The following is a 71,513-nucleotide window of genomic DNA, read 5'->3' on the forward strand; positions in this document are numbered from 1 at the left end:
GATGTGTGCATAAGTGGAAGAGGTAGGGAAATACATTTAAATATAATAGGCTATAAATAACAGGTTGTGTGTGACTATGTGGGAGCTGTCTGGGGAGTCTAGCATAGGTTCATCCCAGTCTGTGTGCTGTCAGTTTGGTTTATTCCTGTGTATTGGTCCCATGGTAGTTTTTAAAGTTCACATATTGGTACATGTCACTACTATGTCACTATCAGTCTCCCTTCTGGAATGAGCCATCTTATCTGCAATGAGCCAAGATCCCAAGAGAAGATCTGAGCCCAGCTAACAGGGTAGCCTACTTTACGCAGACAATATGGGAGCTGACTGTGCCAAGTTCGGCTACCTTTGAAGTCTGGCTATTGGAGAACTCCAGGAACAATCAGGAACCTCAGGAAGGCTTCAGGCTGCAGCAGGCTGCAGGCTTCCATTCAGAATGCCCCTGCTATTTGGGGCATTGTGAATGGAAGAGGAAGACAGAAAATAAGAAGTATGTCTTGGACAACATATAGAGCCCAGAAGAGATCTTGGCCAAATGCTTTTCCATATGGACTTGACCAATCTACATCAGGGGGTTCTAGTCCTGAAGAGTGCTGATGCAAGTCTAGGGGCCCAGGTCTCTCCCTAGTGTGGTTCACAAATACAGTACAGCTGTAGAAAACCACCTGACTTCCTGCATCTAGGATAGCAGGAGTGGGTTTTGCTGATGAAATTCCTTGCTTAATTATCCAACGAGGGAATACGAGGGGAGATGGAATAGCCCAAACTTCTCAGGGTACTGAGGCGGTCCCCAGTGAGTCATGGCCTTATGGTTGTAGCGTGGTGCTTTAGGGGTATGTAAGGAAGAGCTGTGCTCAGAAGGAATAAAGGAGCAGATAGGCTATTCTAGGGACTGATTTCCCATCCTGAAACAAAGGCGCAATTAATAATAGGTGACATTTAACAGAATCCAAGTGTCACTGCAGATTCATACAGAGTCGGTGGGGAAGAGAACGATGATGCAAAGGAGAGAAAGTAATACTGAGGGGAATTAGTCTATTACAAAAGATGTCCTTCACTGTTCAGTGCTGAACTCCTCCTCCTACATATTCATTTCTTTAACACAGTTACTGGAGCGATGGAAGAAATCTGGGTATCACTGGAAAAGGATGCCATGAGTTATATGACTGAACCAGTTTGCAAAAGATGATTCTGATACAGTTTATTCTGGGTACATGAAACAAAATACTAAGATGGCTTAGAGCTTTCATTTTCTGAGGTCTAAAAGAATCTTCTCTTGCTATCCACCAGAGTTTCAAGCACCTACCTGTGCAATCGTTACATTTACGGCCACCATACAAGCTCTGCAAATACTACTGGGCTTACAGGAAGCTACCTGGGTCAGATGCATTCTGCTTGACGAGAATTCTGACTAGTGTTAATATTTCTCATTAATTCAACCCTCATTCTCAACCTTCGCCCATAATCTTTAATCCAAAGCTCCGGTGTGTATCATTCATCTGTTTTACAAACAAAGCACATGAGAGGCCTGCAAGGCAACTTAGCCAGAGGTGGGAATAAATACCAGAAGCTGATGCAACAGATGCAACTTGTTCTCCTTGCCATACCATCTTCCAGAATAAATGGACTGTATCTGTTTTTTGGAACGTGCTGTTTATAACTATACTATCATAGCATCAAATACCAAAAACAATTATGCCATTGACCTATAGGACAATGATATCCAGGACACTGTTGCTGTCACACAAAAAAAGGTGAAACACGTGACCAAATAAGCATTGGCAGCTATATGGTGAATAATCACTGACTTTTTTTTTTTCTTTCAACAGTAACTAATCTTGCTATCAAAGAGAAATGGTTTGCTATGTTTCCAAGGATAGGCTGAAATCTTAAAGCAAATTTATTCTGAAAATTGTTAGTGTGACATTTAAGAGAATTTAAAATATGGGTAAGATAGTGTAGCTTAACACCTGAAACCTGTAAAGTTTGGATTTAACATTTTAAAATCAAATTATAAGAAATTTTAAATTTAAGAATTAAAGTCCTATAATTTTAAAATCACAATTGGGCTTTGCATGTGATACAACTAAGATTAGAGTTTTATCTAAGATTAAATATTATTAATCTCTTAAGATTAAATATTATTACTGAACAGAGATTCAGAGCAGCAGTCTGAATTATACCCAGTTAAAAACTGTTTCTTCTAATAACACCTTTTTATAGGAAATATGAATAAAATATGTCTGTACATGAAATGGGTTGAGCAAGTTCCAATTCTAGAATTTCCAAACATGATCCAAACCTGAAAATAGAACACTTTGGGCTGCTGAATACTAAGCCCATTCAATTAAAACTCTGTATTTGGGAAGGCGTTCAGCTGTGACCAGTCCAGCATAATGGGTATCACTCAGAGGCGTCCTTAAGACTATGCATTGAGTACATCAAATTTTACAGGTCGTTTCATAAAAGTATCAGAATTAGTCTCTCTCTCTCTTAACAGAAAGTGGAGCCACCTGCAAAGCATAAGCAAAAATCACTCTCCTTGAAATTAAGCAAAAGATATTTGTGCACAAATTGGCATTGCCAGTTTCATGATCAGAGATACTCTATAAAAAAAAAGTAGTGTACCAGCTGAAAACCATGATAGCTATTTTATCACAAGTCACAAATGTGCTTACCTATCATCTCTGTAGTGTGTCATGCAAATATGACATGGAGTGCTTGTCTACTTAATGTTGTTAAACAGTAATTATGTGATAAATGAAAAATTGGTTCTTTAAATTTGGCCTGATTAAACTTGGGGCAGAGGCAATAGCTTGCTCATTGTTTTGCAATTACTACCATGCAGCGGAAAAAAAAAAAGTAGCTCCAGGAAAACAATGGATTCAGTGAATTAATTTAAAGAAAAAATCACCACAAATATTGCTTATGAAGTATTCCAAATTAAAAACAATGTGGTGCAAGAAAGAGTTACGCTATTCCTGTAAATTTTATCATTATAACAGAAAGAAAAGCAACTAAATGCTGAAATTCTTATAAATGTAAATACATTAAGAAACTCTTGACAAGTTGCCACACTGTTAGGGATAAGTATTGTCCAAGCTTCAGATGTTAAGTTGCAAGGAAATGAGATGATGTGGGGACTGAGAGAGCGAAAAATGAATGAAAAATGAATCCTCAAGCCCCCTTGGTCAGATAAAGGCTGGGGAGTAAAGGCAGCTATTCAAGCTCCACCCCCACAGGAAATATTGCAAACAGGCAACTTTACACCTAGACTTTTAAAGAAGTGAAAGGCACCAGCCATTCCTTGAGTCAACAGAAGTAGAGGAGGCCATTCAGAGGAAAGCTCCAGAAGCTGCTTATACAGGACGTATTGATCAGATATGGGCCAAGGTGAGCAAGGGGGAAGCCCCTTCTGTGGTGCTCTGTTTGTATTTTCTTACATCCATACCTCATATTCAGTTCTGTAATGGACACTGAAAGATCACTACTTCTCTAAGGAGTTTTGATCCAAGAAAAAAAAAGAGAAAATTCTTCCATCAAGAGTTAGGAGAAGGATTTTCACAGGAATTGCATTTTTTCACTTACTGTGCGCATGGGAAAAGCAAGCTTATCAGAATGAGATTTGGGAGAACATGTATATTATCTGATGTAAAAATGTTGTGTTTTGCAAATAGGAAGGAAGTGAAAGTCTGCCGCTATTTGAAGTTGTCAGACGAGTGCAAATGAGAAACTGACAAATCTGACATGAAGCAAAGCAGAACTTGCAGAAGGTATCATTGCAAAGGCTGAGGGAGGCTACAATGAGCAAAGAAGGTTCAAACCTGAAGTTAAGGCAGAGAGGATACAAAAAATTTAGGGGATTTTTTCTTGGTGGTTTGTTTGTGTGTTTTTTTTGCTTACATGCTAATATTTATACATATGCAAATTGACCAGTTTAATAATTATTATAGATGGTCCCATGTTGCTTTTCCAACCTTGCCAGATAACTCCTGCCTTTCTAAAGACAAATCTCCCCTACCCCTCAGCTTGTTCTACAATAGATGTGCTTCATTGCTAAGTTTCTGAAGATGGTTTTTTTTTAAAGCAGGTACATTCCTGAAAAATCAAAGTACACGCTGCTTGCCTCGATACTGTAAAAAAAGGTGTCATCCCCATTTGAACTGTGACTACATTGTTAAGACTACTAATGTAGTTATTTCAAGGCTTGCCTAAACTTGATAAACTTAATATCATGCTGTAAAAAAATCTTTACACTAATAAATCTGGTTGAACATGGGATAATGATTTTTTTACTCAATAATTGCACAGGGTAGCTGTGTTCCACTACTAAGGACCACACTCTTACTCTTTCCTATTCTCCCTCTTTGAGGGGGAGGGGGGATAGAGAGTAATAAAAATATTTTTAAAAAGCACACAGTGCCCTTAGGGAAAAAAAAACAAACCTCTTTTTCTTCTGTACTTCTGCACTTCATTTAAACCATCAAGCTATCTTCTACTGGAGAACCCTCCATAGGCTCTGATGATGTCAAAGCCAAACCAATCTCAGATGCTTATTCTTTGGCCTCTGATCAAAGCCATAATTCACATGCAAGAGCTTTCTGCAACATATTATTTCACATACGTTATTTTAGTAGTGTTCTCTCTCCAATTCTGCTCTCTCTCCCACTGCCAAATGACAGCCGAGTGTCCATCAACATATTCTTGTTAGGTGCTTCCAACAGATAGCAGCTGTCAGTTATATCAGAGGTACGTGACACGTAAATGGGGCTAGAGATCACATGTCATGGTTTAAAATGCAGAAGTTTTTCTCAGCTCAATCAGGTTTCTTTATTTCTTATTCAGAGGCAGCAAGGCTGTGCCTCTGTTAGTGTAACACCATGTCTTGGAATGGATGACACCTTGAAAGAATTAGCTGAGTTCAGCCAGATTCTTTATCCAAGTAACTCACAAGTATTCAATTCTTTCAGGGTTCTCTCCTTTTAGATGCCTTTCTGATTTTTCTTTAGTACCGGATATACTACTCCTTCTATATTTAATTATGCACATAAACTATAACAGTCTATGCAAGGTAGAGTCTCTCTCTCTCTCTCAAAAAAGAAGAAAATGCTCCAAATAAATTATTTCTATTTTTGGTGGAAACCTCACATGGGTACTAGTTACCTGTAGAAAGTAACACACAATTCTTGAGAGTGTGTCTGTGCTCCTTCCTCCTTGGATGTATCCTCAAGTTTTCTTGCTCTTCTCGCTTTTTCATAGCTGCAATGCAGCCAAGTACCAACTGGCACCTGAAAGAAAATGCAAGAGATCACCACACAAGTAAATTTTCTAGCAGAGAGTTGATTGTGAGGAGAGGACAGGCCTTCATCGTCACCTTCAATGGAACAGAACAGCCTGAGCAAAACTTAACATTCATTGCAGAAACAGGTATGGCTCTCAACTTCTTTCACAGAAGGAGTGATGCTGCCTCATGACATTCTTTTGGCCTGATACGCACTGTAGGGCAGCAAGATAATACCTCGGAGCCAACATGCTGGTTCACATAGCATGGAGGTATTTGTTGTATCACTCCCATCTCAGCTAGCAGTGACAGCTTCCTTCAATTTCCAATATATGGCACAAACTCATCTGAGGGGAGGGTTACATCCCTGCTGAGTTTATTGACAACTAAATCTCTACTTCAGCAAGCTGGGGAAAAAAAATGATGTTTATTTTCCTTGAAAGGTCCAAAACCCTCAAAGCTGGCTAAGACCCAGGCCACATTTGGTATCTCCAGCACAGTGAGCAAGGAGAGCTGGAGCGCAGTTCTACAGTCTACCAGTTCCAACTCCGTGAGCATCTCCATTTCGAGCCCACCTAATGCTGTCATTGGACGTTACAAGCTGAGTGTTCAAAGTACTTCAAGTGGCAGCTCCTCTCCAGCAAGCCTTGGCACTTTTGTTTTGCTGTTTAACCCTTGGTCTTCAGGTATGAACATGTTGAATTTCCCATGAAAGAATTAAGTTGCTTGTAGCTTCATTAATATTTGCAGCTTCTCCATTTGATCTATACTTCTTTAATATGGGGGCTGAACATTCACCACATAATGTATCAGTGAGAAAAGAAAAGCGTTTAACAGTTTCTTAGGACCTTCTGGTACATAAAATCAGCTCTGTATCATGTACTTACTGGAGAGCTCCTTGCCTTGAAAGATTAAGTTCTGCTTAAGCAGATTAAGTTCTGCTTTTGCCAGAGCTTCCCTACTTCTGCACAAGTTTAGGAAAGTGTGTCTGGTCTCTGTAGAACCAAGAAAAGCGTCATATCTACCAGCTGCCATCTTTTCCCAGATTTAACAGTGTCATACCTCTCTCTTCACTCAGACATCCCCCACCCCTTTCTCTAATTATAGGAAATCCTGAGTTTCACGATCTGTTTATAACAGCAAGAACAGCAAAGCGTGGATATCTGCGAGCATTCTTATTGATGGAGACCAAGGCTCCTGAGGTTTTGTTTTATTTTGCCTGCTGTGGTTGTACATACCTGTTTTGGTTTTTCAGGTGATGATGTGTTCATGCCTAACAAGGCTGAGTGTGAGGAATATGTGCTAGAAGAGTTTGGCATCATTTTTGCGGGCAATAAAAATCATATCAACAGCTTTGGATGGAACTTTGGCCAGGTAAATGCAGCACTGAAACACCAGACGGTGTTTCGTGCTCTGGTTTTCACATGAACTGGGTAACCAGGGCTTGTTTGCTTTTTCCAGTTCACCGCAGTCATACACCTCTGAAGAGCAGGAGTCTGGTATCGAAATCAGAATTCGTGCCAAGCCCTGTTATGCTGATTAATATGAGGATTTGTAATTGACTCATCAGTGATGTGACCTAGGACTCGGAGGTGCAGCCAGCAGAAACCTTAGTGTCTGCTGGGTAGTAAAGTACTGTAGCAATACTGAAAGGCAAAGTCCTGGCCTTAAGACCACAGATTCCAAGTTTCAAAAAGCTCTTTGAGTTCTAATCTTCAGAGTTTGTTGAGGCTGCATTTTTATATGCTAATTCCTGGCTGAGCTGCAGCACTTCATTCGGTGATTAAAAAAACCATTAAACATTTATATAGCTCTACTTATCCTGATTTTTAGTAATCTGTGTTTCCAAAACACTAACTTATTTCTGTAACATAGTTTCAAGAAGATATTCTCAGTATTTGCCTTTCCATGCTGGATCGAAGCTTAAACTATCGTCAGGATCCTGCCACAGATGTATCTCACCGAAATGACCCTAAATATGTGGGCCGCGTTCTCAGTGCAATGGTAAGCAACATGTTCAAAGAGTCCAAACTACTATCTGTTCTTAAGTATGAAGACACTTCTCAGAAAATTTTAGGCCACTGTTTGTATGCACCAGAAACGCGGACCAGAGAAACACTTAGGTGGTCATCTGATCTGAGCCTGCTAGATTTATCTCATCTGTGGTATTTCTGATACTTACCACTTTGATATCCAGTAGTCAAACTGAAAGTATAACACACAGGGTGCTATGCTGAGGGATTAGTCCCTTGGAGGTCTTTAGTCCAACCTCCCATTTGAAGTGGAACTACAGTGGTACTAGATCAGCTCAACCATAGATTTGTCAGGCTGCCTTGAAAATCTCCAAGGATGGCAGTTTCGTGGCCTCTCTGGGTGACCGGTCCAGAGCTGCACTACCCTCTTAGTGAGGAATTTTCCTCTTATGTCAAATATGATTTTCCCAAGCTACAACTTTCTGCTGTTGCTCTTGTTATATAACCCGCCAGAACAGAGAAACGTTGGACTCTTGACAACTTAGTGTGTTCCATTCAAGTAGTTGTAGGCTGCTATTACATTCCCCTTATCCCCTTCTTAACCAGATCGAACTAGCCCAGTGCTATCAACTTCTTGTAGATTGTGTGCTCCAGGGCCCCTGACCATCTTCGTAGCCCTCCCTCCTGGGCCCTCTTCCGTGTCTCAAAATCCCCTTGAACTGAGGGACCCGAAACTGGAGACAGGATTCCCGGCACAGCCTTGTTAGGGATAATTAAAGGGGGTTAACAGCTTCCCTCAGCCTCCGGGTCACACTTTTCCCAATGTAGCCTAGCGTGGGCTTTCCCTTTATGATGAGAGAGCACTGTTGGCTCAAATTCAGTCTGGCATTTGCTGTAACTCCCAGGCCCCTTTCAGACAGGCTGCCACTCAGCCAGCTGCTTCCCAGCCTGTACCAATGCACGGCATTATTCTACCCCAAGTTCTGAAATCTACACCTTTTCTTCCTGAACTTCATGAGGTTTCTATTGACACAGTACCCAAGATTTTCAAGGTGACTGTGCCCCATTTGTTGTGTCAGCCACTTCCCCTAATTTAATGTAAATTTGCTGAGGGCTCACTACATCATGATCCAGGCACATTCTGAAAGCTTAGCTGCATGATATGCTTTGATGATGCCATTCAATCATACAGTGGTAAAGTTGCCACCTCATGTGAGGAAGGTTCACTGAAAACTGGTGTTTGCCTTCTTGCCTGGTGCTATTGTGCTTGGGTGAGAGAAAAAGTGATTAAATGCTCTCCATTTCTTGAGAGGACACATATTTCATTTCCCTGAAAAGATAAGGCTTCTTCCTGAAAGCCAGCTGCATGAAGCAGTGACTTTTGTCCACTAAAATGTCATTCGAGGCTTTTCTCCTGCCCGCTCCCCTATCGCTACTGTATCTGTTGTAAACTCTTAATTTATCTCATCATAAATTTATCTCATCATAAATTATTTTTACAGGTCAATGCCAATGATGACCGAGGGGTGCTGCTAGGAAACTGGAGTGGAAATTATGAGGGTGGGAAAAGTCCAAGCAGCTGGACTGGAAGTGGTGAAATCCTGCAAAACTGGAAGAAATCAGGATTCAAACCTGTCAGATATGGACAATGTTGGGTTTTTGCAGCGGTGTTGACTACAGGTATGTTTTATGTCATGCACATAACTGGCACTGCACAGATTCTGTTAAAAGAAGCACTAATAATACTTCCTACATGAAAGTCTTTCAAGACATTACTATGTTACTTGAAACTTTATGTTCCAGAAATTATGCTTTCTGACTATGGTTTTCTATTTGCTCTTTAGTACTTAGATGTCTGGGGATTCCCACTCGTACAATTACAAACTTTAGCTCTGCCCACGATGCAGATGGAAATCTGCGTGTGGATGAGTTTTACGATGCTTCTGGAAATCATTTGGACAGGGCAGCTGACAGCATATGGTAAGGCTCTACAATATTTAGTAGTAGGACCTATCAATGCCTATAGAGTCTACAGGTGCAGAGTATAGATTCTAATGACAAATGATTTGCTACCTTAAAAACAGCTACACACATACATAAGATCAATTAAAAAATACTACAAAATACTACTACAAAACTTGGTGTTTTCACTTTTTCTCAGTTAAACAGAGAACTGTGACATGAGTTACAACAGCTAATTGAAGCCAGGGCAGGCAAAGTTACAGTTATGATGCCACAGATGACTGAAAATTTGTGATATTACACTGGAAATATCAAACAGTGGGACTTGACTTAGTTTGGAACTATTCTTCAAAACCAGTTCACATTAAACTGTAAAAGTTCAACGGAACCAGCTTCCCTGCCTTTTTTTTTTTGCAGTGACATCTTTTGCAGTGAAAATAATTTAATTATTGCCACTATTAAGCATCAAATGCAACTCAAACAAGCTTGCATTCAGCAAAGAACAGGTGCAGTCCCTCACTTTTTGCCTTATTTACTCCCCTGCTTGTTCTGGACCCATTCTAAATATAACTGTAGCATTGTGCTATAAGGAAAACAGCTAAAACTAAGGAAGTGCACATGCTCAGAACTTTTGGAGGAAAACAGGCTCAAGACTTTTTGTATAATCTTACAAATTCGCTTTCTGCCCTTGAACATTTTTGTCTGTTCCACAATGCAATTTTCAGCTCCTATCTAGTTAATATAGTCAGGATCAGAGTGGAAGTAGTCAGTCTCAGATAAGAACCTAGGCAAATTAAGGCATTTAATACATTTAACTAAGATGGCTGATTAACGGATGCGAACAGGAATTTAGAAACACGTACTAGTAGCTTACTTTGTTCATTCTTGCACGTAGGAATTTCCATGTCTGGAATGAAAGCTGGTTTTCCCGCAGTGACTTGGGCCCCTCATACAGTGGATGGCAAGTTCTGGATGCAACTCCCCAAGAAGAAAGTGGAGGTACACAGATTTTATTTCAGAAATAATGCTGAAAAATTATAAAGTCAGTCACTTTCAGAGAGAGGAAAAAAAAATGTAAAACCATTGTAAAAGTAATTTCTCATCCGGCTCAGAAATAGAGTGGCAGAAGAGAATACTTTATCGCATTAGAAAAGCCTCACATCATCTGAGGATGCCAAAAAACAAACTAGACTTCTAGGAACAGTCTTTTGCAGCAATTCCTGTATTTCCAATGTAGGTGTCCAGAGCTATTGAAAATCAAGAGATAATATAAAATAAATCAAGTGTACCTTCAAAATAAACACAAGATACCTTGATGATTGGCCTGCTAAGAGGGTCTATGTGGATGAAAGGGCTAGAATGGGACAACAGCACTGGGCAATTCAGGAGTAATTGATAAATATCTGTCTAGTAATCTGCTTACTGTCAAAGAGTTGATTAGGTCTAAATTATTTTTTCTTGATGCCGTAGGAATTTATCAGTGTGGTCCTGCCTCACGCAACGCCATCAAAGAAGGAGATGTGGATCTAGACTACGACTGCCCATTTGTATTTGCAGAAGTGAATGCAGACTGTATGTACTGGAATTATGACCCCGCAACTGGAAAGAAAACATTAATATTCTCTAAGTCTACCGTAATTGGCCAATTCATCAGCACAAAGGCAGTTGGTAGAGATGATCGTGTAGATGTGACCAATGATTATAAATATGAAGAAGGTAAATAAAAACACTGGTGCTTCTGGTTACCTAGCTGTTTCATTCCCAAACATATATAAACTTGAGGCTAGGAGTCTCTTAGTGGGCAATTTTTGGCATCTATAAGGTAGGAGCAAATTTATACTCAGTTTATTCAGTTCTAACAGAAAAGGGAAGAGAAGGTAAAGAGTAAAAAAATACTGCCTTGCCCTTTCTGATGTGGAGCTGCTTTGTGGGACCTAAATAAGGCAAGTCCAAATACCTCTGAGTAAAGCATTCACTGTTCCACCTGCCTATTGCTAGTGTGTACCGACTGCCTCTGCTTTGTGAGAATTAGTCTACGGCCCAATAATATGACAGTAGGTTGAAAGGCCTATTACAGAAACCTAAGCTAAATCAGCACTTAGGCCCAGGAAAAGCAACTCTTTCAAAGGGTCAAACAGCATGTAAACTTGTCAGACCTCGGGGTTTGATAGTGCAGAAAAAAAAAATTACAATCATGAACTGAATTTGCAAGAGCAAAGAATGAACACTGTTATTGGAAAAGTATGTCAGAAGGCTGAAAAGCATGATAAAGCAGAGCCCAGATAACTAGCTTCCATTGTGTACTGGCTCTGGCTGGGACGGAGTTAACTTTCTTCATAGCTGCCCCGCTAAAAGCGTTGATAACACACCAATGTTTTAGCTATTGCTGAATAGTACTTGCAGAGTGTCAAGGCTTTCTCTCTCCTTTCCCCTTCCCTCAGTGCCACAGTGAGTAGGCTGTGGGTGGGCGAGAGGCTGGGAGGGGACCCAGCCAGGACAGCTGACCCAAACTGACCAAAGGTATATTCCACGCCATATGACTTAGCGCTCAGCAATAAAAGCTCAGCGAAAGGCAGAGGAAATGGGGGTTCATGGTTATGGCATTTGTATTGCCAAGCAACTGTTACATGTGTTGAGGCCCTGCTTTCCAGGAAGTGTCTGGACATCTGCCTGCCAACGTGGAGTAGTGAATGTATTCCACTTTTTGCTATGCTCATGCGCAGTTTTTGTTTTCCCTGTTAAACTGTCATTATCTCGATCCACAAGTCTTCTCGCCTTCCTTCTGTTTTCTCCCCATCCTGCGGGAATGGGGAGCGAGTGAGAGGCTTGTGGATATTTGGCTCCTAGCTAGAGTCAGCCCACCACACGGTGCTGTCATCCTTCCCTTATATTAGGGGCCTTTTCTGTATTAGCAAATAAAAATTTACATTTCTAAATATTACAACCATAAAAAGGGATAGAAATGGGAAGAGTGAGAAACTTTGGACTTAAGATTTTGTGTTACAAAAAAATGCTATTAGAGGGGCAGTGACATTACTGACTGCAGATCCAGAAAATTAGGTGTGGCTGTAGAAAACAGAGGCTCTGTTCATCTGTAAGTACAGATACTACGTTCTGCTGGCTTGTCTCTAGCAGTCATGTAAAATAAGAGATGCATGTTAACTGTTGAGGATAATTTTCATGGTTCTCTCTGACAGGCTCTACAAAAGAAAGAGATATTTTTAAAAAAGCCCGAAAGAAGCTGGGACTTGAGGATAAATTTGATCCTACAGCACCGACACCACAGGAAATCGATCAAAAGCCTGACATATCAGGGAAGTTCAAGGTGGCTGGCCCTTTAGAAGTTGGCAAAGATCTCAATCTAATTCTGGTTCTTGCAAACTTACAGTCTGATGCTAAGACTGTTCGTGTAAATATGACAGCTTGGAGCACTGTGTACACTAGAAGACCAGTTCATGAGATCTGGAAGGACTCCATATCTGTCACTCTGTCTCCTACGGAAGGTAATTTTTCAAATAACTTTTAATCATAATTGTATAATTGTTTTATCAGTAAATGGGCATTATAAGCTGGACAACTTGGCGGAAAAAAGCTCTAACAAACTGCAATCTTAAATTTCTATGCAGAAAAGGCTGAAAAAAAATTACATTGCACTTATATTAAAAAGGCAAGTTTCACACGATCATTTCCTTAAGTACTATTGACATTTTGGAAAATGTATCTCAGGAGTGAAAAGAAGATGGTGAGTAAACATGAAGTTTCATTTAACAAAATTTGCATAAAAAAAGATAAGGACAACATAAAAGCATAGAAATCGACTCCAACTAAATTTGTACTCGTCAATTAGGAGGGGCCTTACTGAAAGCCAGGACATGGCTAACAGCAGAAACCAGAAACCTGATCCATTAGCACATTAGAATGGAATTAAAGTGTGAGGAACAGAAATAGCTGAAATAGCCCACTAAGCTCCACAGAAAAGAAAGTTTGTATTGAAGAACTGTTGAGGAGTAAAGGACCTCAGATTTTTTACAATTTTTTTTTTCAGATGGAGTTTGATAACCTTATGGAAGAAATTCTCTACCTAAATATGAGCATTGTTGGAAAGATGAAATCAAGTTACCGTTAGGAGCTTGGGATAATAGATATATCAGCATCTCTAAAGTGAACTGAAAGATCATTGATTCACAACTGATACTATATTGTATTAATCGTAGGCTTCGAGTCACTTGTGAGAAGCAGAAATAATATTTCATTTCTTTAATATGTAATTTGACTTCTGGAGTTGGGATCTATCAGCTTCCTCTAAAGCATTAAGAATTGGACGCTCGGTGAAAACAGAGTTTATATGCCTATTGGCATTACAGTCACGCAGGCACCTTGTGGTGTCTTGTGCTCACACAGGTTGTGTTAAACCAGTGGCTGAATTTACAGTCAGCAGGGAGGTTTTTCCCCAGATCTGATGGCAAGGACCATCTAAAGAGATTTTTGCCCTCTTCTGGAGGTATGCTCTGTTTGCTAGGATTTGTAGTTAACAAATCTGTTGCTGCTGGAGGAATCTAGGAAATTCACAATGCCCCCATTTTCCTGCTTACTTTTGTGGGACTTTGCATTGGTGACTTGCCATCTTTTCTTGTGTTTTTCATCTGCTGTATACTGCTGGAAAGTACTTTGTGGCTCACAATGTTTGCATGCAGCATAGCTACTCTACAGTTCTTCTGAACATGATGTTTATTGTACGAATGGCCAAAAGTGTGGAATTCCCTGGATTCAGAGACAGAGGAGATCCCTTCCCATCCCGTATGCCTTCATTTGAATTACAGCATGGAAACTACTGTAAAAACACATCATAATAAAAAGCAGATAGGGCTAGGAAAGATAAAAGAAATGTAAAGACGTCATTCAGCTCGTCTCAGTATATCATGAGCAAATAGGATAATGAGGCTTATCAGAGCATGTCCCATAACAAATGGAGTGGCAATGGTAAACTCCTTGAACTCCAGCTGTCTTATCTTTCAGAGCTATTGGAAGGAAAACAAGCCAGGCAATACGGTATTAGGGAATGGAGGAGAAATAACATTGAAGAAATCACTCTCTCTGTATAGCAAACTGATAGATTTGTATTAATTGAGTTTGGCAATGATGGCTGAAGGCCTTCCTAGATCCAGACAGAGCATAAAAGGAAAATACTAATATTAGGTATGAAACTCTGTGGGCTTATAAAAGTGTGTATAAATTCTTTTTTTTTTTAATCCAGAGAAACAATTTCCCATTAAGATACCATATACTGAATATCAACAGCAGTTAACTACAGACAACATGATCCAGGTAACAGCTTTATGTCATGTAGAAGGTGGGATTCAAGTGCTAGTGCAAAGAGACATCACTCTGGACAATCCTGCCATCGATATACAGGTAAATTGCTGTCCCTTTGCTCTAACTGCAGTGGCAGAGAAAGGGGAAAATGAGCCCTTATAAGCACTTTCTTCCCCGAAAGACATGTTCTGCTCACATTCTGCCATGGTCCATCATAGCATCTCATAATATCTCCTCTTCTGATGTCTGAGAAGGCTCAGATAGAAAAGAATACTGAGAACCTGGCCTTTCAAGTGTTTTTCTTTGCACAGATACTTGGTGAAGCAAAAGTGAATAAAGAAGTGGATGTGGAAGTGGTATTTACCAATCCTATTGATATGGAAGTGATGGACTGTGTGCTGCAGGTAGAAGGCAATGACCTGCTCAGAGGAATCCTTGAGATAGAGTAAGTACGAGAAATGCCTCCTTCCTGCTATTAAAGATACATGAGCAAGAACGTAGGCATGAATGACTTGGAACCAAACAGTGGGATAAGACAGCATTTTCTTCTTGCTGTAACGTGGGAGGCCAGTCAAAGTAACGTGTTGTAATGAAGCACACAGCTTTGAACCAGCTCTTCATCTAAACGAGGCTTTGGCTCCATAGTTTGGGAGGTCAAATAATTGCAGTCATAACTGGACAGAACTTGTTTTCCTGCCTATCTAGCAGGACCCCACAGTTGCAGCAAAAAATACATGCTTACCCATGCAGTAAATTTTGCTGAGGCTGTCTATGCTGCTATAGGTCAGACAGGTTGAACCTTCTTGTTCTGATCATAGGGCCAACATTAGGATACATGACTGTTTCTGTCCATACTATACCCAAATTATAGCATATATTAACCAGGATTTTTTTTTTCACTTTATTAAATGGACTGCATGTGCCAATCTGGGTGTTCAGCCTTCTAAACAATTTGCGTTTACATCAAACAGATAGACATTCATGTAAAAAGTAGATGCACCAGTGTCCCAGCTTTGGGAACAAAAATGAACACAGATTGTTTAGACACAGGTGTGATCTCAAAGGGTGGTACCTCTGAAAAGTACAACCCCAAGTATGCTCCATGCATAGCTATTCCAGACACAATAAATCACGACTAAGGAGGATAGCTTTTAAAGAACAGACTAAACCATGACCATCAGCTACTCCTTAGATGATAGAATTTACTTTACTAAGGCCTGGAACTTGAACACAGCTGAAATCCATGAGGCAGGCAGGAAGAGAATAGGAAAAATGGTGAATATTACAATAAAAGTTTGGGTTGGGTTGGGTTTTTTAATTAAAAAAAAAAAAAAAGTTTTTCCAAAACAAGAACTACAGGCACACTGATTTTCAAGCTCTGCTTTCAGAACTCTACAAAATAATAATGTTAGGAGATTAATAAACAGAGTCAAGAAACTATTAGATGGTGTTGAGATGGTGAATGAGAAGACTGGAATAAGATAGGTTCCTTTTACTATAGATCCCAGGTTCCTATTTTTATGCTTTGATGATTTTGTGTCTTGTCTTGCTCTTTTTCCTTCAGTATTTCACAACTGAAACAGAAAGGTTAAATTTTCAGACTGTCCCCCACTTTGTACATATACAAAATTGCACACAAATTTTGACATGTGCTAGCAAATGCAGTTATTTCTAAAAAATACCTGGGATATGGGAGTGTGCTCTTTACCAGAATACACACACACACAGACAAACATTCACAGCAACTTAACATTGCCATTTGCGCTTGAGCAACTAAGGGTGGTCTATCCCATAATTTATAAGCTCTCCTGAGGGAATTTAACCATCTCATGTTGTCTATCACATTCAACTTTATCCTTAGGCAAGACAAGACAATATGACAGGGTAAGGCTGTTTGGGAAAACAATAAACATGAGCTTCCAAGAATTACAAAATATACTGGTTTAAAACATTTTAACTTCTGTTCAGAATTTCCTGCTGTGTAAATACTGAGGTTTTCTTGGTGCTATAATCTATTCTAATTCAGGAGTTTGTATTAACATTCTTTATGGTCTCATATTATTCTTTTTTAATAATTCAATGATGTGCTTTACACCCTCTGTTCCGCATGAAGTTTATCTCATATGATACTAGTATGTCCCCCTTTGTGTGCTTATCTGGGTCCCTGCATAATGTGTTTGTGAGCTTGGGTTTGAGTATTTAAATACGTATCAGATAGCCAAGTCCTGTATGGTCTTTTCATGGGCATGACTACACTGAACTGATAGGAATTCTTACTTAAGATGGGAGATGGTTAGTGAAGAAACTCAAGCATGATGCATAAGCCTGTTTTCAGCTTATATTTTTCCCTTTGTTTTCTATTTTTAGCATACCGCCACTGAAAGCCAGTGAGAAATCCAGTACAAAGTTTAAACTCATCCCTTTTGAGACGGGTCCCAAACATCTACTTGTTAATTTCTCCTGTGATAAATTTGCAGATATCAAGACCTTTAAGATGGTAAATGTGATTGACTAACATGAAGATATACAATGAATGGTCTGTGTGTGTATAAATTGAACAAAATGTCATAAGAAATCTTGTATAAGAAAACACTGAGAAAATTGGCAAAACAAAAAAAATGTTGATTACCAACATCATATCATTACAATTTTACATTGTAATTTTAAATAAACTGAGGGACAGTTGTTTCTTCATTTATTGTTGTGAGTGTCCATGTTATTAAAAAGAGCATCTTAACTTCTATTCAGAGACTGTTTGTTTGACTTTTGTCTGGTTTTCTTTGGAAATCATTCTTTCTGGCTCCAGATATCTCTGCACAAACATTCATAAACTCATTTTTACACATTCAAAGCCTTATGCAGTGGACTTTCAAAGTGGTGTTTCTCCTTACTGCAACCGTGATACTAGAAAGTAGCCAGGATGAGTTGCACGATTTATGTCATTTAGCTTTGCCTTTTTTGCTGCAAAGTCTGTCCTGACATTTTTCCCTTTTTGGTAAATCACAGTGACTAAATGAGGCATAGGAAATGTTCAAAAGGAATTTGGGTGGTGTCCAATTTGAGAGCCATTTGACAAACACATTTGAGATAATTGCCCAGCTCAACATACATGATATTTTTGCATGCTGGTATTTTGCACTTGCTGAAAGTCTTCTTTGGGAATCAAAGAGAAGGGTAATCTTAAGTCTAAGGGTATTTTAACTTGAGAAGAGTTAGGATTGTGTGTCAGGAAGTCATCTTTCAGAGTTCAAGTTTAGTAAAGCTTACTTAAACCCTTTATGGGAGGATAGGTATGGGCCAAAAGCTGGGCTCCAGGAACAAGTGAACTAGGTGTAGCCCAGTGAGTGACTTGGTTTATGGCCAATAATTGTAGAACAGTAAGTCAGTCTCTGACTGAAAATGATCTGTGTAGATGAAGGGAATGGAAAGTCAAGCTACTGCTCTTTGGAGTAGCTGGGCCAGAAAGCCAGTAAAATCTTCACAAGTGCCTGGAGCTAGCTCTGTGCCCCCACTTCCACCACACAGCACAGGGTACCTGCAACTTGTCACAGGCACTCCTCGCTCTTACATGAGCAGCCCAAGTCAGATTGGCTATAAACTCCTTTTGTCCTTTTAGCCTGCAAAATGGCTTTAGGAGGGCACCTGCAGCCACCTAGTTTTCCACTGCCAGTCACATGATGTCAGTACGAGACCATACGGGACACATAATGAGATGAGCTACAGCGAGGTTGTACAAGTAGCCTGCAGTGGTACTCTCTCTTTTTCTCCTGATGTTCCTCAAGGCTCGCCAGAGCCAAAAGCTCTCATCATGTAGGCCAGTAGAAGTTCAAGCTCAAGCATAGCCTTGGATTTAGAATGTGGATATACACTCTTTTTACATCTCTTGTATGCATGAAAACAACCAGATTATGCTAAAGTGAAGTGAATTGCACTAGCAGAATGAGAGAAGCTTGTAAATGGGACCTCTAGGGGAATTAAAAGGAAGGCAACACCCTTCCCCTGCAATACTTCACATGCACATGAAGTTAATGTGTCTAACTAAATGTGTGCCTACTTGGATACAGACTCACAGAAGGGATTCTGCAGCATTTTTTGTGGAAGTTATACTGATCTCCTCTTTCTAATAAAGAGTAGCAACAATACAAGTGTAAGGCGCAATACGGTTACCCTGAGGATATGATAGTGCAATACTTGAACAATAGACAAAATTACTAAGGAGATGAATGAAATGTTTTTCTCTGAAAGCTAGCAAACTGCACTGCAATTTCAAGGCTCTGAAACAAGGGAAAAGGAGGAACAAAATATTCTGAACCATTTTAGATGATGGGTGGGTGGAATTGAGCTAGGAAAAACACCTGTAACAATGTTAAGTCATTAGTCACTTAGGAACCATGACCGCTGCATTCCAAAGGGATTACAAAAGCAGCTGCTGATGCTTTGCTGTGGTGAAGGTGCAGACTGGCAGGTGCCAGTTTGGGATGTAGGCCAGTCTGAGAGAGAGGTTCTGGTGGCTGGGTGACCACTGCTGTGGGCGTGTCATACAGAGGTAAAGGAGGTGGTTGCAGCCAAGACAGAAAAAGTGTTCTGAGATTTAATTACTTATGTGAGTAGCAAGGAAGAAGAAAGGAAATAGTCATACTCCAGCGGGAGCAATGCGTAACGTCTGAAGCAATCGCTGTAAGTACTGAACGCCTGAACTTAAGAACTGGTCGATGCGGTTTGTCACTAGGGCTGTGTGTGAAGATCAGGGAACATCAGAGGCTTGTGGCTCTTATGGTTTCCAAGGAATATGAATTAAGGAAAAGAGAAAAAGACCAACTAAAGTAGCTCTGAACAGCAATCAAATCCTTTGAGGTGATTCCCGGAACACGTTTTGACAGCCTGAACATCCCAGAAACTTCCAAGAGGAGGAAGGACCTCTGAATTATAATGTAAGTGGAGATACACCATACCAGATATACTGCTGCCAAGTATGAAAAGTTTTAGTGTTTTTCTTTCAGGATAGGGCTAGCATGAATGTCATATAAGTAAGTACTCTTTTAGTTTTCATAGTATCAAAACAAAGTTTCTCGAAAAGGTGCAAGAAGCCAATTTTTTGATAAAATCAACCTTAGAAACAGCTGCTGGAGCTTAATTTCTGCTTCTTTTTCAGATATTTTTCTTTGTAACTTAAAATTCAGACTAATTTATTTTTAAGCCTTTACTGAGTGCTAAAACATCATCAGTGGAGCTGCAGAATCTTAAACAGCTAAATATTTCTCACCACAACAATGTCACTTTATTACCTGTAGACTTTTAAGTGAGGGTACAAAAATAAAAAGAAATATATTCACAGTTGTGAAGATAGACAGGCTTACAGTTTGCACTGATAAAAACTACTCATGGTTAATAGTTTGGGGGTTCTTTTTGAAATAAAACTTTTGCTGAAATAGTAGTATGGAGCTGGCTAACACAACAGGTAAACAGACATTTGTTTCAGGTGGGAGTTTATCATTTCACATAAGTCAGGGGGCATTGGAGATAATTTGAGACCCAAAAAACCCCTCTAAGACCAACTCACAGCTGTTGAACCAAACAGAATTAACATTAACCAATCTGGAAGTTACATAATCAGGAAATGCTCCTTTTTCCTTCATATGGCTTTTATGTCCCACCACACTCCCCGTTTCCTCATCCTTAAAGGTAACTTTTTCATGGCACACCTATTATCCTTTGTAGGAAGTTATTCTTGTCTTGGGATTCAAGAGAACGCATTTCCTCTGAGTAAATAATTCTGGTATCTCCTCCCATAATTACACCCACGTTGAGTAGGAACATTGGCATTAGACATTCATATATTATAGGAACTAGTTAATTCGTTTGACAAGTCTACAGGTGTTAATAACAACTGCTAAGTACCTCTTCCTTCTCTCAAATTTCAGCTGACAGCACGAAAAGATTGCTGGGTTTTTTCTTTTTATGATTAATGTGACTTGGACATCCTTGAAGAACAAAGTAGAAGTTGTATGCAATTCCCATAAGCTGAGGGAATGGCAGGTGAGTTTTGCGTGTCATTTGCTTCCCTTCAGCAGGTACTTTCTTCAGGACTGTCTCCTTAAGATACATGTCCTTGTAGGTATCTGCTCAGATTTCTTATTTGAAGGAAATTTTATATTGTAATTTGTTCTTGCATTTTCATACAAAGTTTTCATTTTCAAATATTTTCAAAGTTTTATAGTTATTATTATTAAGACCTGTTTGAGAATAATTTTTGAGCTAAGCAAAGGATATTTTGGGGGAAAAAAAAGAAAAGAAATTCCCATTGCTTCAAAAGGCACCATGCAGAACTCCATCGAAACCCTTTATTTTTTAAATGCTATTTCAGAGATGTGTTATGCCTTGTATTAACAAAATTAGCGTAATCCATCCTAATGGAGCTGTGAGCATGGAGACTATAGATGGGAATTCAAAGATGTATTAAAACCCTACCAAAGAAAAACAGTAATGACAATATCTCTGCTTTTTAAAGTTTAAAATGAAGATGATTATTGAACTGGGCAATTGCAAAGCAGGGTTCTCTCTTGTTTAATGATGAAACAAACATTTTCAAATCACTTTTTAAAATGTTGCTTTGCAGGGAAAGCAGCAGCCTACTGCAGTTCACTGTTGTCCCAGATAGTCATGCTAAAGATTCTCTTTTTCAGCCCATCAATGCTTATTCACATTACTTCTTTGTGGTCTTAGACTACAAAGAAAAAAATTATTCTTCCTTCAATTTAATTATGGCACTTTTTTGCCTAAATTAGATTTTACTTTTACTTCTTCAAAGATTGTATGTAAATGTTTAAGTATGTAAATGTAAGCTATATTGTTTCACATCTTAGTATTTCGTTGCTATGCTTTATGGTATGAGACAGACTTGGAAGCTTCTTTGAAGATCCCTACCATAATAGTGCATGGTGCCATAGGCCTTAATCCATCCTTTTCATCCCACTCTTTTTTTGGTTATTGTTTTCTTTTGAGTTACCTTTAAAATGGCGGTCATGTCCCCCCATCCTGTCCTCCCTCCCACCTCAACCTCATTGCATTTATGATACTAGCATTAATAAAAGTGATTTGGAAGAATCTTCACCAAGGTACTTGCCCTGAGCATTTGCCAAAATTTGCAATGCAATGCTCCAGGTGTACTCTGTGGAGTCTCGTAGGGCAGATGTAAACACAGAGGACAGTGCCTCTTGGAGCTTCTGAAGACAGTATAACTGCTCAAGTTTGAGCATGGCAACAAAGCATGAACTACAGAAGGGAAAACAATCTTGCAAGGAAGATCACATACACACTCGCTTGCCAAAAGGGTAGTTTAGCATTTAAGGTGGCAAGAGCCACTTTATGGGTTTTAAACCACAGACCATAATAACACTGTGTGTGCAGGAGGACACCTGGTATCAGAGAACTCCAAGCCATCAGAAGTAAGTAATCAGAACTCCTCTAGGACATGAAGGTAGTGCCTATCAGAACAGGAATCCTGTGGTCCAGTTGTCACTTTGGACAGAACTAAATTCAGTCATACTGATTTCTTTGTCAAAAACTCCAACTTATGTCCTCAAATACCTCTTGTTCATTCATATAAGACAGATGATCTCTCACTATGCATCTTTGGCTACTCTAGGCTAAATAGCATCAGGATATAAGCAGGAAAAGTAAGATGTCCTAATAGCCTAAAGTCCAGTAATAAAACAGCATCCAGCACTGTATAGAAAGTATGTAAGTCTTCGGTGTATGACAGCCCTGTAACAAAACCCAAGCAAAAATTTCTATGCTATTTCTATAGAAACTTCTATTTCTAATTAGAATTTCTATTTCTAATTTCTAAATTAATAGACTTAATCAATTTAATAGAGCGTCTGCTTTTTAGTTGTCCTTCCTCCAGTAAAAGATAACTGCTCTTAGCAACCTCATCATGCCACTTACCAGCAAATGACTTCTTTTCATGCTGGCTGCTTCTTCATGTCTTTTCTTCTGTTTTACAGATCTGACACCAACACATATCAGCTGGCAGCCATCAGTAAATGCAGGCACACACCATACTGACAGATATGCCAACACTGAGTTGACTGTGAGGCGAGGACAAGCTTTCACTATTACCCTGTACTTCAACAGACCAAAGCAGACTGGGGAGAGCCTAGCATTTGTCACTGAAATAGGTAACACTCCCTTAGCTTAATCCATGTTCTCATAGAACTGTAATCTTTATCCCTTGTAGTTCTCCCCTTATTCTATTTAGGGATGCAATTTTTCTTCATGTATTTTAATGCTTTCCTCCAGCAATGTGCTCATTTCAAGTGTGAGGTTAATATTGAAACCACACTCTGGAATGGAAACCAACTACCCCTTCTTTCTGGCAGGACCATCCCCCTCAGAATCTCATCGTACAAAGGCTGTATTTAACCTCACTGAGGTGGGGGCAAGTGGCTGGAGTGCTGTCCAAGGACACAGCGAGTCCGGCTATATCAACTTTACAATATCCAGCCCAGCCAATGCTGCCATTGGACGATACAATCTCATTCTCCAGGTAACCTCAGGGAACAAGATCTTCTCCAGATTCCTGGGGCAGTTTGTGTTACTCTTCAACCCTTGGTGCCCAGGTAGGTACCAACGCCTTTGCTCTTGAGCATAACTGACCTATTTGCTTTCATATCTGCACAGTGAGCTTGCTCCCTCAAGCTGTCTCTCTTTGGATCACCAGCGGCAGCAATCTCAGCTACCTGCTCAGAGATTTGGTTTTACTACATTAAAAAGCTGCTGCTGCACGCCCCGCCCCTCCCCCGCCTTTTATCCTAATGGAATGTGCTATACGGGGTGGTATCATAGACTCTTTCTTCAGGACAGAGCAGATCACTTTTTCTGTAGATGAGGGCTGACAGACTTTCATAAGTGCATGTACTTCTCAGAACTCGAAGCAAGCATACAGTCACGTCCTTGACTTGCACTTAAATCAAAGCAAGACTGCTCTTGTAGATGTTAACTGCAAAGACAATAGCTCAACTAACTTTATAAAAACTGATAGAGGGCTAGCGTGAAGAAGATTGGCATTTCCCATGTCTTTCATCATGGGTTGAAAAGGGACATCTCTTGCTGCTCCATTTTTTATTTCTGCAGCCTCAGCATGTTGCAGAAGAAATGCAAATTCCTAAACTCAGATTTTGCAAATATGTGACATCTTAGAAACCTAGATTAGCCTTAAAACGTACCACTCGAGTTAAGGGAGCTCTTAGCCAGCCAAGTGACTAAACAGCTTATAAGAGAAGAGAAAAGTAACCACAATCATCCACTATTTTATTCTGTGACCATATGTTAGTCAAGGGCCACTAACAAATATGTCAAGAGCCAAGATGAAAAAAGCTGCTAATTAGCTCAGCATGTCTTGGAAGACAGAAATAATTATAGAAGTAGGTTCAGGAAACTCAGACTGTCTCTGCATAGACAGTCCTGAGGAAAAAACCTTCCCAGAACCCCCTGAAAGATCACTTGTGGTGTAACGTCTAGTTGATGGAAACCACACTTCAGGGACTGAAATATTTGACAGCTCCTGAATGGGAATACCAGAGTAGCAGTGGTACTCATGAGACCAGACAAATTGTTCTCAGATGAAAATTGAGAAAAATTAAGCTGCGCCATTCCAGTTTAAAACTAATAATTTTGCAGAAGACCCCTCCAGATTTATCAGATGATGCAATGACCACTGCCAAACAAAAGGGAGTATCCTTAAAGTAGGATGCTGCTGAATAAGATTCTGCAGAGTGGAATAGCTCCCTGATCTTGACAAATAGGAACAGATTCAGTTTGAGGGTATGTTACTGCTATTGGAAGTGTCATAGCAGAAAGGAAATAGAAAATTTATTTTCTCAGCAAAGGATAAATGGCAGATCTGGTCTGTAGATATGGTTCCACATGGGAAGTTATTCATTAATCTGGAAAAGACAGGAATTAATTCATAAACTGTAATATCAGTAAAGAACTACTTAAAGGAAACAGTCAGGACTGGAAATGAAAGGAAAACCACTGAGTTGGAGAAAAGCTACTAGTGAATCCTTAAGCGTCATCTGAAAAAGCACTCTGATCAAGTGGTTCATTACCGACTTTGATGTGCTAACATTAAGCAGCATTGTCCATACACAGATGGGCTGGGATAGCGTATAGAAATAACTGGCTGACCTTAGAGACTGCAGTAGTTGAGAAAGGATAAGATATAATAATACAAAATAAAAGACCATACATTTAGGGAGGAATAACAATAATTTCACTGGCAGACTGGAAATCATGCTGGAAATCATGAAGAATGTGGAAGTACTTGCTAATCAGAGAATGAGAACCACAGTGAAATGGCCCTGAAAGAGGCAAATGCAATCTTAAATTGTATAAGAGGAAACAGTTACTCAGATTTAAATATTAATGCCATTGTATGAGGTGATGAGATCTCATTTGGAATTTTATTTCAGTTAATCTTTCCTGAACAGGAATTATGAATTAGAACATGTTCAGTGAAGGGTTACTAGGATAACCAAACACATGAAAAGACTTTTGGACAAGAGAAAATTTCTAGTTTAGCAAGCCGAAAGCAATTAGTTTCACAGGTCGTACACAGAATACAGAATTTGGACCCAGAAAATACTGATCTTACCATAATGGTAACAAACCAATAAGCTTATTAATTCACTAACATATTTGTTTCAAGCCTGTGGATAAAACAAAAGTGATGTTTTAACATTAATAAAATCTCTTAAGGACATTTAAAGAGAAATCCAAGATACTTGCAAGCCAGCCTCTGATAATGATGCATTATGTCCTAATGCTATTGAAGGAATGTACAATTAACTACTAGAATAAAGAGTGCTAATAATGAATTAAATGAATGGTCATACACCGCTTATCTATAGCTCACAAGTGAACACGTCAATCGTAAAGCTTTCGGGATAAAAGGATATGTATGTTTGAGAATTTTGTAGAATGTATCTTTTTCCCTAGATGTCTGATACTTGCCACTTGATTCTGTGGCAAAGATTGTATGAAGAAATTACTAGAAGTATATGTTAGAAAGCGTACTTACATATTGATTAAAAACTATCAATAGAAATTTACATTCTGCTTGTTTCTCACTCTGCCAGCATAAACTTTACCTTCAGAATGAGAGAACAGAATATATAAAAATGTTGTATTTTTGTATTAAAAGGAATTAATTTAACAAGTGATTAGGTCTATAGTGGTCTGTCTTTCTATAACTGTCAAAAAAGAGGACAATCGTGGCTGATTGAGGTTTTTTTTCTCCTTGTATGCTGAGAGTAACAGAAGAACGGGTTGTTACTATTTAGTCATACTTGAAATGTAGATATTTGTTGTGGTGTGGCTTTTTTTTCCTCCTTTTAAACTAATGTTAATTTTGCTCCGAGTTATTCGTAGAATAGTGTTATTATAAAAAAAAAAGTCTAGAGCCATTCAAAGAACTGGCTCTAGAATTATAATTGAGAGCATATAAACCTTAGAAAAAAGATGTTCTTCAAGTGATTATAGAAGGACATTTAGATTGCTCAGAATCAAAATCTCATAGGGCTAGAAGGATCTTAGGAAGTTATCTAGTCCCACACCATGCTCTAAGGCAGGTTCAGTTTAGCACTTAGGTTATTCCTGACAGATCTTGAATTCCTTCTTAATGATCAGCCATTAGGGAAGCTTCAGTACCTCCCCCAGCAATTCACTCTAATAAAACACTAGCCTTTCCCTTAGAATTTTTTCCTATTAACTAACCAAATCTTTTTTGCTTTGATTTCAGCATATAACTTCTCATCCTACATACGATAGACACCAAGAACAGATTTTCTCCCGCCCTGCCCCATCCTCTTCACAAGAATTTCTGGAATTGATTACCATGCTTGCTCCATTCCTCACCCCCCTTTTTCTTCTACATTAAATAATTCTGAGTTAATTAACAAGTTATATTTTCTTCATAAATTTATATTTTCAGGATTGCTGACCATTCCCAGTGCTCCTCTCACTCTTTGCAGCTGGTCCACACCTTGAAGTGCTGCAGCATCTGGAGCTGCACACAGTTGTCTAGGCCCATGCTGGCCCAAAAGCTTGAGAATCAACAATAATGATATTATTTAAAAAAAAAAGTGTGGACAGCTACCACAAAAATAGACTTATATCATGCGATATAATTTTTAAAATAAATTACACAATCTTTTTATTTGCAGGAAGGGAAGGATGGGAAGTTCCTATAGGAAGGTAAAGAAGTTGATTCAATAAAATAGAAAAGCTGATTTTTATATGTATTTCCTGAAATCCTGAAGCTTTCAGAAAATAATTTTAAACGTTATGAAATTAAACACAGAGCTGAGTAGATATTGCTACCTAAAGAGTTATCAAAACAACCTAAACGTCTGTGGGAAGCCAATGCTTTCATAGCAGCTACATACTGTGCCATAGATTAGGGAAACCAATGAGTAACAATGAAATCAAAGTGAATGGTTGAGCAGGCTATCCTAATAACATTCCTCATAGCACTTTGGATCAAGCAAGTAGAGATCTTAATTTAGAAATCTTAAAACAGGATGAACACGACTGGAAAACAGAGAAAAACGTCATCTGTGTGATTCTTTTCGAATGTCTATTCGACTTCTAATTACCCTGAGAAAGCAGAAAAATCCAGTGAGCTAGCCTGGACTCTTCTCCATCTTCCTCACAAAAATACAATGTACAGATGGGAGACATTTAGATAATACAAAAAGGCTATACTAAAATTAGGGAAAAAAGTTAAAAGTAATATAACATGGATTTCTGCTCCCCCTCTCCCCCCCAGGCCATACACAATATCAGGCATTTTCACTGAACTGTAGATGTTCAGGGAGCTATAACAATGCGTTTTCCAAATAGTAGTTTTCCCCTTGCTAAATCAAGATAAAATGTTTTTGAAAGGTTGCGAGTATTCTCAGCTTTAAGTATAAAAAAGCATGTCCATCTTGGTTTTCAGGTGATGCTGTCTACATCGCTAATGAAAATGAGAGACAAGAATACGTTCTAAATGAAAATGGAATAATCTTTGTGGGCAATGCAAAGTACATTGAAGCAAGAGGATGGTACTATGGACAGGTAAGCCATAAGGAATTAACTTGGGCTCTTGTTCTGTCTCCAATAGCATTTTCTCTTATAATTATTTGCCTGTCTGATAGGTATGCCTATTTATATGAAAACTGCACAAACCTGGCTAGCCTTACTTGTGGTCTGTTCACTGTGTGCCTAATCGAACTGTGGTGTAAGAGATGGCTTAGCGTAACACTGCAGCTAGGACTGACTTCTACATGTGCTTGAAGCTCATGGTACAAGTGTGGACTTCATCTGTGACCAAAGCATCCACAGTACAAGTGACAATATACTCGTGTGGCTCCAACACACCCGCTATTTCTGTAATGCAGTTACAATGGGCCAGAACTGACATTGACATAGAATCATAGACTGGTTTGGGTTGGAAGGGACCTTTAAAGATTATTTAGTCCAACCTCCCTGCAATAAGCAGGGACATCTTCAACTAGATCAGGTTGCTCAAAGCCCCATCCGACCTGACCTTGAATGTTTCCAGGGATATAACTGAAGAGAATCTAATAACTGCAGTCAGAATGAGCTTGGCAGTTTTAGTTTTACTGCAGTCATCTCTTCTGATGGCAGAAGGCATCCTGCCAGATTTTTGCTTTATTTAGTTAGCTCTGTCTTTAGCCAGTATTGCAGTGTGAACTGCGCACTGCACACTACTGTCTTTGTGCCTCACTGTCCCTATCCCCTTTGGGCTGGAATATCTTAGAAAGGAGGAACTGCAGTAGAATCTCCTCTAATTCTGTTTGTGAAACTATATTTTCTTAAAAATTTATCTTACCTGATCGCAGTTTCAAGATGATCTTCTGAACATCTGTCTCACCATGCTTGATCTAAGCCTGTACTATCGTCAGGACCCAGCCATTGATGTAGCCCGAAGAGGAGATCCTAAATATGTGGGCCGAGTAATCAGTTCTATGGTAAGAAACGGACAACTTAATCTGAATTCCACATGCTTAAGCAAAAAGCTTAACACTGACACTCAGCCACCTGCACCATAAGCAATATAATTAACTAGCTATGGTGCATTACACACAATTGATTTTGTGCATTCTGTCCATTGGCCTATTTTTAGATCAATGGAAATGATAATGATAACGGAGTTCTCCTGGGAAAGTGGCAAGGAAGTTTCCATTCACATGAGAATCCATCCAGATGGGATGGCAGTGTGGTAATCCTCCAGAAATGGCGTGAGGACAACTACAAGCCTGTTCAGTATGGCCAGTGCTGGGTTTTTGCAGGCGTGATGTGTACAGGTAAGCTTTAAGAATAGAAGACTGTGGTGAAATGGAGGCATTTGTGACCTCTGGTTATCAAAACTACAAAGCAATTAATTCTACAAGAGGAACAGTGCTCTGAAGACTGCAAATGCTGAAGAATCACAAAATATTTAGACGCTTAACTTTGTTTCTCAGACATTTGTAATCATTGAACTAAAGCTGTGTGTTGTTTTTTGTTTGTGTTTGTTTTGTTTTGTTTTTTAAACCTCTTTCAGTTCTGAGGTGCTTGGGGATTCCAACTCGTTTGGTTTCAAATTTTAACTCTGCCCATGATGTGGATAGAAACCTAAGTATTGATAAGTACTATGACAGCTCTGGAAAGAGTCTTAATATCGGCAAGGATTCCACGTGGTAAATATAATTTTTTGCATCTCACCAATAATTAGAGAGAGGATTTATGAGACTTAAACATGAACACTAGTAGTACAAAAGCAACTGAGTGGACAAAATTTAATACAAATATCTAAATTAATACACTAGACATCCATTTGTAAAGAAAACATACTTCATGGTTTTGAGATAACAGTTACCTCAAACAACCAACCAGCCCAATTTTTTTGCAGTCCCTGGCCTCAAACAAGTTGCAACTTTCTTTAAAAAGTATGTTTACATTGACAATGTACCAGTTCCCAAGGCTCTTCTAATTATTGACACCTAACCAGTCTGTTCCTGATAATGCAGCTACGTACCTTCCATGCTCTTAACTGGTTTACTGCTGCCATAACTTTCTCTCATCACCTATCCAAAGCCTGTGTTTCTCAGCTTGGCCTGTCATCTTCCCCATGTAGATGGGAGCCTCCCCAAGAAGTTTTCCAGCACTTCCCTTTGTGGGAGCTGAAAAAGAGAGAACAATCCCAACACTCTCCAGACTTGGTTATTGGACACTGTAGCCCAGTGCTATAAACTGCAAGTGATCCTTGATCACCAATCAAACCCCAAAATTTGAGTAGCCAAAGAAACATGATATTCTTTAAATAATACCATTTTATACTTCAGTTGCCCTCCAGTTTTAAAATCTCTACTCTGCAGCCACTTCACTTTTCAGAAAGTGAACTAACTAGGCCCAAGGGTATATCATATAGCTCAACGTCTCTGTGCACGCTAGGCTTCGCCAAAAGTATTATAATCTTTATCAAGATTATCAAAAATTATCATCTTTACTTAGCCTGCTTCATTTCCCTGAGTGTATATGGTTAAAGGATATGGGAAGTCTTTCACCTCTCAACTTCCTTAAAAGTATTAGCCTCTGAATAAAACTCAGCCAACAAATCTTCTTTTCTGGGTCCTTCTGTGACCTACATTTTACTAATCTTCCATGCTATCCTTTCCTTTTGGAGTTTGTGGAACTCATTACCACTGGATGCTGTTGAAAACAAAGCTATAAAGAGTTTTTAAACAGGACAAAAGAGATTCACAGAGAATCAGATGACTAATGACCATTAAACCCAGTGGTCTCAATGTAAAGAGTAATTCGGAAAGTCCCTAACTCTCTGACTGCAAGAAATCGTAGACTTATCAGGGGAAGGGTTATTCTATTCATGTGCTGTTCTCATCTCTTTTCTAAACATCTGCTGCTGCAAACGACTATAGATGGACTATTAGACTTTATGAGCATTTTATCTGACCCAGTATAGCTATTTTTAGTTTCTATTTAAACAAAGCATTTCCCACATTTGAAGGTTACTGAACCCAATCACCAAGTGTTGCCTATATCTAAGGCTTAAATCTTCCACTTACAGTTCATATTGCTCCCAAAGCAAGCTGCTGACATCTGTATTCTCTCCCTCCCTGCCCTGAGGTCTACACCTCAAAAGCAGGCAGTAAATCTATCCTTTGAAAGAGGTAGTGAGTTGCTGTAACTAGACAGCTTGTGTCACATCTTAAGAGAATCTTTAAAAAACAAAATTCCCTACTCCTTTCAAATTGGAAGTTTGTATGACTCTTTATTACTATGCTTTCTAGACATTTTTCTTTGTCCCCAGGGATTATCACGTCTGGAACGAAAGCTGGTTCATTCGCCCAGACCTGGGAACATCATACAATGGATGGCAAGTTTTAGATGCGACTCCACAAGAACAAAGCAAAGGTAACAGTATAAGTTCTTAGCATGACTTAAAATTCCTTCTCCACACTGAGCACGACTAATAAAGTTTGACATGTTTTTTTTCGTGTTTTAGGATTATTTCAGTGTGGCCCTGCATCTGTCATAGCCATCAAAGAAGGTGATGTAGACTTGGATTACGACACCTTATTTGTGTATACGGAGGTGAATGCCGATTGCAACAGATGGATTGTATACAACGATGGAACTAAGAAAAGAGTTTATTGTGATACTGAAATAATTGGCAGGTTTATCAGCACCAAAGCTGTGGGCAGCAATTCCCGTGTGGATGTCACCTATAATTACAAATATCCAGAAGGTAAAGGAATTATCAAATTATCTCCTTGTTATCGCAATTATCTCCTACTGAATTCTTGGTGCTAGGAAGCTAGGATGGGTAACCTATTTTGTTTGAGCATGTCTCCCCTTCCTTCAGAAAATATTTCTGCCCGTGTTCTCAGACTACTTTCTTAATACAATGGCTATTATATTTCTGGTTTTGTGTTTTTAGTAGTTTCCTTATGAAGACACAACACAAAATATACTTTAGTCCCTTATACAGAAGTACAAAATGTAATATATACACAAAACAGGGCTATAAAATACATTTTACTATCCAAGGCAGACAAACCCTCAAGCTGTCATACCAAAAACTCTTAAAACCCATCATGTATCATGAACTGTGCACAGGTCTGTAGTATGGGAAGTTACAGATTAATAAGTACTAGTTTGCCGGCGTGTCTGGCAGAGGGAGTGGCGCAACAATCAAACCACTAATCCAAAACCTTAAACTCCAGTCCTCTAACACTAGACATCCATCTCCCATATGACCTCATGCTCAGTCTCTCTCAGCAAATAAGTTCTTTCTTGCTGTGTCCATTCCAACTCCTCATCTTTCTTCTTGAAGATCCCATTACATCCCGCAAGAGGAGTGACTCACTCAGTCTCCCTCTCTGACTGTATAAATTCACCGAGTTAGGCTCTCTTGTGCTTCTGCTCTGACATCCAGCCATCAGCCACCCAGCCATTCAGTTGTTATGTGTTTGCACTCCTGGTGGACTCAGTCTCCACATTATTGGATTCTGGAAACGGAACTACTAGGAAACAGTAAAGGGACTAAGTGCCGTTCATCTGTACTTAATAAAACAAAGCAGCAAAGGTTAAGAACTGCATAGCCATATGTTTGCAGGAATATTTTAATTTTCCCTCAAAAACTTGATACCTATGTCTTTCCATCTTTTTTAAATTTAGGGTTACAGATTTCATATAATAGTTTGCCTAATGTTTGTGGCTCAAAGTCTTTAAAAAAAAAAAAAAAGAGGAAGATGTATTTCACTTTTTTTAAAGTTTGCCATTCAGAATCAGTGGCCATATTTCAATACTTCACTTCTCAAGGTTTTAGTGCAACCATATTTAACACAGAGGCTGGTTATCATCAAATTAGCAAAGTAACACTTATCACACTACTGCGTATTATGACCAAAGAAAAAGAAATCTTGCATCCTAACAAATACAAATGCATCATATTTCCTTTTAGTGACTTATTCACCTTATTACAGTATGTTTATTACTTTCCTGTGAAAAACCTGAACAGAGGCCTAATAAAAATATGGGGAACTTTTAGGTATTGCATGTTTATGGGTAATGCAGAGCTGACACCCTATATCATTCTGAAAGCCTTTACACAGAGAAGATGCAAAGGCAACAAAAGTGTGAATTATACTTGGTTCTCTCCTTTGACCAGGTTCTTCTGAGGAAAGACGAGTTTATAAAAAGGCCTTGGCCAAGATATTTGGATCAAACGTCACAGAAGGACACACAGAATCTCCAGATGAAAGACCTTCAGAGCCACTTAGAAACCCTGGGATCTCTGGGAAATTCAAGCTGGCTGAACCTCCAGTGTTTGGCAAAGACATTACCCTAATCTTAATTCTCAATAACCTATCTTTCGACCACAAGACTGTGAAGGTGGACATGAGTGCGTCAACCATCCTGTACACAAGGAGAGCAGTGGCAGAGATCCTGAAGGCAACCACTTCTGTGGATCTTGGTTCTAAACAAGGTAACTTTTAATGTCCCTAAGGAGCCAGCATAGCCCTCTTCTTAGCCACATGAAGGCAACTGGAAGGAAGAAACATCAGTATCATATCTATATCAGCCTTGTAGTGCATCTACTTGTTCCATCTCGTCATAGCATTGTTTATGACTACATTTTACAAGATTTTTTTTTCCTCTGAAAACTTTCACGAGTTCAACCAGGAATTGAAAGTCTCATGAAATCTTATATAGAAGGCTACATTCATATTATAGCTCCAGAAACAACACTACATATATATATGTGTATGTGTGTGTATACATAGATATATATGTGTGTCTGGGTCTGTCTGTCTGTGGTGATTATTACATGTATAGGAACACATCTTACTCTTTTAACAAATAAAAAAAGTCTGATGTATGCTTTCTGGCACTCAACAGGCAACACTAACAGAAATTAACTAGGACAAAGGTTAAAAGTTACAGTGAAACTCTCTGTCTCTCTTCCGAAGAGTCAAGGCTATTAAAAATATTATAGAGATCTTTTTCATCCCCAGGGGCTACAAAGATAAACATTTTTTCCATACACAGCAGAAAAGTTGTAGGACTACAATAAGCAGCTGACCAGGTCATTTGCAAAGGATCTCTGTGAAACTTGACCCAAACCTTCTTCTTGACTGAGGTCAAGACAAATAGGATATAAGGAGGGAACAGATTAGAATGGTTATACCTCTAATTATAAGAAATACAAAGGGACAGAAATCCAGTGAAATGCAGATAGCAGATTCCCTCAGTTTCAGGCCAAAATCCTCCATTCAAAACTGTAAGGGTCAAATGAGTTAAAGTAGAAAAGGATCACCCGAAGAGGGAAATACACAACCAGTCTCACAAGGAAGAAATATAAAGAGACTCCAGCTGTCTTATCTTCTGTTCTCTTTAATAATTTGAAAACCCCTCACATTAACTCTTTTCATTAGCATTCTTTGAGAATGTAATGGTTTCTAAATATATGTCTGAATTTCAGGGAAACATATCCGGATAAAGATCCCTTATTCTTATTATGGAAAATATCTGACTACTGACAAAAGGATCCAAGTTACTGCTTTGTGTGAAGTCATGCACATGCATGGGATGAAGTTGCTGGTGGAGAAGACAATCATTTTAGAGGACACAAACATTATCATTAAGGTAAACAATTCTCTCCCTAATGTCCTGAACAGACAAAAAGAACTAAAGAGTCTTTCTGGAGCTCAGATCTTAAGATGAGAATTTGGGGATAAATGCATTAATTTAGGCTGGAATTTCAGATGTTGCTTCAAAATTCTACCTGCTTAAATTGAGAAAATAAGCATGCGAGAGACCAATTTTGATTCTTTGCCTGAATCTAGCCCCTGTTCTTCAGAACAGCTCTGTAACCTTCTCTCTTTCCCAGTCACATGCCACTGCTTTATGTTCACAGAACTTGTTTTCATTTCATATGTATTCTAGTTATTGGCAAGTGCTTGTGTTGCCTTTAAACAACTTTGCTTACTCCCAAAATACAGACTTAAACCCTCAATTCTAATCTATGTTGGGGCCAGTTTGTATTGTTTTAACGCTTTAATCCTAATCAATGATGTGCCAAAAAAAAAAAGCCACTCAGCAACCCAAAGATCAGACAAGTTTAATGAGATGTGTCTGTATAGTTAGGGCTCTATTTCATTGAAATTGTGCACAAAATACTGCATACGGCTTGACAGCACTATTTAGCTAATCCAAATCCAGCTTCAAGTATTAGGAAAGGCATACCAACTGTCAGTTAAATTTCACTGATCCTACCAATATCTCACTCATCCTCAAATACAAGAGATGTTCTGCTTACAGTTCAATTGAAGTCTGACTCCAGAGAAGTATAAAACAGTGAATGATCAGAAATGTGTGGTTGTCATTTAGATTCCTCGGCGGGTTGTAGTGAACAAAGCTGTTACTCTAGAGATCTCATATGCCAATCCCCTCCCTGAACCTGTGAACCGCTGTGTACTACTAGTGACTTTGATGAATCAACAGGTCAAGATACAGTAAGTGAAAGCTACTGTAGCATTTACTCAGTGCTTCTAACGTAACCAATAGCATGTCTAGTTTCTCAATAAGAAAAAATCATGGTTGAGTTGTCTTTTTCATATTTTCTACTTACGAAAATAAAAATGCCACCAAATATATATTGAGATACTATTTCTCAGTCATGTTTTTTTTTCCTCCCCATGTAGGAACTTCTTTAACAACTAAAAACTGCTAACATCCTTCCTTCCTGAGAAAGCAAACGGGCATGTCAAATTCTTTTGACTCTCTGATATTTCTTCTACATCTCGGCTTTGTGTTTCTATTTTTATATACAGTACCCTAATACTACAAAAATAAGTCTGAGCTAAAGCAAACAAATAAGACACTGCCATACCTCCCCTTGTTTCAGCCCAAACAAGAAGTTGATGTGTTCTCCTTTAAAGTAGGAGAAAATCATGCCTTTTCAAAACACAAGAGCAAAATGTTCTATTACTTTTTTCTTTTCCTCTGGACTCTTCTGCTTTATGGATTGACTCAGTGTTGAGTAGTTCATATTTCCTAAAGCTTGTTTTATTATAAAACAGCCTGACTTGCTGTGGCTCTGGAAATATTTGGACATAATCATAAAAATATGGAAAACATTATTCCAGTGAAAGACTAAGGCAATTTAGGCCAAAAGGAGACACAAAACAAAGCACTCTGGCCATTAGAAAAATCGTATTATTGCCAAAATGGATATGAACCAGGCACCAGACAGAACGCTGACCTTTGACATCAGACTTTTCCTATTCTGAGTTTGTGTTGACTATTCAAACTTATACCCAGCCCTAACATGGAGGCATGACGTAGCATGTCTCATTTCCATCAGTCTATTCAAGAGTAAATTAAGTACTATCTTTTCTCATTTATTAGTCTACACAAAGCCTCAAACCCTAAGTAATTCTCAAAACCCAATTCTCAAGTAACTGTTTGTGCCCTAGCTATCATGCAGTTCTGCTGCTTGGGAATCTCAAGGAAAGACAATGCAAGCCTGAATTAATTGATTTCCCCCCCCCCCCCTCCTTTTTTTTCAGTCTGGCACGACTGGCACCGAGGGAGAGATCAAAAATTCATTTTGAATTCACACCTCGCAGGACTGGGCCCTTACAGCTGCAAGTAGACTTCTCTTGTGACAAATTTTCGCATGTTAAGGGATTTGTAACCATTGCAGTAGCACCTGCATAATATGACGGAATCAATCTCCTATTTCAGGATTAACATGGCAAGACACATTCTCCTCTTTATAGGGACAGAGATGACAGCAAGAAACTTTCCACAAAAGTTGGTCACCTCTTACACTGCAATAGAATCAAGTCTCCTGCTTTCGCAATGCTTAATTATTTAGTCTCTAATTGTGTTTCTTTTTTTTTGTCCTCTTGTCTAGAAAAATGAAGCCCCTTCCTTGTAGAAGTAGTTTCACTGTTTTACCAACTCTCATTGTGTTAAGCTCCTGGTTTTGACTTTTCCATCAGATAATTAATACAGTCTCTTTGTGACCACATTCTAATTGTCAGCAATAAATAAAAACTATTCATATAACTGTATTCTTTTGTGATGAATTGTACATTCCATGGAAATATTATGAGAAATCACAAGATTGAGGAAAGCTCTTTTTCCTTCATTTCACAAGCTTCTTACCTAAAAAAGTAGAACATTTCCTCCATTGTTCATTTAATTTCTGTATTTTGCGATGCCTATAACTCTGTGAATGGGGAAGAAAAAAGCCTATGAAGGCTGGAAAAAGCAACATTTGGGGTCCATGACAACAATATTTCTGTAGCCAGTGGGCATAGGCCTGTCACAGAGTGGACAACACATGTACATATTCAAATCAGTGACTTAATTCCTACATAATGTGACAGAGTCCCGAGCACCATGAAGCACGGGGAGACTTGCATTAATATGGAAGTCCAGCAACCCAAGGTAAGTAACGCTTTTTGCCCAGCAGCGTAAGGTCACTGGAGAGAAGGAGCAGATTTGTCTTCAAACCTTCCCAATGGGACTCATTCACAGGCAGCCCCCACTCCACACCTCTGTCACAGTGTCTGCACACAGATGCCTCTTCTGCGAGTTCCCAATCCTAACGTTGCCAGGCACCAGGTCTCACCTGAAGCGCACTTTCAAGTAGCCCTAAGGATTCTCTATTACTGCAGGCAATGTAGCCTCTCCAGGGACTGCTATGAAAGCTAATGACTGACAGGGCACGGTAACTGCCTGGCCACACTTCAGAAGCAGGGCGTGGGGCAATAATGGTGTACAAACAGCTCTGCCAAGCCTGAAGATTTAGATTTGCGGTCCAACTTACAAAATGCTTAAAGCAGAATTAATAAAGCCAGAATTCTGAACCACAGAGCTGTCAGGATATGGACGTCTTTGTCTGATAGGTGATAATATTTCGGAGAGTCTGACACATCCAGACATCATCACAAATTCTTACTGAAAAAAATACACAAGAAACCATAATAAAACTTCAGATTCCTTTTTTAAAAATAAATTTAAGCTGCAGGTAATTAATTTGCCTTTTTGGTTGCTGGCAATCTTGATATGAATGCGGAAACAAAACAGCAACAGACAAAAAAAGACGCAATGTAGAAGTGTAGAGTTAGGGAAAATAAGGGATCACCCCTTCTCCCCTTACACTCCTTGCTCCTCAGTCACAGTCCATTGACAGTTCAGAACAGCGTGCAACCTCCTCTCGGGACAAATTGGCAGGGCATGTTTCTAGGTAAGTTGTGACACAGGATGAGGGAGGAGAGAGCATGAGGGAGCTTCAAGAGTGGAGAAGAGAGTGTCTGTAATTAGAGCGGGCAGGGCTCACACCAGAAGAACAGCTCTGTAGCTTCCTCCAGGGCCCAAGTCAAGACGCCATGCCAAATAGCTACAGAGAAACTATGTACATGTATTATGAATGCCAAACTATAAAGAAAAATTATTAAAAGCAGAGGCAGCCATTAAACAGTCCTCTGTACTTAACAGAAATCCCTGATGCACAGGTGACTGCGTAACAATGCCCTCTCAGTGGGATGTATTGCTTCTTATATAAGAAATGCGTATTATAGGTAATCATGTCAGGAACAGATAATGAGAATATCACAACTCTGTATGCTTTCAAGAAAGTATGAATTATATGCAGTTATGTGAAAGATCTTCAGGCAGACCTGCCTTAAAAAAAAAAAAAAAGTCGTTTATGCTATGCAAAGTCATGATGCTAGTGAGTGACAGTAACACTAACATATTACAAATCTACTTAGATCACTCCATGTCCCATACATCCATATTGTACGACATGTATGTTTGTCTATACCTGCCCTCTGTACACACAGTCTCCAAAAAACTAAACCGACACAAACCAAACCATCCAAAATTAAGTTTCTTCTGTCTACTTAAGACCGTGTTTCCTTCATTAGATGCAATTTGGCGTGTTTTCCTCTCTTAGAAGTTAAGACACCAGGATACTGTTTACCATCTTTCCTCAGACATTCACCAGTTTTAAATAAGCATAATTAGATTCAAGGTTGCACAATTAAAGCAATCATAAGTAGATGCTCACGTAGGACATTGCTACAAAAACAGTAACTAGCAACCACAGGCCACACCCAGTTTGTATAAACTCTAGCTTATGTAGTGAAGTCAAGAGACCTAAGCCTTTCCTTACTCATGCGGGCGGAAGAGGATTCAGAATGTTCTTGCACACTTTTGTATCCGTAATCTGAACTACGCACAAGTGTGGAAAAGAAGAAAGAAACCTTATGGCGGGTAAGTTAAAAACAGCCTGACTGCTCCAGACATCACTCTTCCAATACAGATGAGTGACATTTGCTGAGGAAACAGGATAAATTAAAATCTAGCTGTCTTTAGGCAATTTAGCCCTTTTTAGGATAAATGCATTTATGGGTTATTCTACTAGAACTGATTTTCTTTTTTTTTTTTTTAATATCATGGGTCTTGAACATAATCTTTTTTCCTATAACACAGAAAAATAGAGTAAGAAAATATTTTTCTATCATATCCATTAACTACTCTATACAGTACTTTTGCAGCCACCTAATCAAGACTGTTGGCTAGTGATTTGGGCATCAAACTGCCACATAGAAGTCCCAGGCTCTAATCCCTCTCTGATATTGAGTAGATGTCTGGCCTCAGACAGGTCACTTGATGGCCTCTGGACTCCCATGTTCACCTCCCTACAGAGTGGCTATGTCAGCCTGTGTGCTGCTTTGTCGAAGTGCAATCCCAGTATCTATGTATTATATTGCACTTGCTCTCACTCTCATGCTGACTGAAAAGATCTCTAGTTAGAAAGATGTGTCATGTAACACACACACACACTGAGTCTATCTACAATTTAGCCTAAGGATTTTTTTCTGTTCTGGCTTCAGCTTTCTGTCAGAGGCAACAAGAACCCTGTGTGCATAATGATCAGCTTTTTCAGCAGTGATCCCCGATTCTGCAGACCTTTGCTTGTGAGCATGTTCCCAACATCTATCCATTAGAGGATAAACACCCAAACAAGTTTTTAGAAATTTGTCCAATTGTACATTGACAGGATTATTGAAAATATGTTTTTCCAACAGAGGGATACTGAAAGCAGAAAAAGAAATTTTAAGATTTAAATTGAAACTATGAAGATCAATACAAAGACAAATTTGAAGTACACATGGACAAAAGACTGGTATCAGGCTTTATTGTGCTCTTGCCCCATATATAAACCATTTTTTGCTGATCTCCTGCACATATTCACTAGAAACGCTTGTGTAACCATGGACTTTGCAAGGCAAACCAAACTATTAATGCCGTAAATTCGTAGAGCTAACCAATGCTAGCCACTGCCTTCTTTATCTTTCCTACTTCTCCAGGTGTCCCCTCTTACTCTGTTGTATGTCTTATCTTTGCCTGTGACATTCCACTCTGAAAGTCTTAGCAGCGCTGTTTAGGTCCTTAAACGTCAGAGTCCCACTAGTATCAAACCCATGGCTCAGTTGCTATTGAATCTTTTATGTGCTATATTTTTATTTGCAAAGATAACATGCAAAATGTTCTTAGTTATCTGCATCACTGCACAACTAATGATGTGCACGCTCCCCGCCCCAAAAAGCCTGGACATTTAACTTGCACAGTTCAGGATACACAGTGATAGGATATACATGGGTAAAGTGTTGCAAGGCTAACTTCTTTTCAAAGTATGAGCCCAAGTGCCCTTCAGAAACACATTCTAATTCACTCTTAAATTAGAGGACTTGATGTTAGGAATGCTGTTTTCTGTAGGTTCTTTTCAATTAAACATATTTAAGTCAGGAAAATAAACTGATGATGCAAGCCAGAAACTTTCTAGACATTTTACATCATATGACTCAAACATCACAATCCTATCATGGAATTTTTGTTCTCCATGTGACATATCTGAAACAAGACCCTTACTTAACTGAAAATACTCAAACATGTTTATGCTCACAGACGACAGGAAAGCAACTTGCTCCAGACCCTTACTGCAGCCTCAGAACTGCATGTGCACATACATGTTTCTTCCAAAAAGCTGAAAAATGAGTATAATTATGATTATATCAAGACTTCACAGAATGTAACTCTGTGCTGCAAACACAGCAGAAAACTCAAATCCCACCCTTTCTATTTCTATAGTAGAACCCCATGGATTCCCTCAGATATAAACCTCATTCCAAGTGATTCAAGGTGGTGCTAAACCAAGTCCTGTATCTTAGTTCAGTGAAATGATGGAAGTGTTGCTTTCAGCATCATTAGTCTGCAAAGGGTTAACATGCTCTAGTGGCCGGAAATTTTCTTCAAGTGAAATTCCTCTGGTATATCATACTGGGGAAGGGCACTTCTCAAACACATGTTCATAGAAGGATCTGTATTTTTTCTGCTTTGTTTTTGTTTGTTTGTTGTTTTGTTGTTGTTTTTTTAATTGATCGAGGAACAAGAAAGGTTGAAAGCTTTTATAATCTGTGCTTCAGTGTCCCATTTTCAATAGTGGGCAACCTATCATGATACAATAGAGCAACCCATAGCACTGCCTCAATATATGCCACTCCTAATCCTAATCCATCTGTCCTCTGCTGGGTATCTTTTTCCAACAGTGTGTGAAATAACACCCAGCTTCAAGCAACAAGACTGTAAATTAACTGAGATACAAGATACATGAGAAGATAACGTGCAAGTTCGACAATGAAGATACTAGCCTTCTATTTATCATCTGTCATACAGTGTTTCAGGATCAGGCATGCACTTGCTCATGAGAGTTTTAATACTTCTTTCTGTACATCTGTAAAGCATTCTAGGAACTAGAGATCCCCACAGAAAAAGAGCAGGAACAGGGTGGAATAGCACAGTCTCTTCAAAGTTTAACAAGGTCTTATCTAAATACAATAGATTTTTGATTATTGTTTTTAAATCAAAGATGAATTCTCTGAATGGGTGTTTTTTCTGTCTCTGAAAGATGCCTGCAGAAAAGATATTTCAGCTGTTCCTCTAAGTTTTTGTTTATTTTGCAATTTTTAATAACGACAGTGGATTTTTCTGTTTTCCTAGAGCATATAACTCCAGCTATACATAAATATAATTACTACATTAGACAAGCTGAAAAGATGTACAAGTTTGATGGAACAATGTTTTTAATTAACTTGCCTTGTGTCTTTCTAGCCCTGAAAATAGCAAATGTCAATTGGCAATCCAAACTAAATAAAGCTGCACATCACACATCCGATTACAGCAGCACAGAAGCAATCTTGAGGAGAGGACAGGCCTTCAACATCACTCTGAACCTCCAAACAACGGTACAACCTGGGGACAACTTCACCTTTATTGCAAGCACAGGTAATTTCCCCATAGCACTCACCTCACATCCAAGTCACTCCAGCTCCAAAACACTAGTGCTTTACAGCTCTACATGGTCCATTCCTCAATCATTAAGCTTTGTCCTTGTCGTGGTTTAACCAACTCATACTAAATCCAAAACACAGCACTAGCAAGAAATTTAACCCTATCCCAGCCGAAACCAGGACAGTCCTGTATCATTCAGTATTCATTGTCCTTTTAGGCTTAGGAGCTCCCATTTTAAAGTTCAATCTGTACCTTAGGGCAATAGACAGTTAAGGTAATAATTAATAGAAAGGTCAGGGCCATCCTCATTCTAAAACCAAGCCTATATCTCTGCTCCTAAGGACCTACCTGCAATACTGCAAGTTGTCTTCATTCTGTGGTCCCTGAACATTTTGCAACTCTACCTCTCACAGACCATCATCCCCTACTTGTTTCCTTTCCTGACTCTCTACTTCACCTGTTTAAACTCCCCTTGATTAACTTAAGGTGTTCCCTATTACTAGAAGAGTCTACATAACCCCATTCATAAGACTTCTGTATTTTCCAAAAAGGCTTCTCCAGGCAGCTGTTAACTCTAACGAAATGTGTATGAAAATGTGTGGCCCATCCTGCCCACATATTTTTGAACTGTCAGGTTTTCAGGACAACAGGCTTGCCTCCTCACTTGTCTAGAATGATTACGGGCATGCTCACCTTTACTGGGTCGTGCACATAATATAGAGGGCTGCATAGTACAATTCTATGGATTGGAGCGCAGCTAGTTTACATTGAATAAGCATTTGATCTGATAAGCCACAACCTTTCAATGTAATTATTAAAAAAAATATGGAATTGAGATCATCACTGACCCCAAGTTTGTCACCCACAGCTGACATTCAGAATTGCTGTCCCTGTTTCCTCTGGCAGGACCATCTCCAGCAGAATCCCAGCAGACCAAGGCCATATTTAACCTTTCTGAGGAGGGTGCCAGTGGCTGGAGTGCAACCCAAGAGCCCAGTGAGCCTGACTGTATGAACTTCACAATATTAAGCCCAGCCAACGCTGTCATTGGACGATACAAACTCAAACTCCAGATTGTTTCTGGGAATAAGGTCTCTTCAACACTCCTGGGCCAGTTTGTGCTACTCTTCAATCCCTGGTGTCCAAGTATGTTTTGATATATCATGTCCTTCAAATAACTCATTGTCTCAGTCAGGAAATCTGGGTGTCACAGTAAAGCATGTACCCGAGAGCCACAGCTACAGAAAGATTTTTTTTTTTGCTCAACATCAAGGATCAAGTTTTTGCCCCTTCTTCAGTGCTGCCATGCATCAAAGATCCAGCCTCTTGCTTTTAGAATGAGAAATCAGAGGCAGAAAATATTCCAAATGTTTATTCTATAATTTTTTTCCCTCTGATACTTGTGTTCAGTTGTAAACCAAGCAATATCTACCAGTAAGACACATACTGAGATTAGCGAAGGGACAGGAGCATAGTCAGTTCACCTCAAAGGAACTTCATGCTTATTTTGTTCACTCTCTAAATGATTACAGAGGTATAGCAGGGAGTCCTAAGCCTGAATGCACAGGCAGCCTGACCTGTTCCCTACAACTCCCCTTGAAGTGAGATTTTCAGTTACAGCAAAACAACTTTCCTTTCAGCCAGCATGTCTCATTCTGCTTCTAGATGATGATGTCTATATGGCTAATGAAAAGGAGCGACAGGAGTATGTCCTGAATGATAGCGGAATCATATTTCAGGGACTGGAAAAATATATTCAACAAGAAGCTTGGAACTACGGACAGGTAAACAGCATCACCTATTCCAGAACTTTGAAAATAAGAACAGTGGGTAAATAGGCTCTTGAGGAGAGAGAATCATTATCTCATAGTATAAGAGTTCAGTATTCCTCTCTCACTTGTGATTTTCTTGCAGATATGTGTCTCACTTATCAGAACGTTACAGCAGCATCAGAATCATTTCCCCTGTCTGGCATGTGCTAATACAGAAATAAAAGAAACAAAGCACAATTTTAGTTTTCTTTTGCCTATTACACAAACTGGTGAAATTCTACTTGTTTCTTGACCCTTGAAAAAGGCAAAGGAAGCCATTCCGGTATTAAACTCTAGCTATTGTGAGTCTAAATACATCTAAATATTTACACAGTTGGTTCAGTAATGGGGCAGAAGACACTAAAAGGATATCCCAAATCTACTCAACTGAAACAACTCAAGTTGGAATTTTTGAAAATCAGTTTGGCCTTCTAAGCACAACTGCTACAAGTACAGTCACAACTACAGCCCATCTGTAGTCACATAGCTACCCTGCAACATGTTGGGCCAGTCAAAACCATTCCTGACCACTTCATGCCTTACAACTGCACTAGCAGTTGCACAAACAGCATTTCCATTAATCCTCCTGATCACTGTGGCTTCTTTTACACTAACAAATGAAACAAGGCCAGATCTGCTTTCTGTCTCAGAGGTCAAGTGGCATCCTTGCCTGACCACATCCATACAGCATAGCACTTTGGCATTCTCTGGGCCCAGCACAGTGTCTCTGTGACCCAATAATTATTTTTGTGGGTTTGTTCCAGTTCAGATCATCTGATATAAGGTGAAGACAGCCCATCAGAGTGAAGCTTTCATAACAGAAGGGTACCTGTAGGGGCATGACAGGATGTGGGAGGGTGCAAAGCCTGCTGAGCCAGACCTGGAGTGGTCTTGTCCGTTCCACCAGGCCACATAATGTCTTCGTGAATGCTAGCAGCTGTGGCCCCAAACCATGCTCATAAACATGCTGTCTTAATATACTATGGAGAGTCAGCAGCCTAGTGCTCATGCTTTCTTCTTGGCCCTATTTTCTTTAACAGTACAGAAAATGCCTTTATTACCAACATCATCCTATTGTGCTAGGAGAAGGAAAATAGGTGGGGAGTTTATCCTTGGGTTTATTTATGAAATTAGCCTTTAATATATTGCTTGTTTTGATTTCAGTTTGAAGAGGATATCCTTGATATCTCTCTGGCTATACTGGATCGAAGCCTGAATCACCGCCAAGATCCAGCTGTTGATGTATCCAACCGAAACAATCCTATCTATGTGACCAGAGTTATCAGTGCTATGGTAAAATGATCAATTAGTTACAGCTGTACAAAGCACCTACTAACAAAAACCCCAGTACTTTATTGTGAATGTCTCAATGTTTTATAGGAGTACCTAAATTTTCTGAAAAAAATAGCTACAGAAGAGGTAAAATGGAGATTTATTCTCAAGGAAAAACACCCCAAAAGTTTAATTTACCTTCTTCCCAAAAGTTTGCTCATAACTGAAGCAATGTTTCCACGAACTTTTGGGGAACATTGAATCTCAGATGTATTTTCCTAACAGATTTTCAGTCCGTTAGATCTTTTCACTAATTTGGAAAGCCTGTGTCCATTTTGAAATAATTTGCTGAGTTTTTCAAACACCAAGAGAAGCATGAAAAATTTTGGAAAACCAGTGTTGGTATGGCTGCATTTAATGTGTGTATTTAGTATTTTTCACTTAAGGCGGATTCGTTCAGTGAGGCCTGTATGCATTTCCTTCAACAAATACTTACATCTTCTCAACACACCCCCATCCTCACAAACAAATAAACGCACAACTAGGCAACTGAAAAGTTTTCCATTTTATAAATAATACATGCCTTACCACATTCCTTATCTGAGATTCCTCCTTTACACCTGTGATCCTTTTCACCCTTCTAGACAGTACTCACTTTAGGCAATTTCAACTTCAATACGAAGGAAGTAACTCCACTTAGATGTACAAAATTACTAAAAGTATGAATACTTAAGAAAAAAAAATAATTAAAAAAGAATTTACTGTTTTCTGTACAACCATACATGACACTTACACAGTCCTCTAAAATGGATGTGCACAAATATATGCAAGCACATCTAACAAGTTTGATCAAGCTATATGTACTATATGCACATTTGCAACAAATGCACATTCAGAGAAAATGTGTACTTCTTGAGGCTTCCATATAAGTCATTTGAGAATGTGAACCAATACTGAATACACGGTGTAACAGTATAATGACATGCAAGGAGGTGAAATTAATCAGTGAAACAGAGAAAATTTAAATAGGCTGGCAGTCCGTACATTTGGAAACATTTGTACTGAAAAGCAAGGCAGTTTTGAATCATCAGACTCTACAATCTGATCTGGGTTTGATCCAATTTGTTGCACTTGAGCAGACAAAATTCTAAGATTCAAATACTATGTCCCACCACTCAGCCAATGAGAATAGTTAAATAATATCTGTTTGTGAGCACTCTCCAATTTCATTTTATTTTTAATACCAGTTTAGTTTAGACCTGGTACAAACAGAGTCATTTCTGCCCATTTCCCTCTCTCCCTTTTTCTGTAAATATTCTCTCATGAGAAGGACTCTTTCAGGTTAACAGCAATGATGAAAAAGGAGTAGTGGAAGGGAAGTGGAATGGAAAGTACTGCTCAGGAACCAACCCCTTGCAGTGGAGTGGAAGTGTGACCATCCTTCGAAAGTGGTACAGGGGGAGATACAAACCTGTCCGGTATGGCCAGTGCTGGGTCTTTGCAGGAGTAATGTGCACAGGTATACATGAAGGGATGAAGAATGCTATCAGAAAGGAAGCTTACTAGAATTTCTGTAGTTTTAACTTTGTGACGTTATTGTTGAAGCTGTTTCCGCTGTGACAAAGAGAGTGAAGAACCTACGCTCTCCATACACGAAGGGTTATTTTCTTCTATTTTAAACAGCCATAGGTTGTAATACTGCATCCCGGTTTTGTGAGTCATCAAACAAAATGCAAAGTGGTTTTCCAGGCTGGGGTGGTTAAAAAGAGCAAGATTTCGTGTTTCAAAGCTAGTATTCAAAGAAAACCAGTGCTCTTTTAAGTCTATCTCCTCACAATGCCAGTTTTCTACTGTTGTGTCTTACCTACTGGTGACACAAAACCACATCACAATTCTGAGGACCTCTAAAGGGAGCTGCAAGTCGGGAAAAGCATTTCATTTTAGCAGTTTCCATTCAGAGCGGCTCTGAGAGACAAGAGTCACTTTGGGGAAAATACAAAGGAAAAATAATGCAATCGAGAGGTATGTCTCAGTGGGGAAGAGGAAAAAGAAGCAGGTAACAGAGAAACACAGAGAGAAAATGGGAGAAAGAATAGGGTGAAGAATGAAAGGTTAAAATAAATGGGTGAATCTAACTCTTCTTAAAAAGAACATGGCAGCTAAGAATGCCATGTGAGTAGAACTGTCTTCTAAGCAATTGTGCACAATGACTGTGACTTGCATCATATCTGAGAGGGAAGTTTCTGAGGGTTTGTTTCCCCACTGAAAACACACACACTAGACTGCTTTGCCAACAAAAACAGAAAAATACTTTCTAAATGCCTGTAAAATAGGTTTACAGAACTTTTACGGTATTCTATATTGCAGTTCTGAGATCCTTGGGAATACCTACTCGTGTTATTACAAACTTCAACTCTGCCCATGACAGGAATATAAATTTGAGTATTGATAAGTACATTGACATTTCTGGAAAGACCCTGCACTTGACTGAAGACAGTGTGTGGTAAGTATTTTTTTCTTAATATTTCTTCCATTATATTCTCCTCTAACTAAAAGATCTAGAATCATGCTCCTGAAAAACATCCCCAACCTCATGGTCCCAGTGATATAAAACCCCATACCAAACAATCAACAGAGCAGAGTGTTCAGAAATGCAGTATGTAGTCAGCTTCATCATTCTGAAGAATCAACAGAGGAGATACTTTGTACCATTGCTATTCAACGTATAATTTGGAAGTATAACTGCTAATTTTGCCTCTACTGTATGAAAGTTGAGATTTTTCCAAAAAAAGTGGAAGAATGATTAACCTCTTGCCCAAAAATGTATCAGCTTGTCCCTCAATTCCTAGAGCAGAGCACTCTCAGAAGCCTGTAAGTTTTAGACCCAGCTCCTGTGCTACATGCTGTTGTTTATCTCAGTCTTTCGTGATTACCATTATACATCCCTAGCACAATACTGACAGGTTACTAAAGTAAAGGTAGTATGTTTCACACAGCTGAAAAAAATTCCATCCCATCCCTTAGGAAGAACATGCTGTTTCTTTCACCTCAGAAAAGCTGTTAAAAATCATGCTTTAGACAAACAAGCACACAGAAACTATCACACTGCACATGTGCGTTGTACTGCATGCATCCGTGTTTCAGTCACCAAGCACCCTATACCATGGGGACTGAATGGGACAAGGGTGACATGAAGTAGAAAGCAACTGTGAATTAAATACCAACAGATAGCAATGTGCACAGGAGACCTTTGGCTGTACAGTATGTTGTTCTGGAATGCCCAGAATTGAATACTTAACTCTGCAACGAATTATTTTCCTTTTAAATTTTTTTTTCTCGGTAACATCCCAACATTTCTCAGAGATCTGAACACGAAAAGCTAAAGAAGGGGAAAGAGGTACTCAAGAAAGGAGTCAGCAGCTGGTCTCTCCACAGAGGAGTTTTCCTTCACTCGACTAGGGTTATTTCTTGCATTGCACCAGAACTGTATCAAATCTTTCAATATAAAATTAGTTGTATGAATCAGGGATTCCCTATTCTACCTCCCTTACAGGAATTTTCATGTCTGGAATGAAAGCTGGTTCATTAGAAGAGATCTTGGCTCTTTTTATGATGGATGGCAGGTTCTGGATGCAACACCCCAGGAAAGAAGCAAAGGTAACACTGTGGTAATTATAAAAAGCTGTAGATATTGTTACTCCTAGAGATTGCTACTGAAATTTCAGGACAACTCTCTTCTATCTACTCCCTGTAGATGTGGCATTAATTTGGGTGCACAAGAAAAGCAATACCCCCATCAATCTCCAGTAGGTTGCTTTTCTGTCAGCCTCTGCATTGCCTACCAGCATGCAAATTCTTACTTTTTTTGATCCTCTGCCTCCACAAAAGCCCGTGCATCTTAAGTTCACTTATCTTACCCTTGCTTATCTTAGCTCCTAACATTACACGGATTCATAAAATGACATAGAATAGCTAAGGTTGGAAGGGACCTTTAGAGTTTGTTTACTCCAACGCCCTGCTCAGCACAGGGTCAATTAGAACAGGTTTCTCAGGACCATGTCCAGTTGGGTTTTGAGTATTTCACAGGATGGAGACTCGACAAGCTCTCTGGGCAAACTGTTGCAGAGTTTGACCACCCTCATAGAAAAAGTTTTTTTCTTATGTTGAAATGGAATTTTCTATGTTTCAATTTGTGCCCACTGCCACTTGTCCGTTCACTGGGTATCACTGAAGAGAATCTGATTCTGTCGTTTTTACACCCTCCCATCAGGTATTTATACACATTGATAAGATTGCCTCGAGCCTTCCCTTCTCCAGGTTGAACAGTCCCAGTTCTCATCCCTTAATCATTTTTGTGGCCCTTTGCAGGACTTGGTCCCATATGTCCATATCTTGCTTGTACAAGGAGCCCAGAACTGGACACAGCACTCCAGATGTGGTCTCACGAGTGCTGAGTAGAAGGAAAGGACCATGTCCCTTGACCTGCTGGCAATTGTCTTCCTGATGCAGCCCTGGATGTTGTTGCCCTTCCTTGCTGCAAGGGCACATTGCTGGCATTAGACACATTTGCTGGCTTGCATTGGACAGATTTAGCAGCAAAACAAATTAAAATCCCTTTTAGTTAGATGCTAAGTAAAGACTTTAGAGCTTATAGTGACAGGGTTGAACCACAGTTTACAACAGAAAATAAAATATGCCCCATGACTCTGCCCTGTATTTTACAGGACACACTGGAATGGGTAGGAAGATATTTCATATGATGTCCCCGTGGCACACAACAACATGGCATATATGTACAAAGCTACATGAAAGAAGCCCCAAACTGTTCTCTGGTTCTGAAACCAAGTGACATAAAATGGCTTTTGTTCACAGCACTGAACTCTCTCTCCCAGACCAAAATAATAGCATAGTGAGCTGGGAACAAACCCTGGCCTGTCCCATTCCCTGAATTCTTCACAGCCACTGTCTGAAAGATTGCTCGTTGACAAGGAGGGGGAAAAACCACACTAAGAAGATTGCTAGCAAGTAAACAGTGTGGATGAGCAACGGCCATGGGTTCACACTTTGGCTCTGGTTTTATTTACTAATACAGACACAACTTCATTGATCTAGTTTCATGATGTCATCAAAAGATTCATTTATTTGGCCATTTAAAACCCATCAAACTCCAGATAAACGGCTTCTCATTCCCCATGACTAAGTTTACCACATTTAGCCTCCTGGTTCTTCTCAATGCACATACAGCATTGATGACTCACATCTCGTAAGTCTGATTGTACTTCTGACTCGGCTACCATCCTCTCCTCTCTTTTCACTGGACAGCTTAGCATACAGCCTTGGAAGCTTTGGAGGGTTCGAACATTTCACATAGCACACATCATAAGAAGTGTTCTTTTGCAATAAGCAGTCATTTAACTTCTCCCTCTCTCTCATATAGGCATATATCAGTGTGGTCCCGCCTCCACCAGAGCCATTAAGGAAGGGGATGTGAACCTGGATTATGACAGCTCATTTGTGTTTGCAGCAGTGAATGCTGACTATGTTACCTGGATTCACTATAGCAACAAAAGAAAAGAGAGAATTTTTTCTGATACTAGGAAGATTGGAAAATTTATCAGCACCAAAGCAGTGGGCACCAACTCCCGTGTGGATGTCACTGCTAACTACAAATATCCGGAAGGTAAATTCTTTATTACAGTTCTCTTGCCACTGATGGTCAGAAGTGAAAAGAATTCAGGCCTTTGTTGGATCGAGCACTGACTTAATTTCTTTACTTCTTCTGGAGCAAAGTAACTGTGAATTTTCAAACTCTTAGGGCTCATTGTCAGCAGACAGTGATTCAATATGGCCTTTGTGGCCCTTGAAGAAATACTAATGTATTCAATACAAAGTCAAAGCTACTTCTGTAAAACATTCTGTCCCAGCTGGTGAGAATATTTCTGTTATGACATGCAGCAACAGCCATTCTGAAGAGTTGTTTGGGGAGAGTTTCTGCAAAAGGATTTTTTCACCCTTCTTAATTTCAGAGGAGATAGCAATTGCTCCAGCTTATGCAGAACTGAGCTTTCCCAGGAGTTATCTTTCTACTGCTCACAGCTTCTAAGAGGTGTCCATGAACAGCCAGCTAAAGCTGATAGGCAGGTTTTACTTTCCAGTCTTCATGGCCATGTATATTCATTCACTTTTGTGTCAAAATTAGCATTTAGGTTAGACTTCACTTTCTCCTCTTGTGTATCTTTGCCCTCCTCAGCTTTCCTAAACTGTATTTATTGAGAGCAATTATGGCTCCATTGCACTATATCCAGCATGCATGAGATCTCTGACCATGTTATCTTTCAAAGCAGGATCCTTGAAAGAAAGGCAGGTCTATAAAAAAGCACTGAAGCTGCTCGGTGTGAGAAGCACTGGAAAAAGAACCAAGATTACAAGACCTAGAAGACGATCTGCAGTAGCACGGAGACAAAATATGACACAGCCTGCACAAAAACCCAGTATCTCAGGAAAGCTGATCCTTGATGCATCTCCTGTAATTGGCCAGGACATCCTCCTTACCTTGGCACTCAGGAACTTGATCTCAGATTTCAAGACCATAAAGGTGAAACTGAGTGCTTCAGCCATTCTCTACACAAGAAAACCAAAGGCAGAGATTTTGCAGTTGTCTAGGTCTATTAAACTTGGATCTGAAGAAGGTAATTTTGATTTTATTACAGCTTAGGACAAGACATAGCTTTGCTTGGTGGCCAAATCACACAGAAATAATGAATGGCTTAAGAAGTGCATGACCTGCAAATGGTTGGAGGTTAAGGCTATTCAGGGGAACAGAAACATATATATTTGCCCTGTCTTAAGCATTTGCTTTTGGGCACTGTCAGAAAGGATACTGAGCTGGGTGACCTTTTGTCTGACCCAGCACAGCCACTATTAGTTCTGCATTATGGCCTTTTTTACCAAGAGAGAACAACTAAGAGACATGCACCGGAGACTACTCAGCTACCAGCTCCCCATAAGCAAAGTATAAAGACAGACTAAAGGGGGAAACATAAGCCTATGTCTTTTGCAGCAGTAGGTCAGTAACTACAGACTGCAGTAAGAGCTACAGTACCTGCAGATAGTGGCCTTTGCCTTGCTTTTATAGGGACAGTGATGAAAAATGAATCTTGTAGCACAGATCAATATAACCACCCTCTCAAGCTAACACACAACACACAACTCTTTCCACTGTTCCAGCAGTAGATGAACATTTTTTCTCAATCCATTGCCTTTCTCACTGGCACAGAGACTCTGACTGCGCACCCTCTTTAAGGCAGAGGCTGAACAGCTGCATCAGCAAGGGCATTTAAACCAACCCATCTTTTTACTTCTGCCTTCTTTGCAAGGAAGAAGCATTAAATGCCCAGCTTCAGATAAATGAAAAAAAAAAAAAACACCAGCAGGGGTTGCCACATATATCCATCCTCAGAACTGTCCAGCTACCGAACTGTACCTGATCATTTAGTGTTTGATGTGAATGTAAGTAGAAGTCACCTATAAGCATCATTCCTGTCTATTGGCTATCAACACCCAAAAATGGACAGCCCCAGGGTGATAGCATCCTTGCTCCTTAAAATACAGATATATTACAGATAGCTGGTACTTAGACACAGAAAAAAGAAGAGGGGGAAATTCTGTTTCTATTTCCATTCCAGTGAAGGAGATTTCATTCAAGATCTCCTATTCCCAGTACAAAAACTCTCTGATGGGTGACAGGAAGATCCTAGTGACTGCTCTGTGTGAAACCAAACAGGGAGCCTCGCTTCTAGTGGAGAAGGATATTGTACTTCAGGATCCTTTTCTCAGCATCAAGGTAAAAGCTGGTCCCCTTTATGTCCCTAGAGAGACGTGTTGAGAAGAAGCAACTAGAATCCCTACTCCATTTACTCCTCATGGGACGGAGTGTGGGAAGTGAAATCATGCCTGAGGTGATTTGACCTTGTTGCTCTAGTAATAGGCCATATGACACAAGTGAAATGAAATACAGTATGGAAAAGCAAACCTTTCCAAGGCATAGCTGTGCTATAGTATTCTTGCCAGTGCTTATTGACATGGCACCGATAAAGTTCTCAGTGTTACGAGGGTTACAAGGTAAGATTATCTTCTAAGAGACAGACAGACAGAAAGAGACAGAGTGATCTAGTCCACTTTTGTCAGGGAAGTCAGATCATTCTCTTCCAGTTTATTTAGGAAACCTGATTTTTACCAAAGACATCTTCACTGACTAGCTGATAATGCCTGGGGCTGTGAGGCTCGTTATTACTAATACTCAAGGAAGCTCTTTCACCTTATCAGGAAAAGTGGCACTTTTTACCTTCTGTAACATCTTCCCAAATGATTAATAATTAGAACTGGAGGCTTTTTTTTCCACTTAAGACTGACTTCTGACAAATGTTGTACAATGGGTAAAAAGCAATTCTTAGTGTACCACGTGGAAAGACCACGCAATATGTGTCCCTGGGGACAGTCCTGGGTTTGCATGGCCCACCACATTCACATAAACTAGTTTAACTCATTTTGGATAGTTCAGCACATTCACATGCTGTATCAGACATGGGATCAAATGCTATCTGCCCACTGTACTGCAAACAACACAGAGGGAATATGATAATTCACAGAGTCTTTCAGAGCCTCCAGACTAGATTAACTATCCCAAACCACTCTGTCAGTAGCATACAGGAAAAGCAAGGTTACACACAGGAATAAAGAGTTTGGATTTTTGTAGGCCTGGTGATTTCTGAATACCAAGTTCTAGTGAGACTTTGTAAAAAGCCTTCTGTGCTGTACCATGCAAATAACAGAGTCAGCTTATATAGGGCAGGCACCTGAATAAATTACTTCAATTCAGTGACTAAGTTTCAAGAAGGGTTTATGTTTCTGTTGATTGAAACTTCTGTGTGAAGTCAATAATAGAGAAATACAATTGGGGTGCTGGACTTCTCCATTATGTTAATTAATATTATATTATCTACAAAGATAACCAGATACGCCAATTCTACCTTATCTCAAAATAAGGTAATGAATATGTTTATTTGCTACTTGGCATTCTGGTTTTTTTTTTGCCTGAGACGCCACTATTTACCTCTGTCTCACACCTCCAATGTTTTCTAATCCTAAACCTTTGCATTTAGCCTAACTAAAGCTAATTTGACTTAAGGTGCCTACAGTAGTTAGCCATATATGCCAAGTTAATGCAAGTATTCTCATTCTGTTCTCACTCTGATAAGTATCATACACTGTGTTATACATAACACCATACACTGACCTAGTTAAAAAGTTAGGACTAAATGGTAGATTCTACAGTAGTTTGTTCTTTCTCAGACACACTGGGTGGCTGATTCAAGCCTGAACTCTGCTGCCCAAAAGTATGTACATGTATTAATTCCTGGCTCCTTCCTGTCCAGGAGATCCTAAGAGGGTAAGTGTTTTGCAATGGGAATGAAAAGAGAAAACAGTGAGAAAGAAGTGAGACTAATGCCGTGGCCGAGCTGAATGTTTTCTCTCTGTAGGTCCTTGGTCCAACAGTGGTACACAAGGCTGTTAATGTGCAGGTCACATTTACCAACCCACTGTCTGAAATGGTGACAGACTGTGTGCTGAGAGCAGAAGGTAGCGGCCTGCTCAAAGAGCAACTCAGAATCAAGTACGTAAATGCTATCTGGCTAATAACTCATTCGCTTTAGTGGAAAATCTGGAATAAAAGTGGGTTTTTAAAAAAGATTCTGTCAACCTCATGACTTTTGCTTGTACCAGCATTGGACAAAATACCATCATGTCAGTTCTCTCCATATACTAGCTGGAGTTTTTTACACCCCTTTTTCCAAGCTTTGAATTACAGAATGCTCAGGGAGCAGAGAGATGGCCTGCTTTTAATGACAGTGTGTAACTCAGAGTGCTGTAGTTAGTGACTGAATTATATACAGGGCAAAAATTTAAAAACTTTCTTCTTTTTGTGGTTTGCAAAACCAAAAAATCCTTGAAGGATAAGAGAGAAAGTGATGATATCTTTTTTCCTTCAGATATTAAATTACTAAAGAGCCAGGACATATACTGTAATGAAATGTCTTAAAAATGGGTCCACTGATATCATACCAATAAGACATTGTTCTCCCATCTCCTCCATGGTTATTATTTTAAAAACATTTTTAAAAGTCTCCAAAATATTTCTGCTGGGGGAGTTAGCACCAAGAAACTGTGAGAGGAAAACAAAAAAAGGTAGCAAAGGATGGACAATGATGTGAATCACTAAGGCTTCATTTACATTGAATACAAAATTCAGGTCTAGATCCTGACCTTGAAGCTTAACTTGCCTTATGAGCACCAGTATTGCTCAGCTTCAGTACCTCCTTAGAGCATAGAGACCCTTTTCCCCCACTCTCTCTGTTTCCTAGTGCTACTATCAGTCTCCTTGTGTTGGACAGCCAAGAGTCATTTTTAACTATGGACATAAAATCAATAGGTAATTTTATTTACCACACCAAAATACAGCACGAGCATATCTAGAGTACTATAAATGTTGTGAGTGTTGAGGGTAATTGGATTTGAGCTCTTCTAAAGATAACCTTTCTGACCATTCCTCAGGCACTCAATACGTTTTGCCCTCATGATACAACCCTTAATTCTCTATCACAGGTTGAGAACTGCAATTATTCCACCACATCCATTTCAGCTTGATTAGTTCTTCAAAGACAGTGTTGTGGGGTTTGTGAACATGGAAGGTCATGTCCATCTGTGCTAGGAGCATACAAACACAGCAGCCACTTACTCTGACTCTTCCTTTCTATACTGTCTTAGATTTGGGGACTCTGAAGAATATATAGCACGAATTTTTCAGCTGCTTGAACTTACAAATGTATTCCCTCTTTTAGTGTGGCAAGAATGGCCCCCATGGAGAGCTCAACAGTCCAATTTGAAATCATTCCCTACAAGAGTGGCACCAGGCAGCTTCAGGTGGACTTGGTTTGCATTCATTTTTCAGACATTAAGGGATTTGTGATGCTTGATGTGGCTCCTGCTCAGTGATATCACCTGTACATCAGTTCAGTTTTGTTTCTGTTTATGAGACTGGTGCAGTGTTCATACATTATTATGACTGGGAGCACAGAAATGCAGACTACTCAGGCAAAGTAAAGTGATGTAATATGAACAGAAATTAATAAAAAGGTACTATACACTATACTGTAAAGACAGTGTAATCTTTTTCATTCCCTAACCTGTTTTTTGGACCTTCATGAATAGAATTACTAGTGGAAATCACCATATAATTTAACTTGAAGGAGGGGATCCAGTGTGACAGTTCTCAGCATTAGAGTCTGTAGCAATGATAGCAGCTAGATTTCCAAGGAACACCATTTAAAATCACTGGTTTTGTAAGCTTCATTGAATATAATTTAATTATATTCATTAAATATAAGTTTTATTCAGTAATAGCCAAAGTACTAGCCAAGTAGCTGACATAATTAAATTCTAGAATTAAATTTACCATTTCATCTAATTATTAGAAGGAAAATACAGCAGTAAGATATAGCAGCGTTACAATAGAACTCTCTTCTTATGACTGGAAAAATGAGAAGCTATTCAATAAACAATACTTTTTAATTCACAGTTTCCCTATTCAGATCATGATTTAATCATGTGATAAATTATAAATAATGAAATACTCAGCAAAGGAATGACTGGGAGTAATAGTACAAAAGCAGATAAAAGAAACATGTCCTTGACTAAGGAGTGGCAAACACTAGAGCATCTGAAATACTAAAAGCTGGAAGAGCTGTTCCTGAAAACAGGAGTGAAACAGAACATCATTAAACAGTAAATAGGTGATCTGTCATCTGGACTAAGACATATTTATTTACACACATAGTTCCTCACACATGCACTGTCTCAAAATGCCCAGAGTTCTCTCTGAATGAATGAATGAAACTTCTCCAAAGATAAAAGCATAAATCACTACCACAGCCAACCTGACTGAGACCAAAACTCATTACATTTCTATCACTGATACGCTATAGTTAAGCACTATGTAAATTTTCATGTATACACATCTCACAAATTCACCTCCTCATACAGCCTCAATTATCACTTACTTTAGTTGGCTCTACCAGGAAAAAAAGAAAAGCATTTGGCTGCTGAGAGGGGGGAAAACGGTATTTAACAAGGAAAATATACTGTAAGAGATGTCTTATAGCCCCTATACTATGGGTTCAACCCCAAATCTTGTTCAACTAGCTAGACCTCTACAATCACCCTCTCCCAAAGAAGCTTCTGGATAATAAATTTGGCATTTTAATGTAAAATTGTATTTGAATCAATTGACATTTTAACAGCAGCTATCATGAAATTTCTTGTTGGATAACACTGCATTCAGATATGACAAACCCACAGAGGTAGGAATATACAGAAATTCTCATGCAAGTCACAAAATATTTTGAGGAAATAGAGATGTCACAGCAAGTGTACTCGGAGTGCAGGTGCACAAATAAAATCTCCTCTCTTCCAGGAGCACAATGTTTTATCCAACTCTTAAACCTCCATTTGCTAAAGTCTTCTTCTATCAATCACATATGCAAAAGTATCATTCCTAGTGTTATCTAAGACAATATAATCTTTAGAGATGTATTATTTATGTAGTTGCACAGATATACACAAAGATGTGGTAAGAAAAAGTCTTTGCCCCAGTTTACTCTTTTTAATGAGCACTAAAAGGAAAATATAAAGAATTTTTACAGGTGGTTAGATATTTAGGACCTGAGAAATGCTAAGAATTCATAGGAAAAGAGAACATTGAACTCGGGAAATCATTCTGGTTTCATCTAAACAAAAAGCATTTGGTTTCCGTGAGTCTGAGAGAACATGACTGCAACTGGTGGAGCCACAAATGCCAAAATATCTACCAACAACTCAGAAAAAAGAAAAACAGGAAAAAAAAGAAGAAAAAAACCCTAATTTTAAAAAGAGTTTACAGGAGAGGAAAAACTGGTTCCTGTTCCCATTAGGCAGAAGGAGAGGACAAAAATGCAGCTGATGTAAAAAATAAGTAAATTTCTCAATACTCTGCCGACTTAGGTTCTCATTTTCTCAAAGTAGCTCCAGAAACAGTTTCAGACAAAGCCAAAACTGATACCTATACTGTTTTGTTTATAGAAATTACCTAAATACTTTCTATTATAACCTTTCTAACTTAAGCACACCTAAAAGCTTTCAGGACTTATATGTAACTCTGAGGCTGCATGCTATGTTTATTGCATTTTAAATGACGGACAAGACAAAGGTGCCAATTTGGAAGATTTACTGCAGAAAAAACTGACTGAGCTATCATACTGGCCCACAGCAAAGGACCCCAAACTGTATCCTCTTCATAAGGAACTGCAGCAATTGCCTTGGAGTATTTACAAAGGCTTTGCTAAGCATAAACACGAGCAATTTCCCAAAGAGAAAATTAATGTGTGTGGGGACTCACTTTAGAATGCTCTCTGGCTTTGTAATCTCATCCCCTACTCTGAACCTATTCTAGGACTAGTAGGCAGTAGCCATATCAGAAGCCATAACCAACACAGGCAATCAGTCAATGCATTGGTCCTAATTATTTTGGCATTATGCAATTTGATAAAATTGGAGTGGGGGCTGGGGGAAAGGTTGGGTGTTTTCACTTTGCTCCAGGTCAGAAACTTCTCATTGTACTACCGGGAGAATTGGCCAAACTTGAGAAAAAGCAGCCTATGACATTTATTTTTGTACTGGCACTACCTTCAGGGTTGTTACTTGCCCATGCCTGCTGCCACACACTTTACCTAGCCCTTTATCTGTATCTTACAAAACCATTGCAGCTACCCTCCTAACTTATGTCAGAGATATTCCACCTGTTTCCTTTCATGCAGGTATCATAAAGCAGACAGGAAAAAAAGGCTGATTTTTCTGTTTGCAAAGGCAGATACTTTGCAATACTTCCAGAAGGGCTCAGAAAGCACAGGATGGGAAGAAAAGGCTCAGGACAATATAATCAGAAGGATGTATGAAAATTCACAATTAACTGTCACACATCCGCATTTCACAAAGCTGCTTAAAGTAGATCATCCTCCATGAGGAAGGCACTATGCCACCCATACCTAAATCCCTGCACTGTGTCCATTTATTCCTTCCAGAGTTAACAAGCCAAAATAGCAAAGATGTGAATGTTCCTAAGAGACAATTTGACCTTTTCCTCCTGATGACACCTAGTACTGTCCAGCAATGCAGTCCCAGCTTCCCCCAGAAAGAATGTTTCACGGACACAAACTGACTTTGTGACACAGGTTAAACTGAGGTCTCATTTAAATTTCTTCGATTTAAAGCCAACAAAATCTTCAAAACATGTAAACTCCTATTTTATTACATCAATTACAATATTTTGCCATCCACACATATACTTAGAAGGGACACGGAAGCTCGTCAAAACCAGTCAGCCCAGAGAGACTGGAATGAAGACTGAAAAGGACACACACACGCACACGCAGGAATTCAGATTTCTCCAGGCAAAGGAGAGGGGAATAGGTAGTTTTGCATCTATCAATTAAGTCTTGCGGGACCGTGGAAAGTCAGGGTATACAATCTTCCACTAGCCTCAGAAAAGGCCTTGAGGTAGTGACGGTATTTCACAAAATCTCATTAAATCTTGCAAGAATGTAGACTTGTCATTATATTTAACACACTGTACAGCCAAGCCATTCAAATTGCTCCAGTATTTCTTCTTAAATACAATCCAGGAAATGATTTCAGATGTTTGTCACACAAGCTTGGAATGACCTCATCCTAATTAACTATCTCTAAAGGAAGCCTGCTGTTCAAAGGAAAATCAGCCCTGAAGCTTGTGCCAAGTTCCAAGCTTTGCAACACTTGGGGTTGCTGGGTTTTCAGGGTGTCAGCATTATTAACTGCCCTCAGCAACCACAGCCAGTTCAGCTTCAGTGTTAAAATGCAGATCTGGCCAGTGCCATGTACAAGAAATACACATTCTTCCTGCGTTAGACATAAGACAACTGTTCAATTAAACTAATGATTATTGCAGACAAAAATGTGCAAGTGCCCAAAGAAGGATTTAAACAGCTTTTGCCGAACCTACAATCTTTACACAGCCCTTAGTCAGAAGTCAATGGAAATTGGTGGAGTAAAATACGGCTAATTATCAGTTATTTTTCTTCATAAATACACAGTTCAAATCTGACCATGCCCAAGAGGCTGACCCAGCCCTCATGCCATTCTGATCACTCAAAAAAAATCTAGCGAGCACTAGCTGATACGACACATTCATACTATGAATTGGTCTTGAAAGACATTAAAATCAGTCTCCAGGATGGCGAATGTTTCTCCCCACCATTCTGTTCTCCTGATCTAAGTTTCTAGAGCCTTGATGCAGGCAGTCAATTAAATTACTACCCTTTCACAAATTAAAAAAAAAACCCACAACAAACCCCCAAACAAATAGAAATAGCCAAAGCTGTTAGTTTCAAATAATTTGGTTCTGTCACCAAAGCTACGTTGCTTTACCACTTAGTATCTATCACTCTTGTGTACTGAATGTGGAGGGTACTGCTCACTATAAAAGACAAAACAAAAGGCACAGTGTAAGCATTTCTTTTTGCTTTGAAGAACAAGAAATTCCACCAAAAAGGAAAATTCTCATCTAATGCATGGATGTGCCATGTCAGAGCTGGAAGTGTAGACACGATAAAAGGGAGAATTACACATATGTATTTTTTGATCACTACATTCAGAAAGAGACCCAGTTATTAAAGATGCTCACGTAACATTTTAAACTTCCATTTTTATAAGTAATAAAGATGATAAAGATTTTTATGGATTTATGTCTGGACGTGTAAAAACAACAAGAATCCCCACGCACTATAAAGATGATAACACAGTAATATCCAGGCAGGATGGATACTTTCAAAGATCCTATGGATCACATTTCCTTTAGATTTCTATGAGCATGTCAGGGATGCAATGGATACAGAACAGTGACAACACTTGCTAGACCTGGATGAAGTTTTTCAGAAGCAGCAATGCAAGAAGTGAATGCAAAAAGGGCACAAAATCTGCTCATGACATAAAGCCATTTCAATTCCTGAGGACTAAAAAACTATGAGGAACTTCACAGGGTCCCAAACAAGGCAAAAAAGATGACAATATAACAATCAGTGAAATTCAGCTTGGTAAATGCACAGTAGGAAAGCAATTTTTAGTCAGCCATCATGCAGTGTTACGTCAGCCATATCAAGTGCAGAAAGAGACCTCAGCATAAACAGACAGCTCAACTGAGATTACAGCATCTTGTGTTTCTATGATTCCCACTAATGACATGTTAGACTGCAAAGTAGACAGGATGGGACTACTACAAAGAGTATTTATCATTAACAAGAACTCTCAGAGTGATATTAAAATCTTGCATATCATGACATACGCAGTCTTGAAAAATCATCAACTACGAGATGATGCCTCACTTGCTGGGGTGAAGCTCATGCACGTTCCTCTGAGACATCTGGCATTGTGTACTGCCAGAGACCAGATTAGACTGGATGAACCTCCATTCTCATCTGGTCTAGCAAGTTGTACATGCCTATGCTTTTGTAGCATTTTAAGAGACAAATACAGGTTTGGACGTGGTTAATTGTGAGTGAGTGAAAATTCTTACCAAGTCCTTAAAATGAAGAAGGGAATTCACTTGGTTGATTTCATGGATCTTGTGCACATGAGGTTACACATGCTAACACTGATGTTAACAATATTGCAGCCTCAAGTTCAGAGGTTGAAATCAGCATAAACAGAATGCTGGTCTATTACAACTGTAGTTTTACAAACAATGGTACATATCAGAAGCATGATTAATGTGTGTTAAATGCATGAGAAAATCATGTTCACAGCTAGCAATCGTGCAGGACAATGGACTGGAATACATATTATAACGAAGGACAGCTTGAGTCCACATGCTTTGACTTCTTGAATAAAAGGAAGCCTGAAAAATAAACCTGGTATCAAGCTGACTTTCTGACTGGAGAGATCAGTGAGAAGGACTTACAGGAGAGGTAGATTTTGCAGGGAAAAACCAAACCCGGTCTTTTCAAAAGAATCTCATAGCGAATGCTGTTCCTAGACCTCCAGCAAAGATAAGTTGTTCCTGTTGAAAAGACTCTCTTTTTGGAGCCAGAAACATGTAAGTAAGAGTTATGTGGAAAGCATATGAAAGAACCACCCTTAAAACAAATGTGCAAGACAAAGTAAGTCAAAAGGTTACTGAATTTGCCCTTTACTGTTCAGACTAAAAAAAATACTATTTTTCTGAAGTGTCTGATCTGCTTTGCTGGAGGATTTAGGGCAACACCTTTGGAGAACCCATATGATAGAGCTACCTGTCATTGTATCTGAAGGACTGTCCATTCGACCACTTCCTGACACAGAACATACCACTATCAACAGACAGTGTTGTACTGAAGCTAGGCAACCAGTAAAAGAGGAGAACCTTTGTGCACAACTCCAAATCAGTTATGCCGAGTGCACCGAAGAAATACTACTCCAAAGTGTTAGTGTAACCGCCTTTTAACCACCAAAATATAAGGAACACAAATTCTTGTATGTACACTTTAGAAATACCTGTCAACATGTCTAAAAGTTCAGAGTGCCTGCACAGAGACATCCAAATTGCTAGTTACATACATCAAAATAGCGGAACCAATCCAAACTCAACTTTTTGACAGTGCAGTTACAATTGCAATATACAGAAATGGCTGCACCATTTTAGTACCATCAGTAATGCAGAGAGTGTTTTGGGTTTGCCTTTACCAAACACAAGTGCTGGATCAGACATGAATGGCATTTAAACTAACAGATGAAACAACTGACGACTGAAAGAAAACCAACATATGAGAAACCCATATTCCAGACAGAAAGAAAGGTGATTCACAAGTAGGAAATCTCAGCACTTCTGCTGAATGTTTTGACCTCTGTAGTGGCCAATTCCTGTTTCTTTCTCTCAGATCTTGGATAGAAAACCTCAGGTATCTAATTTAGGATCCCAAATTCTCACCAGCTGGAATGCCAGTACAAGCACTTAAGCACTGCATGTGGAAGTCTCTTTTGTGTGTTAACCTTTTCAATGGGCCTTTTTAGCCCATTTCAGTGTAATGAAAGGTACAAAGGGACAATAAGTAGTTCTCTGTTCACAATTTACAAAGTGTATCCTATGTAGCAAATATTACTTGCAGTTGCCAATTTGACCAAGAGATGGTACTATGCGTACATGCAGCCATTACAAGGCAGTGGTGATGGGATAAATACCCGCTTGTATCTAAACTGCTCTCTGATTCAGATGTTCATAAACACACATACTGCAAAGGTGCATTTAAAAACTGATCGTGCAAAGAAAGTCAGAGGTTTGAGCACAATCAATTGGCTTACAATTGGCATACACTTAAAGAGTACAAAACAGTCATTATATACTGCATTTAGTTCTTCATATAAAAAACAAGTTCAAGACACATACTAAACCCACACATAATTGACATTGAAAAATGTATGTTGACAATAAAATCACAGAATTTTCTGGAAGATCTCCCCAATGTGCTTATATTTAGTGTTTCCCAATCTCTGCAAATCTGGTGACCTCCATGCTTCTAATAAAAGTCAAATCAGTCAAAGCTTACATAAGGCAGCAATGTGCCCTTGCTGCAAAGAAGGCTAATGATATCCCGGGGTGCATTAGGTAAGCTCCTAATGTGCCAGCAGATCGAGGGAGGTGATCCTTCCCCTTTATTCAGCACCCGTGAGGCCACACCTGGAGTACTGTGCCCAGCGCTGGGCTCATCAGTACAAGAGACATGGACATACTGGAGAGAGCCCAGCAAAAGGCCACAAAGACTATGAAGGGACTGAAGCACCTCACACATGAGGAGAGGCTGACAGAGCGGGGACTGTTCAGCCTGGAGAAGAGAAGGCTCGGGGGAGAACTCGTCAATGTATATAAGTACCTGAGGGGAGGGTGAAAAGAGGATGAAGCCAGGCTCTTTTCAGTGGTGCCCAGTGACAGGACCAGAGGCAATGGGCACAAACTGAAACACAGGAGGTTCCCTGTGAACACCAGGAAACACTTGTTCGCTGTGAGGGCCACCACTGAGCACTGGCACAGGTTGCCCAGAGAGGCTACGGAGTCTCCATCCTTGGAGGCACTCAAAAGCTGTCTGGACGTGCTCCTGGGCAACCAGCTCTAGGTGGCCCTGCTTGAGCAGGGGGGTTGGACAAGATGACCTCCAGAAGTCCCTTCCAACCTCAACCATTCTGCGATTCTGTGAAAGTGAATCTTTACAATTAAGGCTATGCTGTAAATGCCTAAAACTAAGAGAGTTTGTATTTAGCCTAAATGACACATAGAAGCAAGCAATTGTAAAATTTCATATGCAAATACTAAGAAAAACACCAAGCTCACTGGACTATACTGTGCAGCAGCTAACAAGTATAAATCCAAATCTCATTCTGGAATGGCTACAACTACCTCTGAATGCATCACTGCTTATGTAAGATATGGGTCCCTTTTTCCTATTGTATATGTGCCTACACTGATCTCTACTTGCTATTTTATGGCCTAGTCATTCAATATCTCCAGATTCCTCTACCACTTTTCCAAAGCTGCCTCCCTCATCTTTACTACTCAGAATAACTGAGGAAGCTATGCCACCTCATGTCTTTTTATTGGCTTCTCAAATTATTCATGAATTTGTGGAAGATCAAAGGTTTCTGCAAAACTATTGATGACTCACTCCACAGTGAAAACTGTTTATTTGTGCTCTTTTACTTCCTGTCTTTTGACCAATTATTTTTCAATGCAGTGACCTTCCTTTTATATTACGGCAACTTTAAGACTGTATTTAGTCCAAGTCTCCAGTCTGTTATTTTTACATAGTCTGCATTATGCTACAGAAATTCTACTTTTTTTAGTTGTTGCTTTTAACAAGTTTCCTCATTTTGAAGTCATTTCATTTTTTTGAATTAGGCACAAGGGCAATGGATGTATTGACTTTTTTTTTTTTTAACCCCTTGATCTAAGATCTAAGTAGCTTAGGGTCAACGTTGGAGAGCAGCTCTTCAACGCTTACATTTGAAGTGCATTCTGTGCATTGTTTAGAGCCAAGTTAAGATTTGCATTTCCTACTCTGGGGTCCCCAAAACGCAGCTCTTTGAAGAAATTGTCACTGGCTGTCTTTAAAGGCCTCACATCCCGCTGTGGAATTTAACCTCATCTGTAGGTAGGAAAAGTCCCCGCTTTCTGTGGGTGTCTTTAGTGTGGTCTCAGAGATAAAGGAGCCTTCAACTTCTGCACAGCAGGCCAGCAAGATAAGCTGAAGGAGAGGTGGCAACATCACGTCCCACCCTGTATAAAGAAATCAAGCAAACAACTTTGCAAGTGGGTAATTTTTAAAGAGAGTTGAAGGAAGGAGCCATTGCCCACCAGAGAAAGCAGGAGCTGAAGACTTTCACGGTACAGGGAACTAGACATGGGCCAAGGTAAGCAAAAATCACTTTGGTTAGTCCCAAGCATTTGCCAGTTGTCAGGAAAAACAGCTGTCCCTGCTCCAAGACAGTGTTCATGAGGCTTGTAGAAGAGGTGAGCTTCTTACAGGGCAGGAGCCAAGAAAGTGCTTTAAAGGCTAAGGGAGTTCAATTCGCACGGAAGACTGCTCAGAAAGGGACAGCAAACAAAAGCTGGTATCAATGCCTAAGAGGAGTTTGAGAGAAGCAGTAAGAGGCAGCTAAGGCAGACATGTGAGCGTTTGGAAGTAAAGGCAAGAGAGTTATCCTTAACGTAGGGGTTGGGGCCAGTGGGTGGGGGGAGGTAAGCCAGACTGCAAAACTGAAGCAGAGAGATGACTAAGTGTTTTAGCCACTTGAGCAAGGAGAGGGTCCAGGTTCCAAGCAACCTTGAAGAAAGTGACAATAAGATCCATGAAAAGTCATACGAAGGAGATGGAGCCAGACTGCATATGACTCACCGGTCTACAAGATAGCCAGAACAGACATCTTCATCACAGAGAAGAAAATATACGAGGTCAGAGTTGGCTCTGTAAAGCTTAAACTGGTGCAGGGCTATGAACTATGACAGCCGGAAAGGGATGTGAAAGCCGGACCAGAATCATTCACTGAAAAAAACGCATGACAAAATTCATATGGGAAAAAAGAAACAAAGCACACAATCCAATGGGACTCCCACAACAAACACAGAAGGGACAACAACAATGGGAGAAGGTATCAATGCAGAGGACAAGGCAAGTTAGACATAAGGAGAGAGCACACCAATGAAAACTGCAGAGTAGTAGCTGGGGCTTTAGCACAAGAGCAATGACTTTAGATAGCACAGGAATGCTCTGTGGATTTTTTTTTTTTTTTCAGCTGGAACAAAGAGAGGAACCTGGGTCAGCAAGGGGAGGTAGCAGTTGTGGCTTTAGCACAGGAGCAATGACTTTAGACAGCAGGGGAACGCTCTGCGGATTTTTTTTTTTTTTTCAGCTGGAACAAAGGCAGGAGCCTGGGTCAGCAAGAGGAGGTAGGTGACAGGATGTGTCATATAAGGGGCAGCAGTTACAACCCACAGGTTCAAGGATCTCTAGTGATGAGTTAGGAGCTGAAGAAATAAGTGAGGTCAGGATGATCCCAAGGCTGAGAAAAACCAGGGTGTTACCTGCTTCTCAGCAAGAAGTCTGGAAAGATTAAGAACACCACCAAAACCAAAAGAAAAGTGCAAGTATATGATCACACTACAGCCATTGAACACCAAACTGGGTGCTTGAAATCGTGACAATTTTTTTCTCTCTTCTGGTGCTGGACAGAAGGAGACAGGAGGAGGAGGAGCTCTTCTGTCTCCTGCAGCTCTGGCTGCGAGATTGCCAACTAATGTGGTGCAAAGAAGGAAAAACTGGTGTTTAATTTGCTGTGATCCAGCATAGTTCCAGGACTATACAGCCACATTGGATTTGAACCAGCAGTGAACTTCGCACCAGTTGCTGGTCTTTGGTGCATATCAGACATATATAGTGCAGTAACTGCTGGAGGAGCTTGCACCCATATTGCAAGTGGGGTGTAATAGCTTGTCTCCTGTGCACAATTTCAGCCATGTATCCACGTGGAGAGACACTGCTTTGAGTGCCATCGGTGCCCTTGAGTACACAGAGTAAGACTCCAAATGTAGTCACAGTGCATGCTTAGAGCTAACCACATCATCTGTATCATTTGAATGCTCGGGTCTATTCCATGTCCTTTCCTGGGCAGGAAGGAGTTTTTGCATAATCACTTGGTTCACTTAATGATGCTAAGATATAAGCAAAGGCAGCTCATTAGCCACTTGACACAAGAACAACCAAGCTCAGAGTGAAAGGGCCCTTACGGTTACTGGGCAGAAAGTCTCAAAGGCAGGGGGGCACTGTCAGAGTGGAGAAACATATGATCAGCTGTTTGTGTGTCTCAGGATGTGGCCCAGGGCCAGACTGCGGGCAGCTCACAGCCCCAAACTCATTCTGTATCTTCTCACACTACAGGTCTGAGCATCAAAAAATGTGATTTCAACATCACAATGAACAACAATAACCACCACACAGAAGAAATCAGCACTGAAAGGCTTATGGTGAGGCGGGGGCAGCCATTCACTATCACTGTGAGCTTCTCAGCTCCAGTACACAGCTACCTGCAGCAGCTGAAGAGGACCTTCCTCATAGTACAGACAGGTAACATCATTACCATACCTATCAGAGCTCTAGTCCTCCACACCTGAAGAACAGAGCTGGTGGCAAAAGCCATCTTCAGAGCTGGACAGAGGTGCCCACATTTACAAGTAAGGCCAGTGAACTGTTTATCTAAGGCAGAGTAGAGTCTCCTGCTGCTGGGACTGCAGGGTCAAAACTACATCTCTCTCCAGAAGAGGCACTGCAGCACAATAACCAATGCAGGTTCACTACTTTATGATTTGAAGGTACTCACAGGATCTCTCCTCTCTCCTGGCTTTTGGTTTAGGAATGTTCAAACTTAGCTAGCCTGTTACGATGTTTTCTATTACAGAGTGTTTTCTAGCGAGACTCCTGAGAAGGGCACCAGCATTCAGCCCCAGCTTGTTTTACCATAATCTGAGCATTTGGCTGTGACTTTTGTTACAAGACACTGAATTCTAGGAGCAGCAGGTCTGCACCATTCTGGCTGTTCCTGGTTTCTAAAAATCTATGAAATACACATCCCACTTTCAAACATGGAGGCCTGAGTGCAGTACTAACCTTAGGAAGATTCACTAGGCATTAAGCTGCTAAAGGGTTAAGACTCTCTTACAAGAAAGGAGAGCTATGGCTCCAGATGTAGACAACGTCCCTGCATTCTGCATGGGTGAGGATGCATGTCTGGAATAGACACAACCAGATCTCTTTGGCTGCAGGAACACATCCTTCCAAAGCAGATGGAACCCAGACTGAATTTCCCATCTCCAGCCTGGGAGACCAGAAGCAGTGGAGCGCAGCACTGGAAGAACAGGACCCATGCTTCTGGACCATCTCTGTGAACACGCCTGCCAATGCTCCCATTGGCCAGTACGCTCTGCTTTTACATGCCTCCAAGTCTTACCACCTCCTGGGCAACTTCACCCTTCTCTTTAATCCCTGGTGCCAAGGTATGTGGTCAGAAACAGAAAGGCAGGCTGCGATCAGTCACTTCACAAAAACAGCTTTTGAGCTCTGGCACTCTGCCTCCATGGAGGTTGAGGCAGACTCACCTAGTGCTCCCCGCCACTCCTGCCCTGCTCCTCACAGCACCTTAGGAAGGAGGTAGGGGCTAATAAAAACTCAAAGCTGCCTGCCTCAGCACTTCTGCCCTCTTCCCGAGTACTCCGCTGCTAGAGCCCTGTCCTCCTGCTAAGGGAAAAATGTTTGATAAAGTGTTTCCTATAATAAAGATTTTAAGATGAGTCAAGATTATAATTGGTCTGATTAAGGCCACTGTATCTTTCTTAGGAATAGAGAAGTCAACAGCCAGGAAAATAAAAGAGCTAGCTAGTGCAATAGCCTAGGTCTGAAGGAACTTTTTGAACAAGGAAACAGAGATGACAATGAAATTCTTCTTTCCTGTCTGATTCAGAATCTGTGGTATTTTCCCAGGGCAGAATGCCAGGGACTGCCGAAGTCCCTGGAGTGCAGTGGAGTCTGCTAATGTAAGACAGATGCAAGTGCGTCCGAGACCAGGAATGCTTTCTTCCTGATGGTTTTTTCCCCTAATCTAGATGATGTGGTGTTCTTGGCTAATGAGGCACAGCGGCAGGAGTACATTTTAAACCAAGAGGGTGTCATCTACTGGGGGACTGAAAATGCAGTCCTAGCACAACCCTGGGACTTCTGTCAGGTAAGCAAGAGGTCCAGTATGTCTGTGCTGTCTTACAGCCACCAGCAGAGGAAGGGTGCATATCTCCTGTGCGTACAGGATGCTATCCCTTTCCATACTATGGCTTTGATGAAAGAACTTGCTCTCTGCACTCACTGTCTTTGTCTAAGACTGTGCAGGAGAACAGGGACCTGTGTATGAAGTCCCATAACCCTGTATATGTAATTTTAGCTACCTTCTCAGGCTGTCCTCTGTGAAGAAATGTGTTGATCTGTATCTGGGCTTTGTGTGCCTTCCCTTCATCAACAGATATAAAAGCATTTAACAGAGCTTAACAGTGTCTCTATTTTACAGGTAAAGTGAGGACAAGTAGATCTTCCAATTTGCCCAACGCCATCTGACACCCGTGATTAGAATGGAATTTTATTCCACTTTAGTGCCACCAGATCACAGAAGTGCCTCTGTGCCAAACTAGAGTGTGCTCCAGAAAAGCATCAATTTTCCTCAACCAGGGGATGTAGTATCATGCCTATGCATTTCCCACCTTGCTTCAATAAAGCTGTAGGTCTGCCTTTAGTATGTTGTGCTCCCCCTCCAAATCTCTGCCTGCAGCTCACCTCCACAGCCCACCTATGTAAGACTATCAGCAGAAAGGGAGAAATAATCTGCACAGTTACAAACCCTTGCAGGGACTCCAGAGAACAAATGTTCAGGCCAAATTTCCTGAAATTATGCGTTGTTGTTTCAGTTTGAGGAAGACATTGTTGACATCTGCTTCACACTGCTGGATGTAGGTGAACGCCATCAACGAGACAAGGATCACACCCAGCGCAAGAACCCTATTTACATCTGCCGCACAGTTGCTGCCATGGTAAGGAGAGCAGACAGCAGCCCTGACCCTAGCAGAGAAGACCCAAATGCAGAGCGAAGGCTAGCATCTTCTCAATCCCAGTTTATGGCAACTCACCGACCAAAGAGGAAGCCTGCCTACGGCTGTTCCAAACACCACCTCCTGCCCATCTCCAGCCCTTCCTGATATTCCTGCAGCAGACAAGTAGTGCTGCAGGAGTCTCTTAGCAGTGACAGTACACTTACTGAATAAATCTCAGGGGAGACTGTTGCACCCATTCTGCTCAGCCATGACCTTCATGCTTTGCACAAAAAATCCTTTTGGTTTTATCTGCCTTGGGAGTAGCTTAATCAAACAGGATGAGGTGTACCTACCAAAGAGAGGCAATTCCTTAATCCATCTTTCTCTCCTCCTTCCCTGCAGCTGAACTGTGATGAATTTAGAGGAATCCTGACAGAATGTGGGACCGGGCAATACTATAATGGGACACCCCCTTCCAAGTGGCTGGGAAGCAGCCCCATCCTCCGGCAGTGGGTTGCATCGCAATGCAAGCCTGTCCGCTACGGGCAGTGCTGGGTGTTAGCTGCAGTCATGTGTTCAGGTACAGTGGTGGTTCAAAGGCTTTTGTGTTGAGCAAAGGCTTATCTGATCTGCAGAACCTCTAGCATATGCCTAAATTCCTGGATTAACACAGATCCCAGTAACATAACCTTTAATCCTTAGGTGAGAGGCAGATCCTCAGAGTTTCCTCATCAACATTCAGCATCGCTAGCTTTGAGATAAAGAGTACCAGTACACACCATTCACTGAATGCACCTATGACAGCTTATTTACTGAAGGGGCAATGCCTCTTGCAGCGTACAAACAGCAGGCCTGGTGCTATTCCCAATAGGCCTGGCACCAAAAAAGGCTCTGTATCTATCAGCAGAGGCACCCTTAGGGCAGGATGCACAACTGATTCACAGCTCTTTCTTCTGCACAGTTCTGAGGTGCCTGGGAATTCCTACCAGGGTGGTCACAGGCTTTACGTGGGCTCACAACACTAACAGCAGCCTGAGTGTGGATGAGTATTACGATGAAGATGGGACACTGCTTACACAAGAGAAGAGTGCCCGTGTCTGGTAAGAAAACATGGCAGGACCCAAGTAAGAATTTGAGACAATACCTGGATCTAGGAAGTAACAGAGGGGGGGAAAAGAAAGAGGTAA

At 40.0% G+C, this 71,513-nt stretch overlaps 4 protein-coding genes across 4 annotated transcripts in view; all 4 read left to right on the top strand.

Annotated features, from left to right (window-relative positions):
- The first annotated feature begins 3,304 nt into the window (after positions 1 to 3,304).
- Positions 3,305 to 17,041, top strand: TGM3 (transglutaminase 3). Its single transcript, XM_009576503.1, has 13 exons — positions 3,305 to 3,390; positions 5,257 to 5,424; positions 5,722 to 5,964; positions 6,534 to 6,652; positions 7,154 to 7,282; positions 8,754 to 8,931; positions 9,096 to 9,231; positions 10,109 to 10,212; positions 10,684 to 10,929; positions 12,411 to 12,716; positions 14,468 to 14,625; positions 14,838 to 14,971; positions 16,894 to 17,041. Exons 1-13 carry the CDS (start codon positions 3,381 to 3,383, stop codon positions 17,039 to 17,041), a joined length of 2,079 nt encoding a protein of 692 aa, XP_009574798.1. The 5' UTR covers positions 3,305 to 3,380.
- Positions 17,042 to 20,555: 3,514 nt separating this feature from the next.
- Positions 20,556 to 36,324, top strand: LOC104075848 (protein-glutamine gamma-glutamyltransferase 6-like). Its single transcript, XM_009576505.1, has 13 exons — positions 20,556 to 20,562; positions 22,533 to 22,706; positions 22,908 to 23,147; positions 27,530 to 27,648; positions 28,437 to 28,565; positions 28,721 to 28,901; positions 29,141 to 29,276; positions 30,908 to 31,011; positions 31,103 to 31,345; positions 32,771 to 33,088; positions 34,085 to 34,248; positions 34,993 to 35,117; positions 36,174 to 36,324. Exons 1-13 carry the CDS (start codon positions 20,556 to 20,558, stop codon positions 36,322 to 36,324), a joined length of 2,091 nt encoding a protein of 696 aa, XP_009574800.1.
- Positions 36,325 to 38,888: 2,564 nt separating this feature from the next.
- TGM6 (transglutaminase 6) lies at positions 38,889 to 56,111 on the top strand. Its single transcript, XM_009576506.1, has 13 exons — positions 38,889 to 38,895; positions 41,797 to 41,970; positions 42,883 to 43,122; positions 43,642 to 43,760; positions 44,952 to 45,080; positions 46,401 to 46,578; positions 47,427 to 47,562; positions 48,613 to 48,716; positions 50,497 to 50,739; positions 51,404 to 51,748; positions 52,745 to 52,902; positions 54,599 to 54,732; positions 55,958 to 56,111. Exons 1-13 carry the CDS (start codon positions 38,889 to 38,891, stop codon positions 56,109 to 56,111), a joined length of 2,121 nt encoding a protein of 706 aa, XP_009574801.1.
- A 9,386-nt stretch (positions 56,112 to 65,497) lies between these two features.
- LOC104075847 (erythrocyte membrane protein band 4.2-like) overlaps positions 65,498 to 71,513 on the top strand; it is a 10,214-nt gene continuing 4,198 nt past the window's right edge. The window contains exons 1-7 of the mRNA XM_009576504.1: positions 65,498 to 65,615; positions 67,640 to 67,825; positions 68,521 to 68,751; positions 69,358 to 69,476; positions 70,204 to 70,326; positions 70,729 to 70,906; positions 71,288 to 71,426. Coding sequence (XP_009574799.1) covers positions 65,606 to 65,615; positions 67,640 to 67,825; positions 68,521 to 68,751; positions 69,358 to 69,476; positions 70,204 to 70,326; positions 70,729 to 70,906; positions 71,288 to 71,426 — 986 coding nt within the window. The 5' untranslated portion in view covers positions 65,498 to 65,605. The remainder of the gene's footprint in view (positions 65,616 to 67,639; positions 67,826 to 68,520; positions 68,752 to 69,357; positions 69,477 to 70,203; positions 70,327 to 70,728; positions 70,907 to 71,287; positions 71,427 to 71,513) is intronic.

Source organism: Fulmarus glacialis, unplaced genomic scaffold (genome assembly GCF_000690835.1).
Source record: "Fulmarus glacialis isolate BGI_N327 unplaced genomic scaffold, ASM69083v1 scaffold4294, whole genome shotgun sequence".
Taxonomy (NCBI): domain Eukaryota; kingdom Metazoa; phylum Chordata; class Aves; order Procellariiformes; family Procellariidae; genus Fulmarus; species Fulmarus glacialis.

What these genes read in the sequence shown, in the direction of transcription:
- TGM6 (XM_009576506.1), top strand. An exon ending in TAACTACAAATATCCGGAAG is followed by an intron (nt 50,740 to 51,403) that starts GTAAATTCTTTA and finishes CTTTCAAAGCAG; the next exon opens with GATCCTTGAAAGAAAGGCAG. An exon ending in TAAACTTGGATCTGAAGAAG is followed by an intron (nt 51,749 to 52,744) that starts GTAATTTTGATT and finishes TTTCCATTCCAG; the next exon opens with TGAAGGAGATTTCATTCAAG.
- TGM3 (XM_009576503.1), top strand. An exon ending in TGCAGCGGTGTTGACTACAG is followed by an intron (nt 8,932 to 9,095) that starts GTATGTTTTATG and finishes TTTGCTCTTTAG; the next exon opens with TACTTAGATGTCTGGGGATT. An exon ending in CACTCTGTCTCCTACGGAAG is followed by an intron (nt 12,717 to 14,467) that starts GTAATTTTTCAA and finishes TTTTTAATCCAG; the next exon opens with AGAAACAATTTCCCATTAAG.
- LOC104075848 (XM_009576505.1), top strand. An exon ending in TGCAGGCGTGATGTGTACAG is followed by an intron (nt 28,902 to 29,140) that starts GTAAGCTTTAAG and finishes AACCTCTTTCAG; the next exon opens with TTCTGAGGTGCTTGGGGATT. An exon ending in ATCGGCAAGGATTCCACGTG is followed by an intron (nt 29,277 to 30,907) that starts GTAAATATAATT and finishes CTTTGTCCCCAG; the next exon opens with GGATTATCACGTCTGGAACG.